The 72,089-nt window shown below is 38.9% G+C and overlaps 2 protein-coding genes and 4 pseudogenes across 2 annotated transcripts; 3 read left to right on the top strand and 3 right to left on the bottom strand.

The window, feature by feature from the left end:
• Positions 1-8,342: 8,342 nt before the first annotated feature.
• LOC101389444 (olfactory receptor 1J1-like) lies at positions 8,343-9,447 on the top strand. The gene has a single exon (XM_004423410.2). The coding sequence runs from the start codon at positions 8,506-8,508 to the stop codon at positions 9,445-9,447; it is 942 nt and encodes a 313-aa protein (XP_004423467.1). The 5' UTR covers positions 8,343-8,505.
• Positions 9,448-23,086: 13,639 nt separating this feature from the next.
• On the bottom strand, positions 23,087-24,028 carry LOC106800727 (olfactory receptor 1J21-like). Its single transcript, XM_014781933.2, has one exon. The coding sequence runs from the start codon at positions 24,026-24,028 to the stop codon at positions 23,087-23,089; it is 942 nt and encodes a 313-aa protein (XP_014637419.1).
• Positions 24,029-42,892: 18,864 nt separating this feature from the next.
• LOC106800728 (olfactory receptor 1L1-like) lies at positions 42,893-43,761 on the top strand (annotated as a pseudogene).
• A 12,106-nt stretch (positions 43,762-55,867) lies between these two features.
• Positions 55,868-56,856, top strand: LOC106800729 (olfactory receptor 1N1-like; annotated as a pseudogene).
• A 6,757-nt stretch (positions 56,857-63,613) lies between these two features.
• On the bottom strand, positions 63,614-64,551 carry LOC101389192 (olfactory receptor 1J4-like; annotated as a pseudogene).
• A 6,356-nt stretch (positions 64,552-70,907) lies between these two features.
• On the bottom strand, positions 70,908-71,887 carry LOC106800730 (olfactory receptor 1J2-like; annotated as a pseudogene).
• Positions 71,888-72,089: the final 202 nt, after the last annotated feature.

Genomic DNA, 72,089 nt, shown 5'->3' with positions numbered 1-72,089 from the left:
ATATATAGGACAAAAAGTATTTATAGCTTGAGATAATAATCTCTGAGAGTTTATATTGGCCTTTTTGATATCCGTGTTTAAGAGGTGCTAGATATAGTGAAGCCTATACCTGGGCAGCTTCTTTCTATGTGGGATCACCCTGTATTAATGCCACAACTTCATGTACCTCAGAACAGAGGGACTCGGGAAACTCTGTCAATTCAGAATTGTTGAATTCTAGTACATGTCCAATGGTTATCATTCTAGGCAAAAGCCAGAGAAGTTACCAGAATATTGGCCAGTAACAGCTTAGCAAACTCAAAGTGTGCCATAAGCTAGACTGGCTATATGCACTGGACCCCCTGGGAAAGACACATCAGACACTTGGTGCACTGGATAGGGAAACTCCACAGGGAGTCAAATAGGTAGGTCAAACAGACAAAAAGACTTGGATACAGGATATAGGGAGCTCAGATACTGGATACAGGAAGGTATATAAGCAAGCAGTACAGATAGGTAGACTACAAGGCACAGACAATGGTATGGGTGGGGGGTTTGGAAGGATTGAAATACAGTGAGTCAGGATGCAGACACCTTGGATTATGGTCTGACATACTGTGGACAGAAGAAAGACCTGTGGCAGGCAGTGTGGGATAGAAGGTCACCAAGGAGCTTACAATGGGATAGATGCAAGACAGGACTCTAACTGGAAAACAAAGGACAAGTTATTGCAACTTTTGTAGCACTTGGTAGGCTGCTTCAGATTTTGGAGACAGCACATACCACACCTGCAGTATTGCTCTGACCAACTTGTCAAATGACTTGATAGAAGGCCAGTTTTAAGTAGGATCTAGCTCGATAGAGGGCTCTGCAGCTGATTCAGATTGTGTTACAACAGGCCCTGATAACTGGATCATCTAAAATGGCAGGATCCATGGTGCTGGCGGTATCCCTGGTGGATAATGGCACCACATGGAACCTCTGGCAAACTCCATTAGAAGAGTTGAAATGCCATGTTTCTGGAGCCAGAAGCTGTTGGAAAGCTACTGGGCCTTTGTGGAGACTGAGTGCCTAACCATGGGGCATCAAGTGACTGGAGCTGAGTATCGCCAGGCAAAAAGTCACACCGTCAGTTAGACACAACAGCAAATTTGGCATTAAGCCTTGGTAGGTCTGGAGATCAAAGGAAAATTTCAGAAACAGACCCTCTGTTTCTGAATTTCAGACCTGGGCCCTCATAACATCTAACTAAGTTCATTGATGTCTCTCCTTCAGCTCACTCTTATGGCCTTATGAGGGGTTCTATTTAACCAACCGATAAAGGGAAAAATTCCTGGGCTTGATTCAGGAGTCAGAATATGCTTGTGTGAGCTGAAAATTGACTGCTGTTCCAATTCAGGTCTGATCAGGGTGGCTCTGAACAACAGTGATACAGGGAAATCCTCCCAGTTCAGAAAGCTTTTGAACAGTATACCTGGTCATACGTTTGCATCAATGGCCTGGAGTAAGAATATACATGGATTCTTGGGCATTGGTGAATGGTTTAGTTGGTTGTCAGGGGCCTGGAGGGAGTAACAGAGGAAGTTCAAAGACAAATAGTATTTTGGGAAAAAACAAATATATGAACCCATGAGTGTAGATACAAAGTTGATAGGCTTTTCTTCCTGGACCACTCTATTTCCCACGAGATTCAGCAATGGTTCATAAAACTGTCTAATATTTTCATTACTTATAAAAGGAACACACGGTCATATAAATGTTATGGCAAATAAATATTTTTAAAACACATAAATGCTCCCAACAACAAAATATGGCTTCTGTTAATATTTTGAAGCACTTTCTTCCAGGTTTTAAAAAAATGATAATCTGCATTTTTGCAAATAGTTGTAAACATGCCAATACACAATTTTCTATTATGTTCTTTTAAAAACTATATCATAAGCTTTTCATAAACATCATTTTAATGGTTATGTAATATTACTTCCAATGGATATATACCATAGTTGCCTTAACCCTTCCCTTATCGATGGGAACTAGGCTATAACTAATTCTTATCTTTTAAAATTATGCTGTAATTAGACATCTTTCTGCATAAAGCTTTTTCTACACTAAGCAAAGAGTAGAAATTGATATATGTCAAAGCCTACACCACCAACTACCAAGATCCAGTGACTCCTATTTTGTTACAGCTTTGGCACGTGGGTTAGTTTACTTCTCCCCTACAAATTAGCTATCAGCTTGGGTGCCTTCAGCATTTGCAGGAATCAACCATTCAACAATATGGCATATTTATTTTTTTCTATCGTCTTCAATGACCTTGACCTCCACTGCACTTTAGCCATCTCTTCCCATGACCATATTATGAAAACTGGAATTGCTTTACCTGTGAAGTATTAAGTTGAAACGTTCAATTATTGCTCTCTCTTTCTACTCTACACATTATACAGGATTTTTGGCTTCATAAATCTATACAGTCTCTGATCCTGTCCGTTTTCCCCCGAAATTTGTTTTGTCTTCACTTTATTATCTCTGCAGAGTGGATCTCATGGTTTATCAATCTCTAACCAATTTGCCCAAGTCTTTACCACAGTGGCCTTCCATCCCACCCATCTAGTAAAGTTTCAATGTTGGATCAACCTCTGCCCTCTTTACTTTCCATTTATTCCTCAATCCACTGTGATCTAGATTCCCTTCCCATCACTCACTGATGTTGCTCCTGGTTACATCACCAAAATCCACCTTATTACTAAATTTAATGAGTGATTTTCTTTTTGTTTTGGCTAGAAAGCAAAGTTCATTTTATGTTTTGGTTTATTGTGTAACATTGGTTTATAACATTGTATAAATTTCAGGTGTACATCATTATACTTCTATTTCTGCATGGATTACATCATGTTCTAATGTGTGATTTTCAACACTTAACCTTCTCTTCCTTTAGCTACCATTGTCCCACGTTTTCATATTTTCCTTCTATATCTCTTGTTGTTCTTTGATGTCCTTTTTTGGACACTTTTTCTTTGCCATTTCCTTAATTGTCAATGTTCCCTATGGTCTGTCCTCAGCCCTGTTCTTTTCCTTTCTCTTACTTTTCTTTCCCTCATCTTTCTTCTCCTGCCCTCTTTCTCGTCTCTAGATTCTTGTTCTATTTTATCAACTTTCTTATTCACGTTATTTCTTTTAGGAAATCTCATCTTCTTCTATGTTGATGGTTGATGAATTTTTATCTCTATACAAAATATATCTACCTGTCTCCTGAGTTTCTTCTTGGTGATGACCCATGGGTACTTCATACTCAATGTGTTAAAAACTCAAATCTATTTCTACTTCCATGTCCCCATCTCAGTGAAAAGCACAACCATACACCCAGTTGTCCAAGCTATACATTTAGAGAGGTTTTAACTCCTTTGTTTTCCTCATTTTCTACAATCTTATCAAAATCAGCTCACATTAAAATTACCACATCCCTTAGATTTTGACTCTAAAGGAGACTTAAATCCATATAGTTCTCTCCAACTCCACTATCTCTCTTAGACAGACTTTCATAATCTCTTACCTAAGTGATGCTGACCACTTTCTAACTTCCTCCTTGCTTCTGGTCCTGCATCCCATCACTCTTTCCCTGTCCTGCTGACATTCTCTCCACCCGATGCAAATACATGATCATTAACCATTCTTCACCCATAGTAATAGTTTTTAATATGACACTGTCAATATTCTGATCAAATCCTTCTATGACTCTTCCTTTCCTTTTGAATAACGTGCGAATTGTTCAACTGGCTTCCAAGGTTGTGCATAATTCATCCTGCTCATTTCTCTGGCCTCATCCTGAACCTCTTCTCCTGTTGATGTATACCTTTCAGCTGTTCTAATTTTCCTGATAACAGCTTTTCGTATTTGTCATCCATTCTCTTCTTTAGGTCTTTTCCTATTCCTCTCTTTTTATGCCTTCCAAATATCTGCTTCTATGCTGTCCACATCACCTTTTACTTGTTTTTATTGTCTTGGATCTCTGCTTATGTGTAACTTCCTACAAGGCTACCTTGCTTGACACAGTAACTTTGAGTTTGGTACCACTCCTCTGCGCTCCTGTAGCACCCAGCATGCACCTTCATTATAGCATTTGACACACACTGTCTTGTCTATCCTGCCCACTAGATTGGGAGCTCTTTGAGAGAAAAAAAGAACTGTGTTTTCAAATATTCACTCACAGTACTCACAAAATCCTTGCCACATAGTAAGCACATAATATTTTTATGGAAGAGTAAATGAATAAATTGAAAAAGTAGTGACTAAAATACTATCTCCTCCACTTGACTCTTTGTATCTTCTCTATATTTGCCAATTTGCATAGAACAGGTTTCTTAAAGCTTCTGACACTCCTTCTTATGGTCAAAGGTTATATTTTGAGGCCTGAGAATGTGCCAACTACTATTATGTGTCATAACTGTGAAAAATATGGCTGCATGTATTCAGGTGTTTCTGTAGGAAAACATAAATCTCTATTTCTTAGAAATAGAAGCCCAATTATTCCTTAATAAGTGTTTTTATTCCCCAGGGATTAGCAACTCTCCTCCTAGTTCTGGACTGACTCTGGGAAGGAAGAAGTCCATGCTATACAGAGCCCACTACTACAAGTGAAGCATCATGGTGCAATGGAACTAGGCTTTAGGTTTGAAGCTAATGTGTTTGGCTTTGCATCCTCATTTGGCCATTTTCTTTTAAGCCACTCTCAAATGCAATAAAATGGGAAAAATACTGTCTACCTCAAGAATTATTAGAAAGGTTAAAAGAACTCTAAGGTTAGTGAAATCTTTATTATTCTTAATCTTTATTATTTAGATTTAGTGAAATTTTTAAATAAATAATTGGATCTGCAAATAATAAAAGTTCTCATTTATATTCCCAAAGTAGTTGACTATCTTTAGCATCTGGCAAAGGCACATCTCCCTAGGAATGGTTAAGGGAAAAGCAGTAATTGCTCCCAAATTGACTCTCACCTGAAATTTGTGGCCTTGTTCTGCTGGGTTTCCACTCTGGCTGGTAAAAATGCAAACCTTTGTCGTTGCCTGGATCTGGTGAAAAAGAGATAGTGTACCTCCTCCCCACTTCAGGGTTGAGCTTCTTACTCTGTTCCCTGTCCCAGATCTAATGACAAATTAGTTCATACCCTGGAGCTGACGATACTTGAATTACTTGAATTTATCACTCCTGAGCTAGGTAAGGGCAGTGCTTACAGACTTCATTCAGCAGTAAGTCATTAAGCAGTATGTGTGTGTGTGCGTGTGTGCGCGCGCGTGAATTGTCTGCTACAAAATATTGCAGATGATTATACTTGTACCAAGCACATTTATAATTTTGTTGTAGCATCTCAAATAACATAGATGGACAAAATAATTATAATTCCTTGGGGTTTGTACTTTCTTCTCTAGGAAAATGTTATCTCTTTCACAGTTTTGCTGAATATCTTGCGTGCATCCAAACTGTGAGCAAAACCTTCCAGGTTTAATAATAATGATAATAATAATAATAATATTAATATAATCTTCTTTGTTTTTGCAAATAGTTGTAAAGGTGCCTATATATAATTTTCTATCATGTTCCTTCACAAATTATCTTATAAGATTTTCATGTACTCATTTTATTGGCTGCATAAAATTACTTCCAGTGGATGTGTATAATAGTTGCCTTAGCCTTTCACTTATTGATAGAAATTAGGTAGCCCATCAAAATCATTGGCCAGGGTCTGATCTGCTTTTGTCCTGGAGCCCTGAGAAATTCACTTTATGAGCAAGCTGTCTTTATAAACTAGGTAACTTGTATCCTAGTCTCTCTATTCACTTCTGATCGTCTGATTAAGATCTGAGGCAATACATCCATCCAAAGGCTTTGGTGAAATTAGATCTCATCTTTTCCTCTCTAATGAGGAGTACCTATCCAGATGTCTCTTTTTCATCAAATCGTGCTCTGCTGGAGGCAATATAGCATGGTGGTTAGGAACATGGGCTTGAAATCGTATAAATCTGAATTTGAATGATCTGTACACTATTTTCATGCTGAATGATTTTAGGCAAATTACTTACACTCTCTAAGCCCTAGTTTCCAACTGGTTAAATGAGAATAATGTCTTTTTAGTTGTCCTGTTATGCTGATATAATATAAAGTACACGTCACATCAGGTAGCCTATATTAATCTCACAATAATATATGATTAATGAATGATTGTTATTATATTTGTATTGTTATATTATTATGGATATTACCATCTAGGCACATGTCTGGAAACCATAGATTTTCATTCATCCTCAAACTTCCTGATTAACTTCCTGAAATTCTTCAGTGCTCTCAAGCAGCAAATACTGCCTTATTTGAGGATATAGTTAATAAAGGCAGGTACAGTGAGAAGAATATAGTCTTTGAAGCTGGATGGACTGGGATCAAATCCCAGGTTCGCCATATACTAGAGCTATAACATTGGGAAAGTTTCATCACTAAGTCCCAACTTTCTCCTCTTTAAAATGAGGATCAGAATGCCTATGTTGAAAGGTTGTGGAAAGAAGTGAACAGTATTTGAAAAGCACAATATTTGAAAATTAGGTACTAAATCAGATTTAACAACGCTAACATTTCTAGCCCTGTAGCAGTTATTTCAGCCAAATTAGAAGGGCAGTAAATTTGTTCTCAATGTCTGCAGCCTCTGTTTTCACTCTGTCTGTAATCCTCAGCCCTCTCCCCTCCTCATTTTGTCTGATGAGGTCAGTGCCCTTGTTCTGCCATCCAAACCTTGTCCCCAAATATGAACAGCTCCCAACCATTCCATCTTAGTGAGAATTCTTGCCAGAGGGCTCTCTCTCTCCCAGGAATCCTTCTTTTTAAATTTAATCTATAGCTGGGACCTTAAAGCCTTTTTTCCTCTTGCTGAAAGAATTTCAGGTACCAGCAGCCTATTGAGGGTGATGTTTTGGGTAGTGATGTGGAAGGCTAAATGCTGTTCTATAAATCACACTCACAGCTGTAGTTCTTCTTGTTCCCCCCAAAAAACTGACCCAGATAATCTGAAGAATCTCAAGAAAATTAGAGAGAGTGTTCTATCACTCATTTTCCACATCCATGCAGCTAATGGGGTTAGGGTTGAATCCAAGGTGTTGGAATCTGTGCAGAAAGCCTTCTGCTTCTGTGACTAAGTAACAAACTATCTTTCACCTGTCTCTGGGAGACCTAATGGTAAAGCATTCATAAATATTCTGATTGGATATCTGGTTCCAGACATTAGAGGAAGCCAGTTGGCAAGTTTGCTGTAGTCGTTGAAAGTTATCATTTGACATGAATTTTTACCTACTGGATTAAGTTGTTTCAAAATTACACTATTCATTTCACTCATTTGGAGGTGGAGGCACCAGGACTGGTGCATGGTTGTCTTCTGAATCCAGCTGACAAAGTGACGATGAGGCCAAGTCCTCACTATAAATGTGTCTGTTTCTAGGCTCTCTATTTTCCTCCACTGTTTTACTGGTTTACCTTTGTGAAAATACACTATTCGTTGTAATCAACATAGCTTTATAATAAGCTTTGATATGTTATAATGAATCCCTACCTTCTGTTTTAGGAAAATATATAGGTATTTTGATAAATATTGATTTGGGTTAGGAAATAAATCTGTTACAGGCTATTTTAGAGACAATGAAAGATTAGAATTACTTTTAAAAATTATGTTTGGCTTTTAGATTGTACTTCTTTGCATGTGATGCCATGTGGCAACTAAATAACATGGGGTCCCGGGATTATTAGGATTAAACCTGGATCTTGAACAAGGCCTGATGTAAGTTTCTTAAAGAGGCTACCATGATGAATATAATTGGATGCAACATCTTTTATTTGATCAACAAAAATATATTGTGTATGCATTAATTCTCTGTGATAGATTATGGGTCTACAACCAATGAAAAAATTTGAAGTAGTCATGGAATGTGTAGAGAAGCAGAGGATACAGAATTAAACAGCTCATTACTCACAAAAATATGAAGGGCAATGATATTTCTGATGTCATATAAATTGTTTTGCTTCCAGAGACTAAATTCTGGAGTCAAAATGCTCAAGTCCTAAATGCCAGCTTCTCTTCTTCTTACCTCAGTGGCTGTGAGACTGTCCGCCTCAGCTATCCCGTCTGAAAGTGGAAATAATAATAATACCTACGTAGCTCATATACTTAAGACTGTTGAGTCAGTTACGACATGTAAGCTATTATAACAGTGAATCAGGACAATGTTTAATAAAGTTTGTTAGTATTATCAGTTGCAGAGACGGGGACCAGATTGAGAAAGAAAGTGGCTGTATATCCTAAATCTACACTTTTTCTAATTTATCCAGCAAAATATGCATCAAATGTAAGAAAATAGGGATGAAGACATTACCTAAATCAAAACAATATCTCGATTATGCTATGCCACAATTATCATTGTTTTTTTTATCCAGAGACATTTCTTTCCCCTTTAACTTTCCCCACCTCTCCCTTCCAGCTGATATATCCATATGAGGCGAGAGAACCAGAGCAGTGCGTCCCAGTTCCTCCTCCCGGGGTTCCCCATCCAGCCAGAGCAGCAGGGCCTGTTGTTCACCCTGTTCCTGGGCATGTACCTGACCACGGTGCTGGGGAACCTGTTCATCATCCTGCTCATCAGGTTGGACTCTCACCTCCACACCCCCATGTACTTCTTCCTCAGCCACTTGGCCTTCACTGATGTCTCCTTCTCATCTGTCACTGTCCCAGAGATGCTGAGGAACATGCAGACTAAGTACAAAACCATCCCCTACGCAGGGTGCATTTCACAGACGTATTTTTTCATCTTCTTTGCTGCTTTGGACAGTTTCCTGATCACTTCAATGGCCTATGACAGGTATGTGGCCATCTGTCACACTCTCCATTATACCACCATCATGAGTCAGAGAGTTTGTGTCATACTGGTGGCCGGGTCCTGGCTCATTGCTTGTGTTTGTGCTCTTTTGCACACCCTCCTCCTGGCCCAGCTGTCCTTCTGTGCTGACCACACTGTCTGCCACTTCTTCTGTGACCTTGCTGCCCTGCTCAAATTGTCCTGCTCAGACACTTCCCACAACAAATTGGTAATCTTTACTGTGGGATTAACGGCCATTATGCTTCCATTCTTATGCATCCTGGTTTCTTATGGCCATATTGGGGCAACCATCCTCCAGGTTTCCTCTACCCAGGGCATCTGCAAAGCCCTGTCCACTTGTGGGTCTCATCTCTCAGTAGTGACTCTCTACTATGGGACAATTATTGGTCTATATTTTCTTCCCTCTTCCAACAACACCAATGACAATAAAGTAATTGCTTCATTCATGTACACAATGGTCACTCCCATATTGAACCCCTTTACTTATAGCCTGAGAAATAAGGACATGAAAGGGGCCTTGAGAAAACTCTTGAGTAAGAAAACATATTCTTCTAACTGATACTTACATTTCTTTTAAAACACCCATATGATCTTATTTCTGTAAATACAAATCATTGAAAGTATAGCTAATGTGTTTTCCTTCCACAGCTTTGTTACTCAGATATATTTGTTGACATTATTCTTGCACCTGTTAAGCGGACATGCTTTATAGGACTTAATTTGCCCGTTTCTTGGATAATGTGAGTTGTAAAATACTTTGAGGGTGCTGTGATGTCACTCTGGGTGGTATCATTCAATGGAAGCCATTACAGCTGGCCCTTCCTTAAATATTAAATTTGTTATAAAATTTGTTTGGCCTTTCAAATCTCCATTTCTAAAGAATTTTCCATCTCGGTGACAATATGGCTTCTCTTTAACCCAGGCATCCAGGGACCCTGAGCCCTTCTAGAACTTTCAGGAAGAATATATTAAATTTTACTCTCCTTATATAATAATTAACAAACTGCTTTCTTTTCCTTCAAAAGTGCAACCCACACTTTGTTTCCCCTCAAACACATCAGATATTCAGCAGCAAACTAATTGTCACCCCCATTGTCTCAGGTACTGGTTGAAGAACTTAATATGCATTAAAATCATCTACTTTAATCCTGACAACAGCTCTAAAGACATGTTGGGAAAACTCAGGCTCAAAGAGTGAAGAATGCATTAAAATCACAGGTAGTGAAAGGAATATTTCAATATTGGCTGTTTGACTCCAGAGTGATTCAGCCAAGAACTATAATTGCTTACATGAAACTCTGTGTCCTTAGGCAGAATAATTACTTTAGCCTAGTGGCAGAGGATGTTAACAACTTCCCAGAGAAAGTGTTGCTTTACCTGAGGCTTAACAAATCAGAATTATCCAGACACACAAATTTCTATCTTGTGCTAATGACCACAGGAAGAGGGAGTAGTATGTGTCAAGATGTTAAACTGGAAGTTTCAGCTGAGGTACCCAGATTTGATATACACCAGATACCAAAGTGAGTGGTAAGACACAAAGTGAAGATGCTTATAGGAAATGTCCAATAATCAATTTCATAATTCTTGAGGTTTTCCATCTAGATGTGGATCTAAAAAGTGCTAAGAGCTGGAGATGAGAGGTTCTTGTAAAGAGGTTTCTCTTTGAGAAAGCTTCACAGTGAACCCCAAATCCTCCCAATGGAGGGGGTGTGCTTTCCTCCTCACCTCAAGTTTAGTGGGAGAACCTTCAAAACAACACTTTAAAGAGTTTGATATATGTTCCTTGTTTTGATGAGAATGGGAGCAATAGAAAAGATGAAATGGGAAGGGAAGGAGTGGGAACTGGAATTATAGAATAGAATTATGTTTTGGAAATAATTCACGTCTTTTCATGGTGAGGCAATAAAAGCAAAAATGTTTCCTGTGGACCACAAGTGAGTTATATGAGAGAGATAAGTGGTGTGGAGTCATTTGCAATTTTTCATAAGAAGTCCTCTTAGTAAGTCTAGGAAACTCCAAGAGAGAATAAGAGACCTGTAGGGAATATACCACCACAATCAGGGGATATGAGAAGAAGCATTCACAGAGAGAAATATACTTAGTTATATCACAGAGGGTGTGTAGGAACGCAGTCTGGAATCTCTGAATATCCACTGGCCTGGAAGTGACAACAAGAGTATAAGTCAGCATAAGTCATCATGCAGGTCAAGAGAAGTCAAAACCTTTTAATCTGGTAGCAACCAAAGAAGCATATTATTGTCACCTCTTTCCCATTCTTCCTTCCATGCTCCATCCCCAGGTGCGTTTAGCAACTGCCACTAGACTTCATAAAAATTAAGGAAAAAGAGATAATATACCATTATGACTCCTTTCTGGACCTCAGATGCTTGCCTACAGCCAGATCCAATGAGGGAAAGGGAAATTTAACCACAGAATTGAGACTGTCTTTATGATAGAAAGTAAGTTTTACCCTTTCTAATAGCTAAGGGTTAGAAGAGAATTTATGGGGTCCGTAAGAGTTTTTATTCAGCAGAAGAGGAAAACAACCCTCAACTAAATAAATTTTTAAAGAATAACAGGAAAAAATTACATCTCCTGAGAAATATTTGTTCAACATTCCAGGTATTAAGTGTGGTATATTGGATTATTGTTTAAAAAAATATTTACCCCTTCCTCCTCACTTCCATGACAGGAATATACTTTCCCACTCCACTGATGTTAGGCTTGGCCTTGTGACATAAACGTTTTATTGTACCGCTGTGTATCAGTTAGCTCTTGCCACAAAAATGCTGGATAACAAATGACCACAAAATCTCAGCAGCATTCAGCAATAACCACTTGGTTACTTATGAATCTGAGGATTGGTTGAGGCTTAGCTGATCTAGCTTGGGGCGTGGCTGCTCTAGCTTGGGATGGTGGCTTTTCTTGACTTGGCTGCTCTCACTCATGCTTCTGTGGCCATCTGCAGGTTATCTGATCTAAAATGGGCTCATCTTGGCTGGCTCTGTCCCATGTATCCCTCATTCTGTTCCTGGGACTTGCATGTGGGCACTCTCTCAACCTCCTACCCAATCCCCCTTTCCTGTCCTTATGTCCTTTACTAGATTGTCTGTTGTTAAGTTAACATCATCATCCCCACTTCTATAGTTTCCCCTGCAGAACTCATGAGAGATCTAAAAGGCAGAAGAGGAGAAGCCATTCCTCTCTGGAGCAGATTAAAGCCATAAATAGAGGCAGATGTGAGATTCACAGTAGTTTCCCACTGAGCTCCTAAGAGCCGCCTGCATTACTGCTGCAGCCTGAGACATGGGGGGAGTTATTTGATGATTCTTGAGATCTGAAGCAACTCTCCATTAACCTTTTGAAACTATCTATTTTATGCTTTAGGCTAAAATCTTTGGTGTTATCTTTTTTAATCTTCAAGGACAATTTACCTGACGACTTCTCTCCAGCTCTTGCAACAGTTTTATAGGCAAGCAGTTTTATTCCACTCTCCTGAACAAATCCTTACTGATACACTTCCACTTAAAGATTACTTATCATTTATCTGCATCTATTTTTTGGAGTACAGGTGAAATTACCAAATTTATGCTCTGATTTTCAGTGAAAGACATCAATTGCAGAATAGTGGAGAAAAAATGAACTTTTTAAAATTAATTAATTAAAAAAATTTCATTATTAATATGAAGAAGCATTAAAATGAGCCTACCTCACACTACATTAAAAACAATCAACTCCATGTATTTGAAGGACTTCCAAGGATTGAAGGCAAAGTTTTAAAATTTTACGTAAGAATATATCACACTATCTTTATGTACGTGAGACAGGGAAGTTCTTTTTTTTTTATTTCCAATAATTTTATTGAGATCATAATGGTTTATAACATTGTGTAATTTCGAGTGTACATTGTTATTAGTTTCTGGATAGACTTCATCGTGCTCACCCCCAGTAGTCTAATTATTGTCTGTCACCGCACAAATGTGTCCCTTTACCACTTTCACCCACCCTCAACCCCCTTCCCTCTGGTAGCCACTAATCTATTCTCTTTATCCATGTATTCATTATCTTCCACATATGAGTGAAATCGTGCAGTATTTGTCTATCTATGTCTGGCTTATTTCACTTAACATCATACCATCAAGGTCCATCCATGTTGTTGCAAATGGGATGATTTTATCTTTTTTATGGCTGAGTAGTATTCCATTGTATATATATACCACATCCTCTTTATCCATTCATCTGTAGAAGGGCACTTGGGTTTCTTCCACATCTTGGCTGTTGTGAATAATGCTGCAATGAACACAGGGGCCCATAAATCTCTTTGTATAATTAATTTCAAGTTCTTTAGATAAATAACCAGTAGTCGGGGAGCTGGATCATAGGGTATTTCCATTTTTAATTTTTTGAGAAATCTCCATACTGATTTCCACAGTGGCTGCACCAGTTTGCATTCCCACCAGCAGTGCGTGAGGGTTCCCTTTTCTCCACATCCTCTCCAACATTTGTTGTTTTTTGCCTTGGCAATTATAGCCATTCTGATAGATGTAGGGTGATATCTCATTGTAGTTTTGGTTTGCATTTCCCTGATAATTAATTATGTTGAACATCTTTTCATGTGCCTGTTGGCCATCTGTATATCTTCCTTGGAAAAATGTCTGTTCATACCCTCTGCCCATTTTTTGATTGGGTTGTTTTTTTTGTTGTTGAGTTGAATGAGTTCTTTATATATTTTGGAGGTCAATCCCTTATCAGATAGGTGATTTGCAAATATTTTCTCCCAGTTGGTGGGTTGTCTTTTCATTTTGTTCATGATTTCCTTTGCCTTGCAGAAGCTTTTTAGTCTGACGTAGTCCCATTTGTTAACTTTTCTTTTGTTTCCCTTGCCAAAGTAGACATGGTATCTCGAAATATGCTGCTAACACCGATGTCACATAGTGTACTGCCTATATTTTCTTCTAGGAAGACATAGGTCTTACATTCAAGTCTTTAATCCATTTGGAGTTAATTTTTGTGTATGGTGCAAGATAATGGTCTATGTTCGTTCTTTTGCATGTGACTGTCCAGTTTTCCCAAGACCATTCCTTGAAGAGACTTTCCTTTCTCCATTGGATGTTCTTGGCTCATTTGTCAAAGATTAACTGTCCACAGACACGTGGTTTTATTTCTGGGCTTTCAATTCTGTTCCATTGATCTGTGTGTCTGTTTTTTGTGCCAGTACCATGCTGTTTTGATTACTATAGCTTTGTAGTATATTTTGAAGTCAGGGATTTTGATGCCTCCAGCTTTGTTCTTTTTTCTCAGGATTGCTTTGGCTATTTGAGGTCTTTTGTTGTTCCATATAAACTTTAGGATTCTTTGTTCTATTTCCATGAAGAATGCTGTTGGGATTCTGTTTGGGATTGCATTGAATCTGTAGATTGCTTTAGGTAGTATCGACATTTTAACTATGTTGATTCTTCCAACATGTGTGCATAGAATATCTTTCCATTTCTTTATGTCATCTTTAATTTCTTTCAATAATGTCTTATAGTTTTCAGTGTATAAGTCTTTCACCTCTTTTTTTAAGTTTATTCCTAGATACTTTATTCTTTTTGTTGCGATTGTAAATGGAATTGCATGCTTGATTTCTCTTTCTGGTAGTCCATTGTTAGTGTATAGAAATGCAACTGTTTTTTGCAAGTTGATTTTGTACCCTGCAACTTTGCTGTAATTATTGATTATTTCTGATAGTTTTCTGATTGATTCTTTAGGATTTTCTATATATAGAATCTTGTCATCTGCAAACAGCAAGGGTTTCACTTCTTCCTTTCCAATTATGATTCCTTTTATTTATTTTACTTGCCTAATTGCTCTACGCAAAACCTCCAGCAATATGTTAAATAGGAGTGGTGAGACTGGGCACCCTTGTCTTGTCCCTGTTCTGAGAGGAATGCCTTTTGTTTTTCACCATTAAGTATGATGTTGGCTGTGGTTTTGTCATATATGGCCTTTATTATGTTGAGGTACTTTCCTTCTATACCCATTTTATTGAGAGTTTTTATCATAAATAGGTGTTGGATCTTGTCAAATGCTTTCTCTGCATCTATTGAGATGATGATGTGAATCTTATTCCTCATTTTGTTAATGTGGTGTATCACACTGATTGATTGGTGGATATTGAACCAAACTTGCGACCCTGGAATAAATCCCAATTGATCATGGTGTATGATCCTTTTGCTGTATTGATGTATTTGGTTTGCCAATATTTTGTTGAGGATTTTAGCATCTATGTTTATTAGTGATATTGGCCTGTAATTTCCTTCTTTGTGTTGTCCTTGTCTGGTTTTGTTATCAGGGTAATGTTGGCCTCATAGAAGGAGTTAGGATGGGTTGTATCTTCTTCAATTTTTTGGAATAGTTTTAGAATGATAGGTATTAAATCTTCTCTGAATGTTTGATAAAATTCTCCAGGAAGCCATCTGGTCCTGGACTTTTGTTTTTTTGGAGGCTTTTGATTACTGTTTCAATCTCTTTGCTTGTTATTGGTCTATTCAGATTCTCTATTTCTTCTTGATTTAGTTTGGGGAGGTTGTATGAGTCTAAGAATTTATCCATTTCTTCTAGATTGTCAAATTGTTGGCATATAGTTTTTCATAGTGTTCTCTTATAATCCTTTGTATTTTTGCAGTATCTGTTGTAATTTCTCCCTTTCATTTCTAATTTTATTTATTTGAGCCTTCTCTCTTTCTTTCTTGGTGAGTCTGGCTAAGAGTTTGTCAATTTTGTTTATCTTCTCAAAGAACCGGCTCTTAGTTTCATTAATCCTTTCTACTGTTTTTTTTTTTTTTTTTAATCTCTATTTCATTTATTTCTGCTCTGATTTTTATTATTTCCCTCCTTCTGCTGACTTTGGGTTTTGTTTCTTCTTCTTTTTTCTATTTCTTTTACATGCAGTTTAAGGTTACTTATTTGAGATTTTTCTTGTTTGTTGAGATGGGCCTGTATTGTTATGAATTTCCCTCATAGGACAGCTTTTGCTGCATCCCATAAGAGTTGCTATGTTGTATTTTCACTTTTGTTTGTCTCCAGATAATTTTTAATTTCTCCTTTCATTTCTTCATTGATCCAATGCTTATTCAGTAGCATCTTGTTTAGTCTCCACAAATTTCTGATTTTCCCTGTTTTCTCCTTCTAGTTGACTTCCTATTTCAAAGCACTGTTGTCAGAAAAGATGTGTGGAATGATTTCAATCTTCTTAAATTTATTGAGGCTTGCCTTGTTTCCCAACATATGGTCTATCTTTGAGAATGATCTGTGTGCACTTGAGAAGAATGTATATTCTGTTTTTCAATAGAATGCTCTGTACATATCTATTAAGTCCACCTTATCAACTGTTTCATTTAAATTTAATATTTCCTTGTTGACTTTTTGTCTAGATGATCTGTCCACTGATGTAAGTGGGGTTTGAGGTCCACAGCTATTGTTGTGTTGCTGTTAATTTCTCCCTTTAGGTCTGTTAATAGTTGCTTTATGTACTTTTTGTGCCTCTGTGTTAGGTACATATATATTAATAAGTATTATATCCTCTTGGTAGACTGTCCCTTTATCACTATATGCTGCCCCTCTTTGTCTCTCATTGTCTTTTTTAACTTGAAATCTGCTTTGTCTAATATAAGTATGGCAACATTTGCCTTTTTTTGTTTGCCATAAGCTTGGAGTGTCATCTTGCCTCCCTTCACTCTGAGCCTGTGTTTGTCTTTAGAGTTGAGATGTGTTTCCTGGAGGCAGCATATTGTTGGATCTTGTTTTTTAATCCATCCAGCTATTATGTGTCTTTTGACTGGAGAATTCAATCCATTTACATTTAGAGTGATTATATATGAGGACTTAATACTGCCATTTTATCCCTTGTCTTCTGGTTGTTCTGTTTCCATTGTTTCTCGTCCTTTGTAATTCTGACTGCCATTTCATTTCGCTGGTTTTCTGAGGAAGTTTTCTCCATTTTTGTGAATTGTAGTTCTGCTCTGATTTTTTGTTTAGTGGGTACCAGGAGGTTTGTGTAAAAGATATTGTAAAGGAAATAGTCCCTTTTTCTCATAGCCTCATAACTCCATTAACCTAAGCAGGTTCCATTCCTTTCCTCTTCCCCTTCTGAGTTATTTTTCTTACAAATTATTCTGCTTTCAATGTCGTGAGTTTGTGACTAAGTTGAAGGGTTCCTAGTTATTTTTGAAGATTTCCTTCCCTTTAACTTTAAGTTATAATTGAGTACTTGTTTCCCTGTTCTGATAGAGAACTGCAGTTTCTGATTTTCTGTGTGTATTTATCTCCTTGTTCAAAGCTCTGTAGGCCTTTGCCTTTTTGTTTGTGGTGTGAGAGCATCTTTAATTATTTCTTGTAGGGGAGGCCTCGTGGTGATGAACTCCCTCAGCTTTTGTTTATCTGGGAAACCTTTTATTTCTCCATTGTATCTGAAGGAAAGATTCACTGGATAGAGTATTCTTAGCTACAAGTTTTTGTGTTTTATTATTTTGAATATATCATTCCATTCTCTCCTAACCTGTAGGGTTTCTGCTGAGAAATTGGCTGAAAGCCTCATAAGGTTTCCTTGTAGGTGATTTTCTTCTGCCTTACTGCCCTTAATATTTTTTCTTTGTCTTTGATTTTTGCCAGCTTTAATATTATATGCCTTGGAGAAGGTCTTTTAGCATTGATGTAACTAAGCATTCTATGAGCTCTGTTCATTTGTAAATCCAGTTCCTGCCTCAGGTTTGGGTGGTTCTCAGCTATAATTTCTTTGAACAAGCTCTCTGCTCCTTTCTCCCTCCCTTCTCCCTCTGGAATACCTATAATCCTTAATGTTGCTTTTCCTAATTGAATTGGATATTTTGCAAAGAATTCCTTCATTTTTAAAAAAATCTTAGTTCTGTCTCATCCTCCACCTGTAGCATTTCTGTATTTTTGCTCTCTAAATCACTAATTCTTTCCTCCATAACATCAGCTCTATTCTTTAAGTATTCCAGATTATTTTTTATTTCATTAATTGTGATTTTCATTTACAGAATTTCTGCTTGATTTTTTTTTTAATAATTTCATTCTCTTGGGTGAAGAGGTTCATTTGACTCCTGAGCTAATTGAACTGTTTTTCTGTGTTCTCTTGTGTCTTGTTGAGTTTCTTTATGACAGCTGTTTTGAATTCTCTGTCATTTATGTTGTAAGTTTCTGTGCCTTCAGGGTTGGTTTCTGGAGAATTGCCATTTTTCTTCTGGTCTGAATTGTTGCTGCAGTTTCTCATGGTGTTTGATGACCTAATCTTTTATCGAGGCATTTGTGGTAGTATTAGGTTGCAGATTCCACCTGCTACAGCTAGAGGGAAGCAAGAGCAGAGTTTTTGATCCCACCCTGTCCGCTGGAAGTTGTGGGGGTACTACATGCATTTGCATCAGCCTGGAGAGCCTTCAGGTGCTTGTAAGGACTGTGCTTGGTGGGCCGGGCTTCCTCCTGAACTAAGCCAGGGCCACTCCTTGGTTCTTCAGGGGCAAGGTAGGCTTCCTCTCTCACTGAGAAATGGATCAGGAGCGGGATAAGGGTTGCTGCTGCTTCTTCCTACAGTCGCCCCAGGGTGCACTCTCTCTTTCAGGGCTCAGTGGTACTGCAGGTGCTTGTGTGGGCCTGGAGTGTGGTTTTGGTGTGTAGATCTGCAGCAGTCTCTGCTTGCAGTTTCCCCAGGCTGCTGTGCTTGGTGAGTGGGGCTTTTCCTGGGGATCTAATCAGGGCCACTCCTTAGGGCTGCAGGGGCACATTGGGCTACCCTCCCCCCGCCACCAGGAAAGAAATCATGATTGGGTTAAGGGTCACTGCTGCTTATTCCTACAGTTGCCCCATGGTGCACCCCCTCTTTCAGGGCTCAGTGGTAATATGGGTGCTCATGAGGGCCTTGAGTGTGCTTGCCCCAGTGCAGCAGGTAGATCTGCCACAGTCTATGCTTGTGGTCCCACCAGGCTGCTGTACTTGGTGAGCAGGGTTTCTCAGGGGTACCAAGCCAGGGACACTCCTTGAGGCTGCAGGGGTGTGATGGGCTCCCTCCTGACCGGGAAAGCGATCACTAGCAGGCTAAGGGCCACTGTCTCTTCCTGCAGTTGCCCTGGGGCACGTTCCCACTTTTGGGGCACTTGTGCCAGGCAGGAAAGTGATCCTGTGTGTGCACAGTGCTGCCAGGGGAGGGTAGGGAGTGCTCACCTATTTCCACCACTTCCTGGAGGGCCAGTCAATCCACCCTCAGATATATAGCTGCGTGTGTCTCTCAGATGTCCTGTTGTGATGTGTGGGTGTCCTAAATTTGTTGGTGAAAGTCCATTTAGTTGTAGTTCAAAAGAGGGAGAGACAAAGGGAACAGCTCACTTCAGCATGTTGCTGACATGACCTCTTTGTTCCTTTTAAAAAATTGAGATATATTTGGTTTAAAACATACTGAAAAGCACATGATTTATCATCCAACACCAGTACAAAACTCTATCGGGGGATGGAAATCTTCAAAGTGCTATAATACCTGGATCCTGTTGAGTTGTTGTCGAAGTGTATACTACTGATATTCTATTATTTTATTCTGATGACATCTAGCTCAGCTTCTTATCACACAGGTTAATTAGGTCAGGGGCATGCGTTTCACTCCAGAGACTCAATTGGCGTCTATTTTCCAAGGTCACAAACTTCCCCCAGACCCTGGACACTGCCTTGAGCATATGAGCTGTTAGTCATAAAGTGTGTGTGTGTGTGATTAATTGATATTAATATCTCTGAGTAAAGGACATTTACTCTGACACTGACACTATAGTACAGTAGCAGTTTTGTAGGTTACTTTGATAAAAAACTCTATCCTTTGAGCAAGAGTACAGGGTGGACCCATCTAATGCTGAGTTACTTGTAGCAAATTGTGCTAGAGGGGATTCCACTGGGGTTTTCCTACTAGTTATACAAACTCAAGATGCTCCCTCTGACAAGAAATCTGAATACACACTTCCTCAGCCTTTGCACTTTTCCTGATGTCACATCCCTTCTTTGTTGTCTATAAAACAGAATTGTTGCCATTTTCAAGGTGACTTTATCAAGAAAGGATGTTAAAGTCAAGAACAGAAATCATAATATAATGCATTAATAACTTTAATCACATTAAAATTAAGACATTAGTAGATAGTAAAAAGACAAAAGTAATGAGCTTTCAATAATGGAAAGCATTTGCAATGTGTACAACAGACAAAAAGATTTATTTCCAGATTATATGAAATCTGTCTTACAATACAATAAATAAAAAGAAACAACCCAATAAAAATGCAGGGAAAAGAAATAATCATGTATGTCTCAGAAGAAAATTTTGAATCAATAACCAGAGCGATGAACACTAAGGATAGTGATGGCTGCTCTAATGGTCAAGTGTGGGTCTTCTAGTGGGTTGATGGCATTTCACTATGGGGTAATTCAGGGACCGGGTTCAATTGTCTCTCAGAGCAGCAGGTGATGTGCTTCCAGAAAATAGAAGAAAAGACACACACTCTTCTTGAAAATTCTAACCAGGAAATAAGATGCATTCTCTCCCACTGTGGAGAACGAGCCATGTACCTACACCTAGGTTATTAGGAAATGTGGCAGCTGCCTCCCAGTGACAACTTCACATGTGGGAAGGGGGTCATGAAATTCTGATGGACAGGCAGCCATCTCCGCCACAAATATCCAATAAGCATAGGCTAAGATGCTCTACTTCATGAAGAATCAGGGAAATAGAAAGTAAAACCACAATGAGATATAATTTTCTATTTGAACATACACAAACAAAAATTAAGAAATCTGTCACTATCAAGTGTTGTTGAAGAAGTAAAGTAGTGAGAACTCTCATACTCAGGTGGGGGAGATTTGGATTAGTATAACTGTTAAAAATTAATAGACTTTATTTCTTAGAGAAGTTTTAGATTTATAGAAAAATTCAGCAGAAGCTGTCCATATACTTCTCCCACACACCTACCCAGTTTGCCTATTATTAATATTTTGCATCTGTGCGGTACATTTGTTATGATTAAAATAACATTGATATATTATTAACTAAAGCCCTTAGGTGACATTAGAGTTCATTCTTTATGTTGTACAGTTTTTTTGGTTTTTGTCAAATACATAAAGATATGTATCCACTATTACAGCATCATACAGAATAGTTTCAATACCATTTGCTGAAAATCCCCTTTGCCTTACCTATTTATCCTTCTCCCCTTCAAGCCACTGATAGTTTTGCTACCTTTACAGTTTATCTTCTCCAGAATGTCATACCTTTAGAATCATACAGTAGGCAGCCTTTTCAGAATGGCTTGTTGGTATGAGTATTTTAAAGACGAGCTTAGCAGTGATAGTTAAGTTGAACATACACATGCCTACAATCCAGTAATTCTTCTTCTGGGTATAGAATTTACAGAATCTCTTGCATATATGCACTAGAAGGTGTGCAAGAATGTTTGCAGCAGCGTTGTTTGTAATAGCAAAATGCTGAAAGCAAATCAATAGCCATAGAAAATAGAACAGATCGTGTGCTGTAGCCTCACAGTGGAATGTTATACAACATGGATGAATTTCACAAGGATAATATTAGACAACAAAAGCAAAGCCTAGAAGAATAAATATAGTACTATTCCACTTATTTGAAGTTCTAGATCAGGCAAAATTGAAGGATCAATATAGAAGTGTTAAAACGTTAAAGAAAAGTAAAGAAATATTGAAAATATTAAAAACATTGAGTATTTTTCAGAGAAGAGGAGGATACAATTGAGGAGGAAACACAAGGGACTTAACAATATTGTTAGTTTTCTACTGGGTAAGCCTGAAGATTGTTAAATGAGTATTTCTTTTAGTATTATTCTCTAAAGTGGGATTAGATATCACATATATACAAACACATACACATATATATATACACACATACAACATAGCATATATGTACATATATATTTAAACTGTATGTATGTTATATGTACTCATTTGTTTGCTTTTAAAGTTATACAAAATATGTAGTAAAATATGTAAAAATATTACTCAATTTTGAAAAATATTCAAATGATTACAAGGACTCAGGATTTGACCACACACATACAGTATTTTGAGTATCATCTCCACTAAATATTGCTAGTTTATTGGGACTGGGCAATTTAGTAAGCCTCACTTACTATGAATTTCCTCCTTTATACCAATTACTAGGATTAAATGAAATAATGATTTGTCACAGGTATCAGCTTATAGCTTTGAAGTTAGCTACATTTGCTTCAAGCAGACTTAATTTCTCAAGGACTGAAGACAAAACTTTACCATTGCAGATGGAAACGTAGGACAGTACATATATATACTTATGGCAGGGAAGTTTTTTTTTTTTTTTTTTTTTTAATTTGGGGTACATTTGGATTAAACTACACTGAGTTCAATTCAGGTGGCCTAGATTTCCGGATATTCTGCCTAGACATTCTTAGTCCCATGCTGTGAAAGGTGGAAACCCCTTATGAGATTGGACTGATCAGCCATAATAACATCATCCCTTGGAAAGCCACTTTAAAATCTCTACTCTCACTACCATGCTTCACATTCAATGGGCCATCCAAGGACACAGAGGGCTACAGTCAAGTTTGAGCTGGGGACAGTACCAGTCATGTCTGGATGATTTTCCTGACCTTGTACAGAAATTCATCTCATTTCTATTTGTGGCCAGGTCCACCCAATATAAAGGGAAAAAATGTGACATACCATGTTACTATAACTCTATAAACATACCTGAAACACAATTTGGACAATTCATAAGAAATTAGAAGCAAAAATAAAATTCAATATCTAATTAACATCATTCATAAAAATAAATTTCAAGTGTATTACAAAACTAAACACAAAATTAAAACCATGAAACCGCCAGGAGGATATTTTTGTTATTTTGAGAAAGGAAAAGCTTCGCTATATAAAATTTGTAAACATAAAAAAAATAAAATGAAAAGACTGAAAGCTCTAACTGCATAAAATTTTTAAATGCTTGTAGCGCAATGGATACCATGTGAAAAAGAAAAAAAAAAAAGCATTTAGGAAAGGATAGTTGTGTAGGTATGTTTTTAATAAACATTTCCCATGACTCTCTAAAATAAATAAAAACTAAACAGAGAAGAAAATTAAGTGCAAGATAAAACAGAGAGGAGAAACAATGTTCATCGTGATGAAAATTTTCCTCTAGTGAGTATATTTCCCAGAGCTCCTTTCATATCTCGATTCCTCAGACTGTAGATAAAGGGATTTAGCATGGGAGTGACCAGAGTGTACAATAGAGCCACAATGACATCCTTCTCATTGGAATTATTGGATGAGGGGAAAAAGTACAGTCCAATAATTGCTCCATAGTACAGAGACACCACAGAGAGGTGAGAACCACATGTGGACAAGGCTTTGCAGACTCCCTTGGTGGAGGGGACTCTAAGGATGGTGGCCCCGATGTGGCCATAAGAGACCAGGATGCATATGAATGGCAGGATCATGACCACTGTTCCTACGATGAGGATAACCAGTTCATTGACTGTGGTATCTGAGCTGGACAGCTTTAGTAAGGCAGAGAGGTCACAGAAGAAGTGGGGAAGAGTGTTGTCTCCACGGAAAGAGAGACGGGCCAGGAGGAGGGTGTGCGAAAGGGCGCTGGTGCAGGATAGGACCCAGGACACAGTCACTAGCAGGAAACACAGGTTCTGACTCATGATGGTGGTGTAGCGGAGGGGGTGACAGATGGCCACATACCTGTCATAGGCCATTGATGTGAGAAGGAAGCTGTCAAGAAGCCCAAAAAATAAGAAGAAATACATCTGGGAAATGCACCCAGCATATGAGATGGATTGACTCTGTGTCTGCATATTCATGAGCATCTTTGGAGCTGTGACTGATGAGAAAGAAACGTCAGTGAAGGCCAAGTGGCTGAGGAAGAAGTACATGGGAGTGTGGAGGTGAGAGTCCAGCCTGATGAGCAGGATGATGAGCAGGTTCCCCAGCACTGTGGTCAGGTACATGACCAGAAAAAGAGTGTAGTATATGCCTTGCTTCTCTGTCCAGATGGGGAGCCCCAGGAGGAGGAATTCAGACACACTGCTCTGGTTATCCCTCCTCATGTTTTTCCCTTTTGCTGGAGATCAAAAAACGAGTTAGAAATGTGAAAGTAGGAGAAATCATTATGACTATCACATAATGGAAACCTGGTTTTTGACTAGTCAGTAAACGAATTTTAACCTGAATATTTCATTCTTTTTGCCACATTTACAGGCTAAAAGCTGCTTAAAAACCTGACCTGACATCAGGTTATTATGCACCCACCTAGGAACCAAAACAATCTCTTTTGGAGAAACCATGAAATGTCAGAATGGTGACGAGATCAGCTCAGGTTCAAACTCGAGGAGTCCAGGTGTTCATTGCAGAAATCTGAGATTAGGAAATTATGGTGCAAGGCTAGTTCAGTAACCAGTTATTAGAAACTCTAATAGAGGCTCCGCAGTTGGTCTGCTGGCCTTTCTTAATCGTCCTCATGCCTCTCACAAAGTTTTAGCTAATGCTTTATTTCAATGGATTTGATCAAGGTAAGACAACCCAGTGGGCTGCTTTGGATCTCCCAGAAATCAGAAATTGCAGCCTTGGTGGAAACATATGTAACTGATTAAGGCAACAGTGTTAAGGACAAGAATCTGTGTCAGTAACATAAAAGATCTAGTGACATACCTTGTAACATAGCATTCAGTCCTTCCTTTTGGAAAATTCCTTCCCACTCCTCAACATTTTCAGTCTACTACCACTCTTTCTAAAGGAATTTTCATGGAATGTGGAGAAAAAGTCTGCTTCTCTTCCAGATTCCCACCTTATTCCCTCAGTTCTAAACAGATCATTCTTATTCAAGTTCTCAGAACACCAGGAAATACTTTTGCTTTTCCAGTCATATCCTGGATCTGTCAAAGAATAACCTCTTTGTAAATGTCTGTCCAGATGTTGCCAAATAACATTTCCTTTTTCACAGTTCCTAACCTAGGGTTTACGCCAGTGATTCGTAATTGGTATTTTTCTTGTCATATTCTAACACTTCTTATACTTTGCTAATACTATCATTTCTCTCTCTTTCTTCTTCAGGTCATTTAATCTTAGACTTGCCATGGGGACACTCACAAAATGATAGGGAAAGAGAACATGATCGTTTATCTACTAAAAGATAGAATCCACAAACTCTGTAAAGACATTCGTCTGAAGGTCTTTCTCTTTGATAGCTGAGAAACTATCTCACTGCAGGAATCATCATTCTTCTTGGGAGTTAACTGAAGTTTATATATTATGTACCAATTCTCCCAATTTTACTGAAAGTATCTTTACAATTCCTACCTTCTTCAGTCCACTCCGTTAAAAATCCTGTTAATTTAATATTGTTACCTGAGAAGAATTACGCAATCAGTGTTGCTAGTCATTACCATGTTAATAATAATCAGGTTATCACAATGAAAGTACTAACTAGCTATTTACAGACATTTAGGTTGTTTCTGATATCCTTCTATTTCAAGTAATAGTTCATTAATAATATTGTTCATAGGCAATCTTTCACAGCAGCATATATATATATCTAGAAATTGAATTGGAGGATATATACATTCACAATTGTGATAGACACTGTCAAATTACAAGAGGCCAAGGTAGTGAGGAAGTCTGTTCCTATTCATTCTTTACAATGAGTCCGGCATAATAAGAGCCTGTCGTGTAAAGATTATAAAAGTGGGCATTCTGTTTGTTTGCAGATGACAGGACTGTGGTGTTGAGGAGAAAATTCAGGAGCATAGTCAGAATGGGAAAGTTATGGGGTTGGTGAATTATCTAGGAGCCAGATTATGTAAGATTTTTTCTGCTGTAGTGAAAAGTTTTGATTCTATTCTCAGACCAATAGAACACCCATGCAAAGGTTTTAGGAAAGGAGTGAAGGAATTTTTTTTTTCTGTTTTCTACTGGGAAAAGAACAGATTATAACAAGGCAAGAGTGTCAGCAGAAATTTAACTGGAGGCCATTGCAGTAGTTCAGGTGCAAAATAATACCTGCTTACATCTGGATCATGGAAGCAGAGATGAATATAGTTACAGTTTGGGATAAAATTTGGAGGAAAACCAACAAGACTTAATGGAAGGTAAGAAACAAGCAAGAGGAGATATGTTTTTCCCTATTCTCTCAAAAATTAGGCAGAGGATCAGTTTGAGGTAAGTTATTCTACATGGAGCAGTCTGCTATACCCTGGTGTGAGGATTGGTAGAGCTGTGTTATGGATCAGTAGCACAAACTGGACACACACACACACACACACACACACACACAGACATAAACACATAAACACATGCAATGACACTACTGAATATGAATTCTACTCCTGCTCTGACATTGCCTCTTAGTTGATGAGCACATATACCTTCAGCTACAAGGCCTGGAAAAGCTCTTCCATTTCTCTCTAGAAGACACAGGATACAATGAGGCAGGTGGAGTCTCTAAGGGTCTCAAACACGCATTGCAAGAGGAAGAAGAACTATCAGTTCAAAACCAAATAAGATAGATATACGGACATGCACTTGTTTACGACTCCTGAGTGATGGGCATGGGTTCTAACTTTACAAATCATGAGAGGATGGGTGGGGGGGCTCTCTATCCCCAAGCTCCAAATTAGAGACAAACAGGAAATAATTGCTTCATTGCCTTTGGTTCCCTTGAGGGAAGAACTGTTTGTTGACAGCGGGCAACAGGAGAGTTCACACTTGGAGGAATGTTAATAATAACCATAAAGTAGCTACTAGGAACTTGGCGATTCCCAGAGCTTTTTGCCTTCTCTGTTGACCTTGGAGAAAATGTGACTCAGAGTCCATAACAAACCAAACTGGAGCTTGAGTGTGTTAACAAAAGTCTCTTGCTTCTGAATCACTTGCTATTTCAAGAACACCAGAAACACTCTAATACTTTCACTCTCTGAATAAAAGATTGAAGGACTTTATATCCCATCACCATAAATGGACCCTGGGAAATGGACTACGGTTTCTATAAATCTTGTTCTCCTGCCCAAGGGCTGTGGAGTCAGCATTCTCTTGGTGCAAGTTTATCACAATATCATAGATTAACCATTAGAGAGATGTTTACACTAAACCCCTTACAAAATTGATTCCAAATTTATTGCACACATCTCCAGCTCCATTTCTTTAAAGCCAGGTAGAAAATGAATATTATGTGTTATTATTGGAGATGAAAATGTGTGGATATTCATGTGCTATTAATTTGTTAGTGTTAAATCAATCAATACTGGGAACTGCTGTTTGAATTATGAGTCTTGTAAGGTATTTAGATTTCAGAAATGGATTCTAGGTCCTATGGATCATGGTTGATAATCTGTTGCCCTCATTATAACACTACAATTGACCTGCCTGTGTTCCTAAAGGTCAAGATTCAACAAGACTTCCTTCTCAAACCAGAAGAACATCATTGTCACCTCCATCTTTTCCTACATGCATGGAGATAAAAATAAAATCTGTGATACTGCAGGATTTCTTTTTTATTTTCTAATTTTTTTTATTGCGGCAACATTGGTTTATAACATTGCATAAATTTCAGGTGTACATCGTATACTTCTATTTCTGCATAGATTACATCATATTCACCACCCAAATACTAATTACAAACCACCACCACACATGTGCCTAATCATCCTTTTATTATTTGATTAAACAACGTGAGAAAATGTATCTCTTTGAATTAAGAAATGACATTACTACTTCCCCAGGTAACAGATACCATTTCCTAGAAGATCTTCACGTTTAGCCTCTGCTGTTATAGCCCCAACCATCTTTCCAAAGCCTATTCAAAACCTGCCCCCGCAATAGCTTACAATTTAATAACAAAAATACACTTCAATATGCATACACAACAAGATTGAAAAATAGGCAAAATGATATTACTAGGTATTTCAGACAAAAGAAACTCAAATGACCTAATAATCATATAAAAATTATTACTGGTCAACTGGTAATAATCAGGGAAAGACAAATAAAACCTCAATAAGCCTCCATGTTATATTAATAGATTGGAAAATTCAAGTTAGAAGCTGCATTTTTTGACAATAATGTGTATTAGTTGGAAGTCTTATTCATTTCTAATAGAGAAACAATATGGCATTATATTTTGCAGTTGAAAATGTTCATTGCCTTGGGTCATGCAATTCCACTCTCAGGTTTATATTCTAGAGAAGTTTTGCACATGTACAACTGAAGACATAAATAAAAAGATCCATAGCAACATTGTTCATAATAGTAAAAAAAAAAAGGAAAAAAGTCCAACAACAACTAAATTTTGGTATTTTTACATAAAGAATATTGCAGAGCAATTATATGCCATGTCAGTGGATTATAGAAACGAAATATTAAGAGCAAAAATGCAAGACTCCAACAATTCGACAAAATGCAGAAATAAACAAAGATTTTATATTTATTTGTATTGTTGTGCACTGATATTTGTGTCTCTCCAGAATTCATATATTGAAGCCCTAACCCCCAGTGTAGCTGTATTTGGAGATGGGGCCTCTAAGAACACAATTAAGGTTAAATGAGCTCCATACCAATAGGCCCTGATTCAGTAGGATTACTGTCCTTACCAGAAGAGACACCAGAGAGCTCGCTTTCTGTTTCCATGCAGAAAAGGCAGTGTGAGGACATAGTGAGAAGATGGCCATCTGCAATCCAGGAAGAGAGCCCTCACTAGAACCTGAATCTGCCAGAACCTTGATCTTGAACTTCTAGACTCCAGAACTATGAGAAAATAACTTTCTGTCATCTAAGCCACCCAGTCCATGGTATTTTGTTATGGCAGAACAAGCAGATTTAAGACATGTGTATGTAAGTATTTTTGTGTATGTGTATACATGTATATATACACACATGCATGCATACATAAATATGTATAAATGCACTCACATGCAGAGAACGAGAGGGACAGAGACAGGGAGACAAAGAAAGAGAGACACATACACAAAGAAATAAAACTATAGAAATTTAATGGAATCACAAACATAAAATTCAGGCTATTCATTTCTTCTTGAGAGGAGACAGGGAGGTAGGATTTGGAGGAGCCCATGTATAGATTTGAATGATGCTTTTTAAAAAATAAATATTTGTTAATGGAAGTATAGCATACATAGGGAAAAATTAGCTTTCAATAAGTGCACAGTTTGATGAATTATCACAAAAGAAACACACCCATGAAATTATCAGCCAAATAAAGAAATAATCCTCCATCGTGGCTGTCCCAGTCATTTCCTCCATAGGTAAATCTTATTTTTATCACTATATATTACTCTTGGCTGTTTTTCACTTCATAAAGGTGAAAGTAAATTAAACAGTCTGTAATATTTTTATATTTTTATTATAATATATAATTTATAATCAATGATATGCTCAGATATTACTGAGCTAGTCAATTCATTTTGACAAATACATATCAACACACAAAGCATTGACTCCGGGAGTTCCTTCGAGTCCCTTCCCAGTTGATATCCTCCAGAAGCAACCACTAATCTCTTTGCTTTAAAAATAGGTTAAAACTGTTTTGGAGTTGGCTCCAGCTCTGGAACTGGAGCTGGCTCTAGCTCTAGAGATGGTTCTGGAGCTAGCCCTAGCTCTGAGGCTGGCTCTAGCTTGAAACTAGTGCTAGCATCAACTCGAGCTGGCAGCAGAGCTAGTGGTACTGAATCTGACTCTAGGTCTGGAGCTGGCTCTAGCTCTTGACTGATTCTAGTTCTGGTGCTGACGCTGGAACTGGCACAGTGCCTGGCTCTAGCTCTGGAGCTGGTGATAGACCAAGCCCTGGAGCTGACACTAGAAGTGAAAGAGGAGAAGTGTTCACCAACATGAATAACTTTCCATTTGCCTTTCCAAGGACAGAAAACATCACACTACCTTTAAGATCATTTTCAGCCCAGTCCCCACCCCAGAAAGTCTTCTCAGACTGCAGTCTACCAGATGAGTGGTCCTGGCCCAACACCAGCCTCTGGAGGCTTCTCCTTGTGTGTCCCAACTCCATACCCCTCCTTGAATGTGCACATGTACCCCAATCCTCCTCTCCCTCAGGCTCTGCTCCAGTAGGCTCTGGATGCTGCATCTGGGCTGGGAGAAGGTGGGCGTGGTGCTACAGGTCCAATCCAGGCAAGTTGTGCTGCACGTAGGCTACCAACCTCTTTAGGCCTATAAAGTGCAGAGACTGACAGAAATGCTCCTAGTACTAGTCTAGCCAGGTGCCTAGGATGGAGGAGACGGTGTTGGGGGTAGGTGGATGTGCAACAGAGTCAAAGACCTGGCTTTTCCTTCCACATTGTTCTTCCACTGCACCCCTGTGGGAGGCTGGGCTCCTGTGCTGTCCCCTGCCTGTCCAGAGGTCAGCCCACACCCTCACCTTGACTCTGGCTATCCTGGCAGTGGCAGACCTGGTCACTGGGCAGAGGCTGAGAAAGAGCCTCCATCAGAAAGAGCCCTAGGTATATGGTCTGATCACTGCTCCCCTTCTTTGTTAAGGCTGACATACTTCTCTGTGGGTCTCCCATTCACCAACGCTGCCCCGCTTACTGGAACATACATTCCATGAGAATAGGGAGAGTAGTCTCTGCTCTGTTCGCTGCACTGCACTGGCACACAGTAGGTGCTCCATTAATCCCTGACAGATGAGGGAACAGAGTTTATCTTCCCACCCAGGCTTCACAAGGCCTTCATGGCACCTCAACCTGTAGCTTATGGGACTGGTTTGTTATGGGTCTGTTGCCAGTTCCAAGTCCCCCAGCCATACGCTCTGACCTTCCTGCAGCTTCCTTGAGCCACCCACTGTGCTCTATAAGGGCCACTTTGTTCTTAGTTTTCCTGGCTAGATGTTTATCAATTGTATTGATCTCGTCAAAGAACCAAATTTTGGTTTCATTGATTTTCTCAGTTCATTTTCTATTTCCAATCTCACTGATGTCTGCTCCAATTTTTAGTATTTATTTTCTTCTGTTGCTTTAAGTTTATATTATCTTCTTTCTATAGTTGCCTGAGGTAGATGATTAGTTTTAGATTTTTCCTATTTTCTAATATATGCATTCAATGCTGTAAATTTCCCTCTAAGTCCTGCTTTTGCTGCATCCCACAACTTTTCATAAGTTGTATTTTCAGTTTCATTTAGTTTAAAATATTCAAAAATTTGTCTTGAGACTTCTTGTTTGATCCATGTGGTATTTAGATTTGTGTTGTTTAATCAAAATATTTTGAGATTGTCCATCTATGTGTCTGCTATTGATATCTACTTTAATTCCATTGTTGTCTGAGAGCATAATTTATATGATTTCTATTCTTTTCAATTTATTAAGGTGTGTTTTATAACCTAGAATGTGAGCTATCTTGGTGAAAATTCCATGTGAGCTTGAGAAAAATGTGTAATCTTCTTTTGTTGAGTGAAGTGTAATAGAAATGTCAATTAGGTCCACTTTGATGGTGCTGTTCAGTTCAACAACACCCTTACTGATTTTCTGCCTGCTGGATCTATTGCTTACTGATGGAGGGGTGTTGGAATCTCCAACTATAATCGTGGATTTGTTTATTTTTCCTTGCCATTCTATCAGTTTTTAACACTCTGTTGTTAGGTGCCTACATATTAATGATTGTCATGTCTTACCATTTGAACCATATTTAAGTGTACAGTTCAATGGTTTTAAGTACCCACATTATTGTGCAACCATCACCACTGCATATCTCCAGAACTTTTTCATTATTCCATACTGAAAGTTTGAATCCATTAAACAATAACTACCAATTCCTCACTCCCCCAGCTCCTGGTAACCATCATTCTCCTTTCTGTCTATATGCACTTGACTATTCTACGTACCTCGTGTAAGTGGCATCATACAGCATTTGTCCTTTTGTGTCTGGCTTATTTAACTTAGCATATTACCTTCGGGTTCATCCATGTTTTACCGTGTATCAGAATTTTTTTTCCTTTTTAAGGCTGAATAATATTCCATTTTACACATATACCACCCAGTTATCTGTCATTGGACGCTTGGATTTCCACATTTTGGCTCTTGTGAATAATGCTGCCATAATCATGAGTGTACTAACATCTGTTTGGGTACCTGCTTTCAATTATTTTTAATATATACCCGGAAATGGAGCTTCTAGATAATATGATAATTCTATTTTTAATATTTTGAGGGCACAGCAATAATATTTTCCATAGTGGCTGCACCATTTTACATTTCAACCAGCAGTGCACAAGGTTTCCAAATTCACCACATACTTGCTATAGGTTGTTTCCTGGGTTTTTTAAAAATAATAATCATCCTAATGTATTTTAAGTAGTATCTCATTGTGGTTTTTATTTGCGTTTCCCTAATGATTAGTGATGTTGAGCATCTTCTTATGTGCCTATTGGCCATTTGTATATCTTCTTTGGAGAAATGTTATTCACGTCCTTTGTCCATTTTTGAATTGGGTGGTTGTTTTTGCTGATGCTGTTGAGTTTTAGGAGTTCATTTTATATTTTGGTGGTTAATTCCTTGTCAGATATGTGATTTGTAAATATTTTCTCAAATTCTCTGTGACCATTTCTATATTTTTAATCTATCAGTGTCCTTATATTTAAAGTGGGTTTCTTATAAGCACATATGGTTAGGTCTTGTCTTTTTATCTACTCTGATGGTCTCTATATTTTAATTGGTGTATTTATTCCATTCTCATTTAAAGTGATTATTGATGTAGTTAAATTAATATCTACCATCTTCTACCTGTTTTCTATTTGTTGCACTGTTTTTTTGTTTCTATCTACCCCTATTTTTCTGCATTCTCTGGTTTTAAATGAGCATTTTATATCATTCTACATCCTTTCTTCTCTTAGTATATCCATTATACTTCTTAATTTTTAAAAAAATTGTTACCCTAGCATTTGAAATATATATGTAAAACTAATCTAAGTCTATTTTCAAATAACACTATACAGAACAAAGGCACTTTGTAGCAGAGTATTCCCAATTTCGCCCTCCCATCACTTAGAATATTGCTGTCATTCATATCACTTATCCATAAGCTATTATCTCCCTTTACATTGTTGCCATTATTACTTTGAACAGTTGTTTATTAGATAAGTTAAGAACAAATAAAATATTTTATTTTCTACCATTTATTGCTTCTCTAACACGATTCCTTTCTTTATGTCGATCTGAGTTTCTGACCTATGTCATTCTCTCTGAAGAACTTTTAACATTTATTGCAAGGCAGGTCTACTGGTGACAAACTCTCTATGCTTATTTGTTTGAGGGAGTTCTATTTATCTTTCATTTTTGAAGGATAATTTTTCTGGATACAGAAGTCTAGAATTCTTACCTTTTAACTGGAGTCCAAGTAATGATATTTAAATTAACATCTTGGCTTTGGAAATATAAATGCTTCCCTTGTCTTCCACATGCACAGAGGTGAAACAAAACTTAGGACTCTCCTGGATTGTTTTATTTAAATGGAGTTTAAAGATCTGCCTCATTTAAATGTAGATGTGATATCATGACCAATTGGGTAGCAATAGAGGTTTGCTTTCTCCTGTGCTTGTCTCACCTATGGAAAGGAACAAGGGGATAAAGAGGGGATTCTGGGAGTCACTAGGCATGATTGTTCTGCTCCACATCCAGAGTTACTGAAGTTTCTGTATGAGCTGCCCGTTGGTCACAGTCTTAGGAGGAAAACACTGACTTGGAGCTCCTCCCTTGAGGGTTATCTGTCAATATTCAGGTTGATTTTGTGCAAATGTTGGTCAGAAGACTGTTCAGGATGCAGTGGAGCAAGCCTATGCAACAGGATGATGCAGTGCCACCAGCTAACGGCAGCCAAGGCAGGAGAGCCTCCAATACCCAGCTCTGCTAACACACCTGCAGGTGCAATTTATAAGCAAATGGGAGAGGATGGATGTTTGTAAAGCCTTTTGGATTCACCCTTGTCTTCATATCCCACTTCATACAGAACCATTTGGAGAGTGGGCACCCAGAATGGAATTCTAAAAATATCAAAATCAAACAGACAACTTTTGTGCAGATATCAGACTGAAGTGTTCACACTGCCTACAGCTAGAGACTTAAAACCACCACAAATGGAGAGCTGGCTCTTCCTGATAAAAGCCAGCCCTCAGAGACATCAGGCCACCATCCTCCTTTTTCCCTCCAGCCCAATAGTCACTGTGTGGACACCTACATTCTTACCAGGCCTGATGGAACACCTTCCCATTGGATTCAAGAACAGCAGGAATCCTGCTGTCCCACAGGACAGAGCTGAGCAGGGGAAACCCTCTCCCCCAGGAACAGGGGACACCCTGGGCTGGCCTGTGACTACCTTGGCTTCCCATCTAGTTGGGTCAAGGAGTCTAGGATGTAAAGAGAAGATTCTCTGTCAAAAACTGAATGAGATGGGCCCTCACTGCAATGTGGGCCTCTTCTGGGTGACTTTCCTTGCTCTCTTGGCCAATGGAAGCCTAAGGATGAAACAATGAAACGTCTTCCTCTGCCATATTGGTATGCTGTGCCTGCCTGTCATTCAAGAAATTGTTTCCCTGGACAACTGTGCCAAGTCAGCAAGGGCCAGCACTCTTGGGATCTAGGTGTGTGCTCATCCCTTGGCCTGCACTGAAGAGGCCTTCTGGCAGAGGTGAGCCATGCTGGGTGTCTGAGTGACACCTGCAGCCATTGGGAAGGAGGCAGGATAACTCAATGTAATCAGCAGTTTATCTGTCTCTTGCCTTATGAGTTGTATCCAGCAGATGATGTTGAAATAACTTAACAAAGTGCAGGCTAGAAGCCATGCAGGGTCCTAGTGGTTCAATCCTGGGCAAGGTAACCACTCTTTAGCTCTCAATCATGGGGAAGCCCACGGAGGGCACTTGGGTGAATTCAGTGCCTGTTTACCACCTGGATTGGATGTGCCTCAGTATGTAATTGATAAGGTTGTGTCTGTGTATGTTCATGGATTATCAGTCTTGTTGGCATCCCTCTTCCCCGACATCCCTTATCCTTCAATCCTCCCCATGGGAAAGGCTCATGCATCAATGATAAAATCAGTGTGTAGACTTGGACAAAGAAAATAATCTGAGGTGGCTGTAAGCTCCCAGCGCTCTGGCCCAGCTACCTCTTTGGGACGAGTCAGTACCAACACAACTGATTCTCTGAACTGGATTGCCCAAGATGGTGGACCTCAGAACCACATGGCCGTGGACTTCACCTTGACCAGCAAAGGAGAGTGTGAGGGGTCTTTCACTGGCAGGTTATAAATACCCTTATCCTGGCAAACTCGAGCTCACCTGGGATTCTTGAGGCCTCACCCAGAGAGAAGAGGCCATAAGGTGCCTAGAAGAGGGGCTGGGGCCTTCTAGGGCATTTCTGGGTTAAATCAATTATTCCAGGGTTGCTGGAAATCCTAGTCCATAGGTCACAGGAATGCTTATGGAAGGAGGTCTAGTTGTAGCCTTAAACTATGTATCACATAGTTTTCCCCTGGATATGAAATCAGCAGGAAAAGAAATCCTAGGACCAGAGGGAAGGATCCCAGGAAGATTCAAATCTTCAAATCAAAGGTAAAGGGTCAACCAGGGCCCCCATGGGGAAAGATTGGTGAAGCAAAGCCCTCTCTGCCCTTAGTCCACTGGCTAATAATCTTCCCCTGGCCTTTTCCTTTTCATATTGTACATTTCCATGTTTGTACAATTTTTACCCAATTAGTGCTGATGGAATTCCAGGGTTTGACTTTGAGTCCATAGGTTCCTAGTTGGTGGTCAAAAGAAACTTCAGCAAGACGAGTAGAAAATATTCCGCTTCCTCCAAAACTGTAGAAACATAGCCACCATCCTGGGTCAGGAAACGGTCCTTTGAAATGTATTATTTAAATAAACATCCAACTTTCAGAGGTTGTTGCTATGCCCTTTGAATGTACTTCCCACCTGTCAATCTCAGGTGTTCTGAGGAATAGTCTCAGTAACTTGCCCAGGTTAATGATACTGAAACACTTCTACAGATTAAATAACCTGACATCTCTTCAAGATTTCTTATTTGAATGAGGAATGAGAGCATCTGTACCTCATTTAAATTAACATAGAAAATAAAAGAACAAAATTGCAATTCCCGGGCTATCAAGAAACAGGGTTTTAATATAATATGTAAGTGTAGGATATGCTATTTACAACAAATACATATTGGCCCTCCCCAAATAGTAAACATTCTTTTTTTTGCCTTCTATACAAATATTAAATGACCTCCCCTAAATCCTCCCTCTTCCTAACTAACCTCACCGTCTCATGTGGTCTCATAAAGCCCAGGATGCATTGGCAAATGGCACTTGCAGCTGCATGAGATTTGACATTAATGGTTCTCAACTGTGCCCCTCCTCCACTTGGAGCTTGAGGACAGGCCAAGTGCGCACTGGGTGTGTTGGCAAAGTCCCCGCTGCTGAGTAGGGGCTTCATGTGAGCTGGTCACAGGACTTGGAATGGGAGCTGCTGCTAGTTCTGGGCTCTATGTTGGGGGCCTGGATGCTGGATGAAAGGGACGGCTTAACTTGGGGTGTCTCTCCGAAAGACACAGTCTATCCCTGCCCCTGCCCTGCCCTGTACTCTGCTCCAGGCACTGTGCTAAGTACTTGGTCACCAGCACCTTGTTGGCTCCAGCCTTCTGATAGATCATTTAGCATCACTCCATCTTATAGAGGAAGAAACTGAGGCCCAGAGAGATGAGGTGACTTGCCCCATTACAGGGCTGGCCAGCAGTGAAGCTGAGATCCCTACTCCCGGCTGTCTGACTCCCCACACCTGCACTTAGATGCAAAGCTTCTCTGAGTACCAAGGAGCCCACCCCTACCAGCCCTGGTCTGGGCTCTCACTTAGTCCAGTGATTCAGGATGGCTTGTTTTTCTTGGCCTTGAAAGTGTTCCCGGCTGACTCAGATGTGGGCTGCAGCTCACATGACAGGTTGTAGCTACAGGAGAGTGTGTCAGCTATGAGGCTACCAGGAGCCACACTCAAGTCTCCCTCCCAGTGCCTACCCCAAAGCTGGAGTCCAGGCACCAAGCTGTCACCAGGCAACAGGATTGGACACTGACCAAGGGGTCATAGACACAGATCTCTGGAGCTGGGCCCCAGGGGATGTCCACCCCTGCCATCATCAATCTTGTCCTGGCTTCACTTCTCCGTTTCGCCGTGCAGCTCCATGGCCTGGAACCAGGCCCCAAATTGCTCCTCTGGTGTGATGCTGTAATTATTGCACGCTGGCTGAAACAACTTGATCTGGGCGATCACTTTGAATTCTTGGATCCAGTGAAGACAGGATGGTGACAGGGCCTGGGTGGGGAGCTGCTATGAAAATTCTTGACTATATCTTTTGGTGCACATATTATGCATTCCTGTCTTGTATACCTATGAGCGGTACATACAAAGTTGTATATAATGATTATTTCATTGACTAGGATCTCCAGCACAATTTTGTTTTTTTGAAACCATTTTATTGAGGTACAATTGACATACAAAAGGCTGTATATAATTAATGTATAAAATTTGATGAATTTGAAGATAAGTGTTCCCTCATGAAACCATCACCACAAATAAGGCCATAAACATATGCATCATATTCAAAAGTTTTCTCCTGCCACTTTTACCTTTTTTTTTTCTTTTGTGACTAAGAGCATGTCTTAGCCTGTTTAGGCTGCTATAACAGAATACCATAGACTGGGCGGCTTTAATAGCAAATATTTATGTCTCACAGTTCTGGAGGCGGGGAAGTCAACAATCAAGGCACTAGCAGCTTCAGTGTCAGGTGAGGACCCACTTACTGGTTCATAGACTTCTTGCTTCTCACTGTGTCGTTACATGGCAGAAAGAATGAGGGAGGTCTCTGGGGTCTCCTTTATAAGAGTACTAACCCCATTCACGTGGGCTCTGCTTTCATGACCTAATCACCTTCCAAAGGCCCCACCTCCTATTGCCATCACATTGGGAGTTAGGATTTCAATATGAGAATTTTGGGGGCACAAAAACATTCAGTCTATAGTAGAGAACTTAACATACAATCTACCTTCTTAGCAAATTTTTAAGTATACAGTATTGTTGACTGTAGGTAGGATTCCAGCACAATTTTGAATTGAATTGGTACAACTGATATCCTTCACTTGTTCCTGATCTTAGGACGAAAGCATTCAGTTTCCCGCTAAGTATAATGTTACCTTTAGGCTTTTCATAGATACGCTACCAGTTTAAGGAAGTTTTCTTTATTCCTAGGCTTCTGAGATCTTTTTTTTATTGAGAAAGGATATTGAATTTTATCAAATACTTTTTTGTCATATATTGAGATGATAATGGGATTTTCTTTAGTAGTCTATTAAAATGGTGAATTATAATAATTGTTTTTTGAATACTAAACCAAATACACTACTGCAATGAATCTAGTTGGTTTTGGTGTTTTAGCCTTTTTATATATTTTTGGATTTGATTTGATAAAATTTTGGTAGTGATTTTTGTACCCATGTTTATGGGAGATATTGATATCTGTGGTTTTCTTTTCTTGTATTTTATTTTTATGGTTTTGGTAGCAGAGTAATGCTGGTCTCAGAGAATGGGTTGGGAAATTCCTTCCTCTTCAATACTGTAGAAGAGCTTGTGTAGAATTGGTATTATTTCTTCCTTAAATGCTTGGTACAATTCACGCATGAGGCCATCTGTAGTTGTAGTTTTCTTTATGGGATGCTTGTAACTAGAAATTCACTTTCCTTAATACATAACTTCTTATATATTTCTTCCTGCATGAGCTTTGGGATCTTTTGTTATTTAAAGAATTTTTTTCATCAAAATTGTCAAATTTATTGACAAAGTTATTCACAACATTCTCTTATTTTGCTTTTAATATCTGTAGAATCTGTAGTGATGTCATCTCTCATTTTGTGTCTATTGCAGTAACATTGGTTTATAACATTGTATAAATTTCAGGTGTAGATCATTATACTTCTATTTCTGCATAGATTACTTCATGTTCACCACCCAAATACTAATTACAACCCATCACCACACACATGGGCTGAATTATCCCTTTCGCCCTCCTCCCTCCCCCCTTCCCCTCTGGTAACCACCAATCCAATCTCTGTCTCTATGTGTTTGCTTATTGTTGTTATTTTCTACTACTTAGTGAAGGAAATCATATGGTATTTGACCTTCTCCCTCTGACTTATTTCACTTTGCATAATACCCTCAATGTCCATCCATGTTGTCACAAATGCCTGGATTTCATCGTTTCTTATGGCTGAGTAGTATTCCATTGTGTATATATACCACATCTTCTTTATCCATTCGTCCCTTGATGGGTACTTAGGTTGCTTCCAAGTCTTGGCTATTGTGAATAATGCTGCAATGAACACAGGGGTGCATGTATCTTTACGCATTGGTGTTTTCAAGTTCTTTGGATAAATACCCAGCAGTGGAACAGCTGGATCATATGGTAGTTCTATCCTTGATTTTTTGAGGAATCTCCATACTGTTTTCCATAGTGGCTGCACCAGTTTGCACTCCCACCAGCAGTGTATGAGAGTTCCCTTCTCTCCACATCCTCTCCAACACATGCTGTTTCCTGTCTTGTTAATTATAGCCATTCTGACGGGCGTGAGGTGATATCTCATTGTAGTTTTGATTTGCATTTCCCTGATAGTTAATGATTTTGAACATCTTTTCATGTGTCTGTTGGCCATCAGTTCTTTTTTTTTTTTAATAGATACTTGTTTTTGTTTATTTGTTTGTTTGTTTTTGTGAGGAAGATCAGCCCTGAGCTAACATCCATGCCAATCCTCCTCCTTTTGCTTTGGAAGACAGGCTCTGAGCTAACTTCTATTGCCAATACTTCTCCTTTTTTTTCCCCTTTTTCTCCCCAAAGCCCCAGTAGATTGTTGTATGTCACAGTCGCACATCTTTCTAGTTGCTGTATGTGGGACACTGCCTCAGCATGGCCGGACAAGTGGTGCAGCGGTGGGTGCCGGGATCCGAAACTGGGCTGCCAGTAGCGGAGCATGCGCACTTAACCTCTACGCCACGGAGCTGGCCCCCGGAAGTGTCATGATTAAGGTCCTTCTTCCCACCAGATCTCAATTTCTCCCTTCTTTAAAACGAGGGAATTGGAATACATGATTTCTAAAAGTTTTTCTAGCCCAAAGCTCCTATGAGTAATTTCAAAGTTAAAGCAATACGAAACCAAGAGACATCTTCCAGGAGAGAAGGCTCCTGCCATTCCTGGCTGCTCTCTGCCCCTGCTGCAGTGAAATAAATGGAGTGCTGCCATTTACACAGAGACTTGAGGTCCACCAAATTTCTTCCTTACATCTGTTCAGAATCCTGAGTGACCATCCAGGCATTCTTTCATTCCACAAATATGTTTCAAGGGACTATTTTCTTCCAGGCACTGTGCCAGATGGGGTGGTGTAACAAAGAACCAGAGGCAGTCCTCACACCTGTGCAGCTCAAGTGGGGAAGGCAGTTGTGTAAGTACTAAGATTCATTCCCCATATTGTGTGCGAGAGAGACGCCTAATCCAGAATTGGTGGAAGAATGGCAGGCCAGGCTTCCTAAGGGATGTGATATCTATCATGAGCCTGAAGAGTGAGGACTAATCACTAACAGACATAGGGAATGGGCATTTCAGAGAGATGGAACAGTAAGTCCCTAAGTCAAGAAGAAGCAAGAGATCCTGGAATACAAGAGGGCTGGGGGGGGAGCCAGAGATGGGTCCTACTCCAACATGTCTGGTGCCCTCGTAAAAAAGGGAAGTTTGCACACAGAAACACACATCATAAAGGAAGAGGATGTAAAGAGACACAGGGAGAAGACCACCATCAACAAGCCAAGGAGAGAGGTTTGGAACAAGCACTTCCCTCAAAGCCCTCAAAAGGAACCGACCCTGCCAACACCTTGATTGTGGACTTCTAGCCTGCAGAACTGTGAGAAAATAAATTTCTGTTCTTTATGCCATTCAATTTGTGGTACTTTGTTATAGCAGCCCTAGCAAACTAATACAATAACTTATTCAAATTAGCATTTTAGAAAAATTGATCTGCCTACAGTCTAGAGAATAAATTGAAGGGGACAAGAATGACTGCAAGGAGGCTATTTTGGAGGCAGGAGATGATAAAAATCTCTGTTAGGGCAGTGATCCAGAGACTGAGAGAAACTGACAGGTTGAGAGACTTTGTAGAGGCAAAATCTCTGGGGCAGTGTTTGGTCTCTGTGTTCAGGTAAACACGTGACCAGAGCAAAGTCTAGTCAACCACCTGTTCAGGAATCACAGGCACAAGTTGTACACATAAAGACAACATAGGACCATGCTGAAAAGTCACCTCTTTCAGCTTAACACTCAGCTCCAACTTTTGAGGTGCCTGCAGCTTCAATGCCAGGTGTGACTTCATTTTCCCCACAAATATCTATCGACCACTCACAATGTGCCACACACTGTACAAACTCTGGGGACATAATGGTGAGGTAAAGGAAACAGGATTCCAGTGTATTACATCAAGAAGAAGACAAATATTAACCACTAATAAATGGGAAGGGCTCAATATGTCTTAGGCATAACTATTATTTGATTTAATTGCATACTCATTTTCAAATCATACAAATAAATATGTCTCCTACAAAATCTCAGAAACTCAGGTGAAGGGTGGTCAAACAATGAAAAATGTGAAGGCTATGAGATTTTGCAAAGAAACACAGACTCACTGCTTTCAAGAGCATCCAGGAACATCTGACAGAGAAGAGGATTTGGGAAGGAAGTAAAGGAAGAAGTAAAGCAAGTGTTGGTGAAGGAGGAGAAGGGTGGTGGTGCAGGGAGGTATTTACTATCTCTGTATTACAGATGGGGACACCAAGAATCACAGATGTTGGTAATCAGTCCAAGACTACATAGCCAGAAAGTGAAGGAGCTTATTTCAAAATGTGTGCTCTTAACAAAGGCACCACACCATGCGTGTTGCTTTCCAGTACGTCTGTCACTACACCTGTATCGTTTTATTGCATTTATTTGTTAAAAGTTTATCTTCCCCTCTAGACTACAACCACCTAAAGTGTAGGAACTGAGGAGCCAGCTTTGATGGCCTAGTGGTTAAAGTTTGTCACACTCTGCCTCAGTGGCCCAGGCCCGTTCCTTGGAGCAGAACCACACTACTTGTCTGTGAGTAGCCACGCTGTGGTAACAGCACACATAAAAGAAATAGAAGGGCATACAACTAGGATATACAACTGTGTATGGGGGCTTTAGTGAGGGGAAAAATTAAAGAGAGAGAGGAAGACTGGCAACAGATATTAGCTCAAGGTGAATCTTTCCCACCAAAAAAAAAAAAAAAAAAAAGGAACTGAGAATCACTCATCTTTGTGGTCTCACTGTTGGGTTCTTAGTGAGTATTTAACACAATGATATCGAATAATTGTGACAGCATAAACCCCCAATGTCTGAATGTTTTAAGAAAGAGGTTCATATATAATACAGCTTTTTTTATGAGTTTTGATGAAAGTATTGGCTCCAAAAGGGTGACTAAACACTGTGTGCCTGTGTCAACATTCGTCTTATGTACTTGATCCACTTAGTTGTTTCAGTTTTTGTGTTTATTTGTTTTGTTTTGTTTCCAAGGAAAGTAGAGACATGAGCCTCTACCTGACATATCTGGTAAGTACTTATGGGGAACTAGAGAAATATGCATCACTGAGGTTCACCTGGGATTCTTTCTGAAAGGAAATCCACTCTCTGGTGTCCCCGCATTTAACACAGGTTAGAGTTTTTTATTGTTCAACTTAATTTTAAGAACTGTGAAAGGGAACACAATCATGGACCATTTATAGGAATCCCAGGAGAGACAGGATTAAACTGAAACTTGTTGAATTGAAAATTCTAGAATTTTCTATATTCGTTGGTGTATGCAGAATCATGGAGAGCGTCAACCAAACCAGCAATGTCTCTGAGTTCATCCTCCTGGGACTCTCCCTGAGGACCAGAAGCCACTCTTTGCCCTCTTTTTCACCATGTACATAGTCACTGTGGTGGGAAACCTGTTCATTATCCCGGCCATCAGCTCTGACACTCACCTCCAGACACCCATGTTTTTTTTTTTCTTCAGCATCTTATCCTTCATTGATGTTTGTTTCACAACAACCACTGTTCTGAAGATTCTGGTGAACTTTCTGTCAAAGAAGAAGTCCATCTCCTATGCTGAGTGTATGACCCACATGTATTTTCTCCTGGTTTCTGCCAACACAGAAAGTTACCTCGTGGCAGCCATGGCCCTTGACTGCTATGTGGCCATCTCTGATCCCTTCCACTATGTCATCACCATGAGCTAATGCGACTGTGTCCTGCTGCTGGCCTTCTCCTATTCCATATCTCACCTTCATTCCCTTCTTACTAGTGCTTCTGATAAATTTTCTTCTCTTTTGTGACTCCAATGTTATCCACCACAATGAAATTGTAATTAACATATAAGGATTGATAACCTTGGTAACCCCCTTTATATGTGTTATTATTTCTTACCTACACATCCTCATTACTGTTCTTAAGATCCCCTCAGCTGCTGGAAAAAATAAAGCTTTCTCTACCTGTGGCTCCTACCTCACCATGGTGACTCTCTTTTATGGAAGCATTATTTACGTTTATTTCCATCCACTTACACCATAAATGACCAGACGGCAACAGTCATCTACACAGTTTTGTCCTCCATGCTGAATCCTTTCATCTGTAGCCTGCGGAACAAAGAGGTGAAGCGAGGCCTGAGGGTGCTGATGAGCAGGAGGAAGTCCTAGGCAGCACCCTCGTTGGCAGGCTCAGGAGTGAGTCTTCTTCTGTGAGCCCTTGTTTCTGCTGATTCCTGGTATATATATCAAGCTACCAGAGGTTAGCATGCCTAAACCAAGTGTTAATAGGAAATTGTATAGATGATGAGACTAGAATATTGCACCCAGTCTTATATATTTGTAATGTATAGTGTATAAAATTAACATATATATGTCTATGTGTATACATATACTACAGGTATACCCACCAATTAAGGCCACCTTATTGGGTCCCCTAATTGACCCAGGGTCTTTGCACTCATTCCTCATTCCTCCCTCCCATTCTCTTTTCCTGTTCACTCTTTTCAAGTGCAGCTGAAAACTAATATTTTTCATTAATTTTTCTTGACCCAATTCTCCTATTCAATAATTTTCAGTTCCCAGTATCCTTACTTATTTCAAGAAACAGCTGCAATCAGTTATTCACTTTGCAGCAGTTTCAATGTCTCTGAAAGTTACTTAAGATGGTAGTGTGTGTGTGTGTGTGTGCGTGCGTGCATATGTGTATGCGTGTGTAGGTACATGCATGTGTTGTCTTTCCCATAAGGTTAGGACCTCCCCAATAGCAAAGACCCACAAGGCAGAGAATAGGTGATGTCTCCTCCTTTTGTGGAATCTCTCTCAACACAGTGTCTGGGTCTTGAACACAGCATATCATCAAGAGTTGGCACTCAGGACCTAGTTGACTAAGCAATTCAGGTCCAGCAGTCCAGGTGACCAGCCAAATGCAGTGGAATTAAGGTTTGCTTATGTGTCTATGCCCTGGCTTCCTTCCCTTTGTCCCTCTGACAGCTCTTCGTCCATCACTCTCCCTGAGCCTCTTTTTTGCGTCATTGTCCCTAGAGATGTTTATATTTCCAACATTGCTACCATCCTTGCGTCTGCCTACTTTCTAAGAAGAGAAAATCATTTCTCAGTAATAAAGCTTATTCTGAGTGGCTTTTGAAGACAGAACTGGACACAATATCTATAAGAATTGAGAAAGTAATTCCTGGCACAGAATAAGGAAGAAACTCAAAAGTCAGAGTTGTTGGAAGGTGACATCCACCCTCATTAGAGAAGGGTATTGCAAAGACAGTTCATACATGAGGCAGGAGTTGAACTAGATTATATTTAAGGTCACTTCCAATTCATAGAAATTGTTTAATATTGAAGAGCTTCAGATTCCTTATTTTTAAATCTGACAACAGTAATATTTTGTAATAACATGTACGTCCAGGTAAGACAGACTCCAAAATTTTACTAGTTTTAAACATTTTATTATATTTTATTGAGCCATAGGGCTTAACATAAACATCACTCTCTCAGTTATCTTGGGAAGATATTGATCCTGTGGCAAGAAATGAATAATCAGAATGTATATACTACATTGTGCTTATCAGTTCATCAGCTGATGGACAATTTGGATCATTTCCACCTTTTGGCTATCGTTGTTATGAACATTGGCATACAAGTATCTGAGTCCCTCTTCTCAAATTTTTTTTTTAGTATAAACCTAGGAGTAGAATTGCCAGCTCATTTGGTAATTCTGTGTTTAACTTTTTGAGGAACTGCCATATCTTTTCCACAGTGGCTGCACCATTTAACATTCACACCAGCAATGCACAAGGGTTCCAGTTTCTCCAACATTCTTGCCAACCTTTGTTATTTTCCTTTAAAAAAATTATGGCCAGCCAAGTAGATGCAAAGTGGTAGCCCATTGTGGTTTTGATTGCATCCTAATGACTAATGATGTTGAGCATCTTTTCATGTGCTTTTTTGCCATTTGTATATCTTCTTTGGAGAAATATTTATTCAAGGATTTTGCTTATTTTTGAATAGAGTTGTCATTTTGTTATTAAGTTGTAGGAGTTGTTTATATATTCTGGATATTAAACCCTCATGAGATATGTGATTTGCAAATATTTTCTACCTTTATGTGGGTGGTCTTTTCACACTCTTGATTGTATCCTTTGATGCACAAAAGTTTTTAATTTTGATGAACTTCAATCTATCTATGTCATTCATGGTGAACAATATTTTTAATATGCTGCTGAGTTTGATATGACATCATTTTGTGAAGAATTTTTGCATCTAGATTGATAAGGGCTCTTGGTCCGCAGTTCCCCTTTCTTCTGATGTCTTTGTTTGGCTTGGCAATGCTGACCTCACTGAATGAGTTGAGAAGTGTCCCTCCTCTTCAATTTTTTGGAAGAGTTTGAGAAGAATTGGTATTTGTTCTTCTTTACATGTTTGATAGAATTCACCAGTGAAGCCATCTGGTCCAGGGCTTTTCTTTGTTTGGATGTTTTTGATTACTGATTAAATTTCCTTACTAGCTATAGTTCTATTCAGATTTTCTATTTTTTCATGGTTCAGTCCTGGTAACGTTTCTAGAGACTTGTCCATTTAATCTAGGTTATCCAATTTGTTGGCATACAATTTTTCATAGTACTCTTATGATTATTTTTATTTCTGTAAAATTGGTAGTAATGTCCCCACCTTCATTTCTCATTTTAGCAATTTGTCTTCTCTTTTTTTTCTTAGTCCATCTAGCTAAAACTTTGTCAATTTTGTTGATCTTCTAATGAGGCAACTTCTGGTTTTATGGATTTTCTGTTGTTTTCCTATTCTCTGTTTTATCTTTGCTCTAATCTTTATTATTTTCTTCCTTCTGAAACTTAAACTTTGGGTTTACTTTGTTCTTCTTTCTCTAGTTCCTTAAGTTGTATGAATGGTTTAGTTTTAAAACAGAGATACTACCCATCATTGTGAAGATGTAGAACAATGGAAACGCTTACATATTACTGGAAGGAGTATAAATTGATTCAATCATTTTGGAAAACTCTTGGGGAATATCTACTAAAGTTAAAAATAGCCTAGTTACACCATTTAACCCAGAAAATCCATTCTTAGATATATACCCCCAAAAATGTGTGCTTTTCACCAAGAGATAGGTCCAAGAATGTTCATACCAGCATTATTCATAATAGCCAAAAACTGGACCAACCGAATGTTCATTAACAAAGAGGAGAATGGATAAATAAATTGTGGTACAGACACAATTCCATATACTCTACAAGAAGGAACAAGAATAAATTATATCTTTTGTGACAACATGAATGACTCTCATAATGCTAAGTGAAAGAAGATGTATATATTTCTTCAGCTTAAATCCACACCCACTGTACAATGTGAGGCAATGTTTCAAGCTCCTACATAGCAAGCAGCTTGAAAAATACTGAAACCAAGTTGACTTGGTTTTATAAAACTAGGAGAAGTGAGCCACGTAGGTATTAGCTGAGATCTGGGCCTCTACCAAGTTCATGCCTCAGACAATGCAATGGACTGAATGTTTATCACCCCAAAATTCATATGTGGAAATCTTAACCCCCAACATGATGGCATCTAGAGGTGGGGCCTTTGGGAGGTGAGTAGGTCATGAAAGTGAAGCCTTCATGAATGGGATTAGTGCCCTTATAACAGAGACTCCAGAGATCTTTCTTCCTGTTTCTACCATGAGGGGACACAGCAAGAAGACAGCCATCTATGGACCGGGAAACCAACCTTCACTAGACACTGGATACCAAGTCTGTCACCACCTCAATCTTGGACATTGTAACCTCCAGAACTATGAGAAATAAATGTTTGTTGTTTAAGCCATCCAGTCTATACTATTTTGTTATAGCAGCCCAAACAGACTAAGACAAGTAAGTATCTCCAGAATCTGTCCACATCCAATACTTCTGTCTCAGCTGAAAAGGGCCAGAAAGATGAGAGAGGACTCCCAGCAAATCCAAAAAACTCAATGAAACTCAAGTAGCATAAACATAAAGAAAACCATATGTAGGTATATCATAGTTAAACTGCTGGAAAGCAAAGATAAGGAGATAGTCTTGAAAACAACAAGAGGAAACAAGATATATTCCATGCAAGGGAAAAAGGGATAAGGAGAAAAGAATAATCTCTGAGTTTTTATCAGAAATACTGAATGTCAGAAGACAATGGGTCATCAACTTTAAAATGCTTTAAAAAAACCTGTCAACCTAGAATTCTATATCCAGCATAAATATCCTCCAAATCTGAAGACAAATGAAGAGATTTTTAGATAGAAAAAGGCAAAGATAATTTGTCTTCACCAGACCTGCAGCTAAAAGTTTATTAGGCTGAACAGAAATGACATCAGACAGAAATCTGGATATACAGGAAGGAAAGAAGGGCGCTAGAGAGAATAAAAATGTAGATAAATATATAATGGACTTTAAATATATATATATATAATTATTAATGATATAAATTATAGATATCTTAATTATATACAGTTAAATTATATATAATTATATATAAATTAAATCTCTTCAGACAACTGTTGCCTGTTAAAAGTAAAAATAATAACAATGGATTATGTGGTTTATAGCATTTGTAGAAGTAAGTTATATGACAAGACTACAGAGAATAGGAGGAGGAATTGGAAGTGTACTATGTTCTATGGAAGTGTACTATGAGGTTTTTATATTCTTTGTTAAGTGGTAGAATATCTTTGGAAGGTAGATCATGATAAGTGAAAGGGCATATTATAATCCTAGAGTAACCATAAACACATAGGCATAACTAAAAAGTCAAAAAAAGAAATAAAACAGAATACTAAGAAAATAATCAAGCCACCCAAAGGGAGGCAAGAAAGAAAGAACCAAAGAACAAATATGAGACAAATAGAAAACATCAAAATGAAATGGTAGGTTTAAGCCCCAAACTACCAATAATTACATTACATGTAATTATACTGACCAACTCTTCTCAGAGATTTAAAAGACAGAGATCGTCAGCCCAGTTTTAAAGAGATCCAACTATGTGCTTTTTACAAGAGACACACTTTCAACATGAAGATAGAGAAAAAAACATAGCCAATGAAAATATGCAGTTTTTTTTTTTTCCATTTTACTGCAGACCCACGAAAACTTCATCATGGACCAACACTGGTCTACAGGCTAGCATTTAAGAATTGGTGTGTTTCCTTCCTTAGGTTAGAATGAATCCGCATGTATCCATTGTTCAGCTCTAACAATGACCAGACTTGCAGAAATTTGGAAAGATTTTGTGTAGTAATATTTATATATTTTTTTGGTAAATATTTTCCCTTTGTTTAGAAAGTGCCTCTCTGCCACAATATCAGTGATTGAATTATATTTTCATGTTGCAAAAAAAAAAAAAAAAAAGAATTGGTGTGGAATATATCAGAACCTGGGAGGTAGTTCTAAAGTTATGTAGTTTTGTTACCGAGCAACAGGCTCACTTACCTTGTCGGGATTCTAAGTCAATTAATCACACAAGTTAGAGATAGAGAAAGGAAGTTTTTAATCAATTAGTGAGCATAATTGTAACACAGGAGACTAATGTCTCAAAAGAAAAACCATCTTAAAGCATTACAGAATCTTGAGGCAGTTATAAGGGGAAATGGACAGTAAGGGCAGGGTTTAGAAATGTTGGCTTTCAGGCATGATGGACTCCAGGGACCCTCATTGTTCTATTCTTCTGTCAGTGATGATGAATACCCTACAAGTGTTCCTTCTTCCTGGAGGCCTTCTTATTCCTTGGGAACATTTGTTAGCATTGTTAAGGACAAAGCTATTAGAGTACCTCAGGAGGGGTATGTGCACAGGATCAGGGCCAGAAAATCATGAAAGCATGTAGTAATTTATAATAGTTACATACTAGAAGAGTTTTAACTAGGAAACGGTCATTTAGTGTAACAAGATGGCCTCACTTATGTCCACTTACAGTCCAAGGTTAGGATTTTTTGTTGGTCCTTGAGCATATGTGATGGGTGCTGCCTCAGCTCACCTCGAAGCAGATGTTTGACAGCATTCTTTTCCTGTCACAAGTCCTTGTTAAGCCCTTTGGCTTTATAAAGTGATAATGATAATAATTACTATCATTTATTGAACACTTACTATGCATTGGTTGTTGTGTTAAATACTATATGTGTATTATATGTTTTAATTTTCATAGGAACCCTACAAGATAGGTACTAATATTATTCCCAATTTACATGTGAGGACCTTGAGACTTGGTGAAATTTTGTAACTTGTTTATGTCCACACCGCTAGTTGAGTTATGGAGTTAGGGTTTAAAATATCTGTCTGACCCAAAACCCTGCTCTCAATGTTACAATGTGTGACTTGATTGACAACTCCAAATAGGACTCATCTATACTCAATTGATAATAGGCACCAGTCGTAGCTGAGGCACCAACAAGAGAATAATATTTGGAGTTCACAGATACTCAAAGTTTATCAAAACTTTAACTAAAGGAAAAATTATTTAGAGAAGGTTGCCCAGAAGACCTGCAACTCATACATACTTTGGTAGAAATCTAAAATCCCCTATATTGTCAACCCAGATTGATGGAGACCTGAGCACCTTGACAGCATTATTTTTGCCTCCAAATTATAACTTACAGTGACGTTTTATGCACCAAGGTGATTGCCAAAAGCCTTTACTCAGGCTGATTTTAAAGAAGTCCGTGCAACGTGTCTGTTCTTAGAAAAACAGATGTTAGTACTTCACCTAAGCAACTGGTTTAATTTTATCTTTGGTCACTGTGAACTCTGTGACTGACTAGAAAGTTTGGAGCCAAGTTTGAGGCCCACCCATAACAGGAGTCATTATAATCTGCATTTTCAGGGTCAGCACCTAGCTCAATTTTATGTCCCCACCCTTGTTTATTCCTTTTTTTTTGTTCTTTTATCTCTTCTTGTTCAGTTTATCCTATCTCATATTTTGTATGTTCTTCTAAGTTGCCTTAAGCTCTTCAGAAATAAAACTTAGTATAAATACAAACAATTTTATGTAGAGAAGAAAATCTACCAAAATGTAGAAACAATGATTATCTCTCGGTCCTGGAAATATAGATTTCTTAAAATTTGCTTCTTCATAAAGAGTCCCAACTCTATGACCATAAATGTTATTTCTAAGTATGAAAATATGTTTTTTAGTTACAGCCTAACTGTAAAATTCTGTTTAATTTCTTTTGCTTTGAATATTGGTAAAAGTGTAGACCGTTAGTGAAGGTTGAAGGTGAAGATGGATATTTGTGAGGAGGGGGAATGTGATGTTAATTTTGTGTGTCAACTTAGCTGAACCGTAGTGCCCAGATATTTGGTCAAACATTGTTCTGGATTTTTCTGTGGAAGTATTTTTTTGGATGAGATTAACATTTAGATGGTGGACTTTGAGTAAAGCAGATTAACCTCCATAATATGGGTGGGTCTCATCAAATCATTTGAAGATCTTAATAGAACAGACTGACCTCCCTAGAGCAAGAATAAATTCTGTCAGCAGACTGCCTTTGGACTGGAAGTGCAACTCTTCCCTTAGCCTCCTGCCTGCCTATCTACCCTGCAGATTTTGGACTCATCAAGCCTCCACAATCATGTGAGCCAATTGCTTAAAATAAACAAATCTCTCTTAAAAGTCTCTCTCTCCCTTTTGTATATATATATATATATATATATATATATATATATATATATATATGTGCATCCTATTGGTTTTGTTTCTCTGGAGAACTCTGAAAAATATAGAGATATTCCATGTTGATAGATTGTAATACTCAATATTGTTAAGAGTTCAATTATCCTCTATTTGATCCATTGCAAGAATCAGCAATTTGTTTTTCTGTGGAGAATTATAGAATCAATATCTTAAGCTTTATGGGCCATATGGTTTTTTTCACAGCTACCCAATCCTGCCATTATAGCACGAAAGCAGCCGTAGAAAATACATAAACAAATGAGCTTGACTGTGTCCCAGTAAAACTTTATGGATACTGAAATTTGAATTTTATACAATCTTCATCTGTTACAAAATATTATTTTCCTTTTGATTTTTTTCAACCTTTTAAAAATATAGAAACTATTCTTATTCTTAGCTTGTAGACTGTAAAAAATAGGAAAGAGCCAGATTTGGGCTATGGGTTATAGTTTGGGAACCCTTAATCTATTGATTAAGAAAAAAGTGAAGCTTCCAAATTTTTTTTAATGAAGCCACCACTGTACTAATTTGGTCTGCTATGAGAGATACAGAGGTTTGGAAATTGGGCAATTATGAGTGTTAGCACTAACAAGGCTATAGGGAACTCTGTCCCATGACTCCCTGTCTGTAGATTCCCAAAGTAGAGCCCTGTTCAGCCTCCTCCTGGTATTAGCCTCAGAGCCAACAGCTCCCTGTTTCTGAGTCTCTCTGCCCAGGTTTCAAAATACAAATATAAAATACTTCAAAATTTTGTATTTTGAGGTGACCTGGGTTGAGTGGGGCAGAATATCTTGTGTCCTCAATCATCTTAAATAGTCAGTACAGACCCTCTTCTTTCTGGTTTTCTCTGTTCCCGCCAATGAATGTTACTATGATACTCCAACCACCCCTTCAGAACTGGCCTGGGCTTGGCTTTCCAATCTGTTATTGATCTCTTGTGCTCTTCTTCTGGAATACTAGTCTCTCTCTCTCTCTCTCTCTCTCTCTCCCCCTTTCCCCACTTAAACTTGTTTATAACCTCAGTTTAGCAATCTGAGTTTTGCTTCTATTTATTTGCCATCTGTATTTATTATTACTTTTTTAATTGAGGTATAATTGACATACATTATATTAGTTTCAGGTGTACAACATGATTCAATATTTGTATATATTGCAAAATGATCACCACGATAGGTCTAGTTAACATCCATCACAATGCATAGTTACAGAATTTTTGTATTTATTATTCTCGACTCTGAACCCTGATTCCAGTTAATGTCATCACAAAGGTTGTCAGGAAGAAGCTGAGCTCTTCCCTCTTTCTTCCAAAATTAAGGTCATCTGCAATGTCTTCTTCTCAGTTACCTGGGTAACTGTAAGAAGATAAATTTGAGCCAAACAGTTCTAGGCTGGCAGGTCCTGCCTTTGAAATACTCTCTCCATTGTGTCCTAGCCAGCTCTTATCTGTTGGCAGGCACAATAGATGAGGAAGCAGCAGAGTTAAGTAAAGGGACCTTATCACTCTGAGATGACAGAGGCAGAGGTTGCCCCAAGGTTCTGGAAGCACCTCATTGTTGTATCTAGGATATACAGAGTTTTCTGAGGCTATAGACAGGAAGAAGGGTGAGAAACCCTTTTAGAGAAAGGAAGAATCAAATGATGGGGCAAGTGATATTAGCACAGGACATTTGAGTAGAGAAAAAAAAGACAAAGGGTAAAAACTGGGCTTATGATGGAGAGTTTTAGAAACTTTTTTGAACATTTAGAGAATTTTATCATGTTAGCTGGTCAGTGCCATAGACTGAGGGACCTCTGCATGAATAGTCTGATCAAGGCATTATATACCAACAGAGATGGTGAAAGAGATGCAGCTATGTCCTAAAATAACTTACAGTACTCTTGGGAGCCTAATGGAAGTGAATAAACTTGCTCGCTGAAGGCAGGATCTGGATGTTGGGAAAGCATGGAGTTCTTTACCAGTCTGTGTCATCCTCCTCTTGAAGAGATAAACAATTAGTTGAATCTTAAGAGACTCTCTTGACGTCCAGGATGTGGTTATTAGAACATGCCCAGTCAGAAGAATCTAATCTTTGTGAGGCATCATATTCCCCACCAAGAGATGAAGTAGGGGAGAAAATAGCTTAGCTTGTGACTTTGTGACTTCCTGATCTGTCAGAAAAAGTTATGTAGTTCTAAGATATGTTCTGCAATTGGTTTAGAGTTCAGGGGTAGATAAACATACAATAGTTCTCAGATATTGCTCTTGCTAAAGTTTGAAGTATTAAATTCAAAATGTGAATAATGCTTCAGTAAATCTTCTATTGATTTGGAGGTAAGTTTTTCTTTAGGTATGGAGTTTGAATAGAAATCAGGAATAGGAATGTATCTAGATCTGTAAAATATTGATAAAAAATAATAACAAAAGGAAAGATAGCCGACAGCAGAAAAGGGTGCTAGTTGAAGAGTCTGGATACCCTGGATTTGTATCATATCTTCCTCTAAGGCACAATGTAAACTTTTTCAATCCCTTTGCTTTTCTGAACCTTAACTTATGTATCTGTGAATCAAATGGAAGAATTGAACTAAATGAATTTTTCTTAATTTCTGTTGAGCATCAAAATGCCTGAGGAGGGTTTAGTTTTAGTTTTTAAATACATGTAGCCAGACTGTATCCTAGAGAATTACCTCAGCAGGTCTGAGGATTTTTAACAATCATCTCACTTGATTATGATAAATTGGTACATAGACCAATGTTTCCGGAGCTATGGACCAGATAATCTTGTAGGTTCTACTAGTTCTTAAACTTCATTGTTCTTCCATAAAAGAAAGTATACAAGATAGGAAGGGCAAGTGAGGCTAAAGATATTCAACTAGGAGTATTGAGAGGTTAGATATAAATGTGGTGATAGAAAATCTATTTCTATCTGTATTGATTGATGATGATTCAGTCACTGGCATCCAGTGCTATGGGTTTGAATTCTGCCTCTAATATTTACAAGCTGTGGGTCCTTGTGCAAATTACCGAAACATCCTTAGCCTCAGTTTTCTTCTCTATACAATGGTAAGAATAATAATCTCTGCTTCCTCGTGTGTTTAAGGATTAAAGGAGACAATCTGTATGAAGTGCTTAGTAGAGTGCCTGACATATAAGATTGGTTAGTGAATGTTCATACAGGATGATGATGATGCCAATGACAAATACCAAAACATAGGGAAAAAATGCAGAACTCCATGTTTCCTATTTTAGAAGAAACAATAAGGAAATAAAGGGGCACGGGTCCTTCAAGTGCTCTTCACTCAAAAATGAGATATTGTGAGGATTTTTTCAATTGAGGTCATACTGGCTCGTAACATTGTGTAAATTTCAGGTGTACATTATTATATTTCAGTTTCTGTATAGACTGCATTGTGTTCAACACCAATAGTTGAGTTTTTATCTGTCACCTTCCATGTGTGCTTGTTTACCCATTTCACTCTTCCCCCACCTCTTCTGGTAACCACTAATCTGTTCTCCTTATCTATGTGTTTGTTTATGTTCCACATATAAGTGAAATCGTACAGTATTTGGCTTTCTCTGTCTGACTTAATTCACATAGCATAATACCCCTAAGGACCATCCATGTGTTGCAAATGGCAAGATATCACCCTTTTTATGGGTGAGTAGTGTTCAGTTGTGTATATATACCGCTCTTCTTGATCCATTCATCTGTTGAAGGGCACTTAGATTGTTTCCAAATCTTGGCTGTTGTGAATAATGCTGCAGTGAACATAGGGGTGCACGCGTCTTTTCAAATTAGTGTTTTCCTGTTCTTTGGATAAATACCTGGAAGTGGAATAGCTGGATCATAAGGTAGTTCTATGCTTAATTTTTTGAGGAATCTCCATACTGTTTTCCATAGTGGCTGCACCAGTTTATATTCCCACCAGCAATGTCTGAGGGTTCCCTTTTCTGCACATGCTCTCCAACACTTGTTATTTCTTGTCTCTTTTTTTTTTAAAGCCTCTTTTTTTTTTTTTGTGAGGAAGACCAGCTCTGAGCTAACATCTATTGCCAATCCTCCTCCTTTTTTTCTCTCCCAAAGTAGATAGTTACGTGTGATAGTTGCACATCCTTCTAGTTGCTGTATGTGGGACGCAGCCTCAGCATGGCCGGAGAAGCGGTGTGTTGGTGCGCGCCCAGGATCTGAACCCGGGCCGCCAGTAGCGGAGCGCGTGCACTTAACCGCTAAGCCACCGGGACGGTCCTTGTCTTTTTAATAATAGCGATTCTGATGGGCATGAGGTGATATCTCCTTGTAGGTTTTATTTTAATTTCCCTAGTAATTAGTGATATTGAATATCTTTTCATGTGCCTGTTGGCCATCTGTATATCTTCTTTGGAAAAATGTCTATTCAGATCCTGTGCCCATTTTTTAATTGGGTTGTTTGTTTCTTTTTGTTGTTGAGTTGTATGAGTTCTTTATATATTTTGGATATGAACCCCTTATCAGGTATGTGATTTGCAACTATCTGCTCCCAGTTGTTAGATTAACTTTGAAATCTAGAATTCTAACTGAACATTTTAGCTTCCAGTTGCTACAGAGTCATGGAAAACCAATCCAGCATCTCTGAATTTTTTCTTTGAGGAATATCTGAGTCACCAGAGCAACAGCAGTTATTCTTTGGAATTTTCCTATGTATGTATCTTGTCACCTTGACTGGGAATATGCTCGTAATCCTGGCCATTGGCTCTGACCCACACCTCCACACACGCATGTGTTTCTTTTTGGCCAACGTGTCTTCTCTTGACATGGATTTAAAATCTTCCGCAGTTACCAAGATACAAACCCAGCCTCGTGATATCTCCTGTGCTGGTTGCCTCACACAAATGTATTTAATTCTGATGCTTGGTCATCTGGACAGCTTATTCCTATATATAATGGCCTATGACCAATATGTGGCCATTTGCCACCCTCTCCACTACTCCACAGTCATGAGACCATGAGTCTGTTCCTTGCTGCTGGCGCTGTGCTAAGTCCTCACCCACATTGTTGCTGTGACTCATAACTTCCTCATGGCTCAGTGGTCATCTGTGTTATTGGGGAAATAGCTCACATCTCTGTGACATAACTCCTGTTCTGAAGCTGTCATGTTCTGACACCCACATCAGTGAGTTGAAGCTTTTTGCATTAGGAAGCACGGTACTCATTGTCCCTTTTATAGGCAGTGTCATCTCCTGCATCCACATTGTATCAGCCATGCTGAGGGTCTGAACCCCTGGTGGGGGAGCTAAGGCCTTTTCCACCTGCAGTTCCCCTCTCTGTGTTGTCTGTGTGTTCTATGGGACCCTCTTCAGTGCCTACCTGCGTCCTCCTTCTGTTGCCCCTGAAGAGAAGAACATTGCAGAAAGTTGCCATGTATACTGTGGTGACCCCCACATTGAAGCCCTTTATCTACAGCCTAAGGATCATGGACATGAACGGGAACTTTAAGAGGCTCCTCAGTCGCGGGAACACTTTTTTCCTCTTGAAAAATTGCTATATCATTAGCAATATCATTGCTATAGTGATAGCAATGCCTAATGAAAAGACATAGTCTTGGAGTCAGACAGACTTGGCTTCAGTTTTGGGTCTGCCACATACTAGCCAAAAGATTGTAGTCCTGTTACCTAACGTCTCTGAGCCTTGGCCTTCTCATCTATAAAACTGAGATAGTAATCTGTATCTAATGAGATAACTTGCAGGATTAACTGATATAAACTATGGAATGCATCTAGTATAGTGGCTAATACAGTCATGCACCACATAACAATGTTTTGGTCCATGACGGATTGCATATATGATGGTGGTCCGATAAGATTACTACCATATAGCCTAATTGTGTAGCAGGCTATACCATCTAGGTTTGTGTAAGTATACTTTATGATGTTCACACAAAGATGAAATCGCCCTCCGACGCATTTCTCAGAATGTATCCCCATCATTAAGCAATGCATGGCTGTAATAGTAGGTTTCCAATAAGTGACAGCTACTATTATTATTACTGTTATAACTTTTCATTGTGCCCCCCACTCAAAATCTCAAAAAATATTTTCTCTGAGATTCATTCTTTCAGAAAATATTTACCAGACACCTACTATGTGCTGGCACCTGTTATAAGTGCCAGAGATATAGCACTGAACAAGACAAAGTCCCTGTTTTCATGACACTTTCATTCTAGATTATTAATTTGTCAGTCATAAAAAAATGGAGAGCATCTGAGTTATTTATAGCACTAAATGGAGGTTAAGACAAAAGAAATAATGGATGGAGGTTACATTCCAGGAGGTGCAGAATAGGTCAAGAGCTCTCCATCAGAAGATTGAAATTCAATGTTTAAATTTCCAGAGTAGTTTCCCCATTTCCCATGGTTTGCCAAGGTTTCACCAGGAAGGATGTAAGAGCTCCTTGTGCTGACTCTTTCCCATGCTGGTCAGAAATGTTCAATGGCAGCATCTTTTTTTGTGACTAGATGATGTGAACACTGCAACTCTCTTTCCTTATTTGCCTTCAGATCTTATTTGCCTTGCAGAGATAGAAAAATTACGCTTAAAGGCATATGTGTTTTCTTCTGCCTACCAGAATCTTAGAAATATAAAAAAATATTATTCTTAAAATAAGGGCCATAATATTCTGATCCCTTACATCTCTCTGGTATGACCAAGTGTCCTCTGGCTGCCTAAATCTCCATTCCCACTGCAGTTTGCTTCTTAGACTCAACCTATCTTAAAATGTTTCATGATTCTTATATTTTTTCAACAAATAATTATTGAGCATCTTTCATGGAATCAAACTTTCCCAGGCTTCAGCATTTGATGAGTACAAATGGGAATCATTTTGAGCGCCATGCCTCATCTTAGTACTTGAGAATTCCATTTGTTTGATGACCTGGAAAGGCACTTCTGATCTTCTGTCTAGATCTCTTTTGCAGATAGTCTTTCTAGGAGTCCTTTAATGGGGTGAGGATAGTGTTCTCAAATAACCTGAGTAGGAGCTGTTTGCAACCCTGGAGTTCTCTGCTCTCATTTCCTTAGTCTGCAACTCTCTTTCATTCTACTGACAGCTACCGTCCTACAGACTATGGGCCACTGACAGTCTCCTCTGAGCCACTGACCTCTAGCTTGCTTCTGTCCTTTGAACTGGCAAGAAAATATCCTCTACTTCTCATGATCAGCTCTTTCAGGAGAGGGTCTCTTGGCAGAGTTCTAAGGCCCCTGAAGGTGCAGTTGGTGGACATGAGGGAGGCTGAGATGTGAGTTTATTGAATACAGTCTCACATCATCTCTGCAATCCTTGTCTCTTCTGATATCTTAAACCTGCTGCTCAAACTGGCCCAATAAGCTTCACCTTCTGGTTTCTCTACCTGGTGCTTTCTCTAGATGGCCTTCCAGTTTCTTTCTAGATTCTGACCCTCAGAGAATCTTAATCCATCAGCAGTGCAGTACATGTATGAATCCTGTCTGGGTCGAGATTTAAATTCTTTCTCATAGGCCAAGCAGACTAGGAGATGAGACTGGTTGTCCATTTTGGTTTCCCCAATATTGTCCAGGGGCGGTTCGGAATTAGGTCAGCACAGAGCATGCAAAGATCCACTAAGGGACACTGTTGCCCATCACTGTTCAGTAGGTAACATTCTTAGATCCCACCCAGCCAAAATAGTTACCACTGTATTCAAAGTTTCAAATTTATTCCTCCCATAATACGTCCTATTACACCCACCCCAAATCCCTAAGTTCAAACTTCTATTCCTTGAAGGTCACCCATTTCAGCTAAGGTTCATATGATGTTGACATGAAAATAATACACAGTGAAGTACAAATTATTTATAAATCTTCACTTCAGTAGTGTAATGTCAGTAGCATGTAGTTTTAATTGGAATAAGTGCAGGGGGATGATGAAGAGCTTCCTGGTGCCCCTTGTCTATTTAGAGTATTTGCCTTCCTCTTGCTTGGAACCTTTTTTTAAAAACCAGGTAGTCAGAAAATTGTTTCCTCACTTCCTTAAAACAGATAAACCAAATCAAAATTATTAACAGTGCCTAGTCTTCCAAGTGGTTCTTTTTTTTTAAATTTTTAATTAATTTTTTTATTGCAGTAACATTGGTTTGTAACATTGTATAAATTTCAGCCATACAGTTCTAAAGATCAGTTCACAGAGCCAGAAATCAAGAACAATCCTTCACTTTCCCATCTACTTCCCATCAATTACCAAGACCTGTCTACTTCCCATTAATTACCAAGACCTCTCTACTACTCATCAATTACTCATCAATTACCAAGACCTATCTAGTCCACCATCAAAGCTATTCTCTTCTCTATCCCTGTGCCCTTGTCTACATTCAGGCACACATCATCTGTTACTTGATTGTACAATGACCTTCTAATTGAGCTCCTGTTTCTAGGCTCTCCAAATGTGGTCACTTGAGTAACCTTTCTAAAACACAAACATAAACTTCTCCAGGTTTAATCCATACTCCACCCCACCCCCAGCCAATGGCACCCTATCACTTGCAAGGCAATGTCTAAAATCCATAACTGGGCAACCTAATCCCTTCACAATATAGTCCTTGTCTGTCTGTCTAGACTTATCTCTTGATGCTCCCTCAACTCAAACACACATATGCTTTAGCAGTACCATTTTTTTTTACATTTCTCTGCACTTACCATGCTATTTCAACACCCTGGTTAACTCTATTATCTCTGCCTAGACCTGCCTAGACTACTGTTACTCCCTTTATGTGTTATAATCCTGAACATCCATCAACACTCATCTGCAGACCTACTTCACCTTATAAACGGGAAGTAAAACTTCTGCTTGTATCCAGGCAGCATTAAAAACATCCTCCCTTGTGCTAATGCCATTTATTATGCTTATGTCATTGTCTCTAAGTCTCAGTTCACTCCACTGAAAAATACATATAAGAACAGTATATGCTTTATAGGATTGTTGTGAGGATTAAAAGAGATAATACAGATAAAGCTTTTGATAGAGTGCCTGGCATACAGTAATCATGCATAATAAGCACAATCAGCAATATTATTATATTAAATCACTTTTTATACTCTTACATATTTTATAGTTTACCTGTAGCTGCACTACTAGAAGGTTCACTTCTTTAACGTGGAGGTCATATCTTTATCCAGCTCTGTATGACCAGGGCTAGGGACTGCATCACATAGAGTAATAACTTGTTAAATGGCTATCGAATGACAGATTCCATAAGATAAGGAAAGCCTCACTATTTTTTTCTGGTATTAACTCTTACTTTTTATCCTTAATAACAAATAAATTAAATTTTATGTATGCTTAAGTTCCTCCTTGATTTAATTTATAGCTTCTTCCTTAAAATCTTTCTTGGATTCAAAGATAATAACCAATCCAACACTCATGATTTTTTTTTTTCCTTCAAAAGCTAAGTGATTCTAATTCTTTAGTATATCCTCTCATCCACTTTCCATCTGTGACAAAGTACTATTTTTTTTTACTGTTACATTTACATATGTCAGAATTGAAATTATATATATATATATGTATATAAGCTAAAATTTAAGAGCTGGAACTCTTTTGGACGTTATGATTCCTCTCCTCTGAGAAAGGTCTGTCAATTGTTACACTTTGAAAGAATTAACATTATTAACTTTAACCGTTGAGAAGGATATAAAATGGTCAATTGAAGTGTCCAAAATGACTAACTTCCAGAACTATTTATAAAATTGTGATCACATCCCACATTCACAATTTTAAAAAGTGTATCAAACTTTGTTCTAAACTCCATAAGATCCATTACTGGGGAAGGTCATGAAAAAGCCCTGGCATGGCTGAGTTGAAATGTCCCAAATAAAGCTCATACTTCCAAAGCAATTTCCAGAAGTCCCAGATGCATCTCCAAATCAATATGGCACATACCAGTGTGCTTTGAGCTGTCCACTACCAAGGAAAGCCAATCTAGCAGGACAGGGGGTGATAAAACACTTCCCAACAGGCAAAGGTATTTGACATTTCTTGAGAAAAATCCATTCAGAGCAGTGTCACCAACCCATGGCTAGTAATATGAATGACAGCATTGATCTGTTTGGAGGATGAGTCTGACAGAGTTAGGCAGATGTTCAGGAGACCAACCATCAGAACTGAAGTGCAAACAGGGAAACTGAGCCAAGTACTCAATCCTAGAGATGACACTGCCACAGCAGGGGTCAGAGTGCACAACAGTTCGTGGGTGTGTATGGGCCAACCAAGGTGCACTTTATTTAGAGCAACAAGAAAGGCTCCAGCCCTCCTCAGGTTTTGGCTCTGGAACTGGTTGAGACTGAGCCTGCAGACAAAATGACTCCATGCCTGCAGCTTAATTGTGCAGAGTGAGGGTAGGCGGCACTGCTTGTCCTTACACAAAGAAAAACTGAGATGATAAATGACAGCTTCATCAGCTCTAGGCCAAGGGTCACTCTTTGAGTGAATATTAAATAAGCAGAGAGTAAGATATTCTTCTGATCTGTCTTTCCTCATTTACCCACCCACCAACCTGCTCATCCCTTGCTCCTTAGTCATTCGGTTCTAGCTCAAGCCAGAGAAGATGTGTTGCTGTATCCTAGGACCCACTGATTGCCTTTAAATTGGGAATATAATCTAGCTGCCACACTCCTATCATCACCATAATTCAGAGCATCTGTGTAACTTCTGCTCCAAAATTCATCTCTGATGCCTAGGTAAGGAAAGCTAATAATCATTACTCTTGCTTAGTTGTAATGCTAAGCCAAATCTGGTAGTTCATATGAAAAATATATTAGATGTTTTATAACGTTTCCATTTACACAAAAGAAGAAATTGAGGTTCAGAGGAGTTAAGTATATTGCCTGGGTCCACACACTCTGGCAGATACAGCTTGCAATTGAGATCTGTCTTTCCCAAATACTTTTCTCTTGCAGCTATGTGGTGCTGAGTCTCAGAACCATTTGTGATCCTGTTTATGCCTAACTAAGTACAGCCTGAATGAAGAGACATACGTGGTCCTTCATTGGATTCTGAAGAAGATAGATTACTTAGTCTCACAATACAAACCTGGGATCACTAAGCAGAGTAGAAATGACTTTCAGGGAGACAGATGATGAAGAAATTAAATAAGAAAGGCACCAAATTCAGTGAGGACAACAAAAGACTCTGGACTATGGATGCTTTCTTTATCTTTCTCATTTCTTACCTGGACTGAGCCTGTGTCTTGACTGAAGTTAACACATGCAGTCAGAAAGCTTCATAGACAACTGATCTGAGAGTGAACTGCTGAGTGAATGTCACTGTAGTCTATACGAGTGATCAGTGTTCCCAAAATCTAGAAGAAGCCTCAAGTCCTTAAGTGGAGCAGCTGATGTCATAACAGTGGATAGTTTCCTGGAGCTGTAAAGGGTACTCTACATTTTCTTCTACTGATCCATTCTCATCACTACTAATAACCAAAGACATGAGAAAAGAACTGAATTGGGAAGTGAGGAAAGGAAAAGAGATGCTTTACAAATTCCCAATTCTGTGACCTTTTTATGCCAAGGGAGCCCCGTTAGCCAATATCTTCCAACAGTTCATAAGAATTAATAAATTCCCCAAATCACTCCATTTCCCTCTTCCCTCCAGCCCCTGGAAACCACCATTCTATTTACTTCTTCTATTAATTTGACCATTTTAGATTCCACATACCCGTGAGATCATGCACTGTTTGTCTTTCTGAGTCTGACTTATTTCATCTAGCTTAATGTATAAAGTTTTAGTTATGCAAGATGAGTAAGTGTTTGAGATTTAAAGTACAGAAAAATGACTATAGTTAACAACACTGTATTGTATACTTGATATTTGCTAAGAGGGTGAATCTTAAATTAAGTCTTCTTACCACACACACAAAAATAAAATAATATGGTAACTGTGTGGTGGTGATGGATATTTTAATTAGCTTGATTGTGGTTATCATTTTGTAATGTGTACATCAAAACATCAAGTTACACTTTAAATATATACAGTGTTTATATGTCAATTATACATCAGTAAAGCTGTTAAAAGAAAGAACTAATAAAGTCCCAGGAAATCCCGGGAAAGATATAAGATCTAACTAGCTATGTAATTTCTCAATCTAATAGACAAGAGCAATAAACAATAATATCAACTAATAATTCACAATTAATACTAAAAAAATGCTGGGAAAAGAGAATAACTAACAGAATGCAATTCAAGTCATCAAATATTTACTGAGCACTTATTCCATGCTGGGCTCAAGATTAGGGTCTAGCACCTGGGGATATGTAAATACATTTGTCTATTATAAAGATGAGCAAATGTCATTGAGACAAAACTGTTGCTCTTAGGAAGAGTTTCTTCAGGGCCCCCTTCATGTGTCTGTTCCTCAGGCTATGAATGAAAGGGTTCAGTAATGGAGTGACCACTGTGTATGTCACACTGGCAATTATGTCTTTGTCACTGGAGGTGCTGGATGAGGGGAAAAAATACAGCCCAATAATTGTTCTATAATACAGAAATACCACAGAGAGGTGGGAGCCACATGGGGACAAGGCTTTGCACACCTCCTTGGTAGATGGAACCTTCAGGATTGTGGCACCAATGTGGCCATAGGAGATCAAGATGCATATTAGTGGGAGAGTGATGACTGCCGCTCCTGCTGTGAAAATGACCAGCTCATTGAGGGAGGTGTCTGAGCAGGAGAGCTTGAGCAGGGCACAAAGGTCACAGAAGAAATGGGGGGTAGTGTTGTCATCACAAAAGTACAGCTTGGACAGGAGGAGGGTGTGAGACAGGGCATTGGCACAGGAAAGGATCCAGGATACAGCTATTAATAAGATACACAGCCCCTCTCTCATGATGGTGGTGTAGTGGAAGGGTTGAAAGATGGCCACACACTGATCATATGCCATTGAGGTGAGAAGGAAATTGTCCAGAACAGTAAAAAATATGAAAAAATAAGTCTGTATTATGCACTCCACATAGAGGATGGATCAATCCTGAGTTTGCATGCTCATTAACATCTTTGGGACAGTGACAGATGAAAAGGAGATGTCAATGAGGGCCAAGAGGCTGAGGAAGAAGTATGTGGGGGTGTGGAGAGTCCAGCCCGATGAGCAGGATGATGAGCAGGTTCCCCAGCACCGTGGTCAGGTACATGCCCAGGAACAAGGCAAAGAGCACACCCTTCTGCTCTAGCAGGATGGGAAGTCCCAGAAGGAAGAGCTTCAGACATTCTGCTCTGGTTCTCTCTCCTCATGCTCATCTTCTCTCTGCTGTGGATGAAAGGACAGTTAAGGAATCAGAAACCAACAAATTTTGATTTATAGCAGGCAGATAATAATGAGATCCTTTCTACTGGTAAATATGCCAATGTCTGTATTTCTCTGTCCCTACAAATATCCTTTAAAGCGCATGGGATTATCATGTAAAATGAGAGTTCACCAATAGAGAAGAGACTTTGATATAGAAGAGAAATTGGCTCAGTTGGCATTTTTCCACCATCTAAGGGAGAGGCAGCCTCTAAGCTATAATTTGCAGCTATGTCTAGTCAATAAGAGAGAGAGCTTCCCAGTGTTTTAACAGAGGTATGTTGTCTAAAATCCCCCTAATTGCTATTCTATTTCTGTAATTTTTAAAATCATCATCTAGCTAGGCTCGTCTTCCAAGTTATAACATATTGAAATTTTGAAATCTGACTTCAAAATCCATTAATAAGTAAAATATAGGAAGTTTAAACAACATATACTCAAAGGATGTGGATCAAAAAGTAATAGCCAAAGTTTACATTATGCATTAAGAGCAAAGAGAAAAGAAATACGTCTGTTTATTCAACTCAGGGTTTCTCAGAGCTCAGTCTTGCAATATCACTGCTATAAAAAGTAAAAATATTACTGACAGTTATATATTTATTACTAGTAATTATGTTAATCAGACTCTTTTAGATCATTCTCCAATCTCCTGATTCAACAAGCTCTCATGACACCATGAAAATCCACAATCCATAATAGAATGAGAGGCCAAAGAGAGGGGCCATTGATATACCCTCTCCTACTTTTTTAGCTTCCTCATTTGGGCTCCTGCATCTTGAACCACAGTACCTGCTAACCAGCCCCATAAAAATTCAAGATACAGCCAGGTGCCCCTGGTCATCAAGATTTTATATCTTACAAAATGTATTTGTTTCCTCGCCCAACAGCCGCTAACTATCCATTAAAATATTCTGAAGCCTAAGTTACCAAATCTTGCAAGGTAAGTAGGAAAAGAAGTTTATGATCTCACTTTGTCGTAATTTAAAAGTTCCCTTTCACGCCAGATTTAATGTCAAATGCCTACATATGCCTAAGCATAGTAAGTAAATGCAGGATGTTAAGATTTCATTATAGTAGCTCTTATCGGTAGAAAAATTCAGAAGATCTTTATACAGGTTAATGGTAGGCTTAAAATCCTTTGCTTCTCTATGGTGATGAATCGAGCATACTACTATTCCATATAGATATAACCATCCTTCTTTTTAAACTTAGTGAAAAGCAGCCAACACAACAGAGTTCTGGATGAGCCAGTAAAGAAGAAGTTCAAGAATTTCCCAGGTTCTCAGTCTGTGTCTGCTCACTCAAACATTTTGGGGCTCGTGGCTGTGAACTTAAGGATAGAGCCTCATGTCTGAGGGCAGTGTGGTGAATTGGAACAAGCACTGCAATTAGGTATAGACTCAAATTCCGGCAATACCACTTTGCATTTGTGAGTTCTGGGCAAGTGACCGAGCTTGTCTGGGCCTCAGTTTTCTTATATCGAAACTGGAGAAAAGACTATGACTCTCCGTCCGGAGAAAATTGTGAATATTAATAAGATAACGTTAGTGAAACACTATTTCAGATAGTTGGCACAAATTAACGTTAGTTTCCTGTGCTTCATTTCATAAACCCACTTTATTTCTCCTTCCTGACCACCCGCTCTTCTCAACAGGCAGATATTGAGCTTCAGGTACCACAAAGCCACGTCATTGTGGGATTATGACTGGATGCAGGTAAAGGCCATAGACAGCAATGATGGAGTTGGGAGTACAGGCAGAGTCCCACCACATCTTGCCTGGTAGAGAATGCCAACTCCAATATCTCACTGTTCTCGATTTCTCCCTCTCCTTCTCCATTCTCTCTGGTTTCCCTCATGCTTTATACATAGGATTACTTTTTCTGGAACTTGTAAACTTATCTAGTCAATGGGACTTAGGATTTGAATAAACTCCACTGGATCCAATTTGACCATACTTCGTTCTTCTGCAGAAGCCTGGTGTAAAGACCGTATGCAGGCTCTCACCACACCACATCTAGCCTTCTGGTCAAAAACACCTCAACTGCTGCTTACTGATAACTGACATTTCCTTGACAGTGAGGCTGCGTGCTGGAGAAGGCAAAACAAGGGCTTTGGAGTCGGACAGAATAAACTCAAATCACCTCTCCACCGTTTGTCAGATCTACATCTTCGGGAAAAATATTGCACCTCTTGAAGCCCCAGGGTTTCCTCTCTAAAATTGGAATACTGCTACCTGAATCACAGTAAGAATTAAATAAGGTAACGTATGTAAAACACTTCACTCCTAGGAGGTGTCCTATATGTGGTTGCATTGCTTTCATTACATATAAAATGCAAAGATTTTTAGTGAATAAACTCAGTGTCTTATCTTCAATGGAACCCAGACAAATGTAGTTGGGGTAGTAGATTCTTGGGCCAAGGTTTGATGCCTTCAATGAAGGCATGAGACTATATTATGGATTACAGGCAGGAAATAGCCAATCACATTCTAACAAGGAGCTGCAATATAGGTGCTATATAAAGGAAAACGGGAACAAAGCTCTCTAGGTAGAAGTCCGTCAAGCATACTTTCAGGTGAAAGTGGCAGTGCCGTCGAAAGGGGAGGGAATCATCAGGGATCTGGGAGAGAAGGGTTGGTTCACACTGCATGCACTAATCAAGCACGTATTCTGACACCTAGAAAGTGAATGATGAGACAGGGCCCCCAGGCTGGATTTGGGGATGTGCCCACTAATTTCTGTGGCCAGCTGGCTCTATTCCTCATCTCCCAAAAGCTCTAGGTTAAAGTTATGTAAGTCATTGGCCAGTGGTGATTGCAATATCCCTGTATTTAGGAACTGTTAATAAGCAGTGACTTAAGCAAGAGCACAAAGGAGTGATTAGAGCCTGTGTACATGCATACACACACACACACATACACACACACACACACCTGCTTCTGACGAAGGACACCCAGTTCTGCTCTGAACTTTCTGCTCAGGACAGCTAGCTCCTGAGAGCATGGACTGGTTTTTCAGCTTCTTTGTAGGAGACCCAGAGACCAGATTCAGCCTAAACCTTCTGTGGCCCTAAACCTCTCACTGACATTAGAGAGAAAAGTCATGCCTGGAGGTTACTCTTCTCAATCCACCAGCTTCAGAAATGAATATGTGAACTCCACTCTGCCCACCAGAGAAAGGATCCAAGGGGTCAGGGCACCAAACTCTTGGTGAGAGACGTGCATGAAACATGTAATAATTGCTCAGTTTTCTTCTTACTCCCTCCAGGACAGATGTCCTAGGGTAGTGGTCTCTAAACTTTGATGTTCAGCAGAATCACCTGGGGAGATTGTTAAAGATGCAAATCCCCACTCTACCTCCAAAGATGCTCATTCATGAGATCTGGGGCAAGGTAATTTGGGACAGATGGTTCTAAGGGAAGACTTTGATTGTCCTTAGGCAGAACGTGGAAGTGGATGCCCTGTTAGTCTGACCCAAATGATGATGTCGAAAGACCTCCTTACTGTCCCTTTCCTACCAAATTTAAGTTTCCCCTAGGTAGGCCACAGCTTGGGATGAGAAGTGGGATATTTCTCCCAAGTGGAAATTGCTTTTTGGCTTCCTGCTTATAAAACTGATTCTTCTTCATGATGGAAATCCAAATAATATAGACATAAACACAGAGGAGAAAGTCAAATTACTTCGCCCTTCAATTATTCACTTTTTATCCTTCTAAAATCATTTTTATTCACAAAATTTCATGTTTAAATAAATTGGATATATTTTATACAGTATTTCATAGCTTTATTTTCTATAATAATTTATTGTAGTATTTTCATTTCTACTTCTATGCATATCAATACATAGAATACATGCAATGTCAATCAACTTAAAATTTTTAGTCAATCTCTTGTTGAATTAACACAAAAATTCACTGTGAAACTTTATTAAAGATTATACTATGCCTTGAAATCATCTCATTTGTCAGTTTTCTGATCAAGGCTACTTTAATATCTCCAAAAGCATCAATTTTAGTGGGTTCCATTGTCTTAGTTCCTTGGTGCCTGTGGCTTAGTCCTTTGAAAAGAGAAGAAACTAACTTTGAAAATGCCCATGAAAGTACATGAAGAATGGAAGTCCAGGTTGAACCCTGTGGAAAGAGAGACAACAATGTCAGATTATTTTCAGTCACCCATGGCCTAAGTCAAAGCTTGTGGAATGAAATTAAATGAATAATAAAAGGAAGTTGCTATTGCAATATTCTACACATATATCAAATACTGACTGCTTCAAAATGTTTTGATTTCCGGCTTTACACCCCAAACAAATGAGAATTTGGTGCATCATCAGAGCCTTAAATGTCCCTCCGGCTGCTGGTTACACACTAATTGTGTTTATATGTAAAGGTGGGTAGACATATTGCATTTTGCATAGGGCAGATGCACAAATAAAAGAGGAGATGAAAATACTGGGGCAAAAATATTGATGCACATAATAACAATAATAAGAAATGGATTCAAGGGGCCGGCCCCATGGCGTAGCAGTTAAATGCGTGTGCTCCGCTGCTGGCGGCCCAGGTTCAGATCCCGGGCAAGCACCGATGCACCGCATGTCAAGCCATACTGTGGCGGCGTTCCATACAAATGTGGAGGAAGATGGGCACAGATGTTAGCCCAGGGCCAGTCTTCCTCAGCAACAAGAGGAGGATTAGCATGGATGTTAGCTCAGGGCTGATCTCCCTCACACACAAAAAAATAGAAATAGATTCAACACAAATGCTATCTTACAGGCTATATCAAGAAACATGACAAGTTAAATGAGGCCCTTTAGAAACAAATGACATCCTATAACATAAAATTTTTCAACATCTTGTCAAGAACTCAAGTGTCCCTTTGTGGAGATACAGCTACTCTGCAATCAACTAATGCTTTACAAAAAATGTACATTTTATTGTGCATCATATGTGAAAACTTTTTCATTTAAAACTATAAAAATATATTTTTGAGTGACATTAGCAAAGTTACACATTGTACTGAAATAGCACAAGGCTTAATGGTAAGAAGAAGCCACTAATGGACATAGGATGTAATTTTTTCAAAGCTTTGGCTTCATTTTCATTGAACATATAATCTGATGTGATGATACAAAGCATGAAATGTATTATCTGTATATCCATATTATATATGGAAGAGAAAAGAAAATCTGATAGCTCAGGCAAGAACCTCTTATATTAGAGATTTAAAAAAATGGTTTACTGCAGCCATAATTAATCAACACGAACCACAGAATTCTCTACTACTCAGATAATTTAAGCATTCTCTTGTTTAACTCTACCTACTTCCAGAATTCACATAAGGTGTTATAAATGTGCATCCCACAAATTCCATGATTTAATTATTTACACCAGTGCTCTTCAAATTATAGTTCACATATTTGCAGCATCAGCATCAAGTGGGAGCTGGCTAGAAATGCAAATTCCTGGGTCCCAGCCCAGAAGTACTGAATCAAAATTTGTCGTGGTAGATTCCAGAAATCCGTGTGTTAGAAAGCTCTCCAGAAATTCTTATGCTCATTAAAGTTTGAGAAGCTTTGCTTTCAGTCTTCATTTGGGAAGGCAGGATGTCCAAAAAGGATAGTCAGGGCTGAATCTGGAGTGGCATTTGTAGGAAAGCAATGGTAGTTTCAGAGAGTTTGCACTATAATTTGGTAATATTTACAGAAGAGGCTAGCATGAAGTATGCTTTCATTAACAATTGTGTATGGGGGATAAGCAATATCAACCATACAGTGTTTGCAGTGGTGTATTCCCAAGGGAAATCTTGATCTCCAACAGGACCCCTCATCCTCAGAGTTGTTGTTGTTACACTTTATACCACGAGCAGAGAGAAATACATTTCCTCTTGTTTAAGTGACAGGTAGTTTGGGTTCTTTGATTTCAATAGGCCATGAAGACAAAGAGAAAACTCATTTAGTCTGCATATGAATGTGTAGTGAAATAATGTAGCTAGTTCTTTAGATTCTGGACAGTAATTAAAGCCTGAGATTATGGGCCAAAATTATAAAAGTCTCCAAAAATCTCTTCAAACAAGGGATAACAAAACTGTATATTATTGTATTATTTATGCCCCCAAGTTGCTGAAATAAGAAAGTTAATTTAGCTTTTGCTGCTCAGAAATTATTTATAAAGGAGAGTATTTTTAATAAGACAATGAAATTCTTGTCAACAAATATTTGCCAACTACATTCAGCATGACATAATTTGTCTTAGGGCTTGGAGAGAGAAAAGTTTTGAGACATATTCAGATGGAAAATCAAATACATGACATCAATCAAAATGAGGTTCTGATTTATATAAAAGATCACACCACTGTGAGAAAAGTATTGCTCTACTGAAGAGTTTCTCAAGGGCCTCTTTCATGTCCCTGTTCCTAAGGCTGTAGATAAAGGGGTTCAACATAGGTGTGACCACTGTGTACACAAAAGCCACAATGATGTCCTTTTCAATGGAATTGCTCAATGTTGGGAAAAGGTACTGCCTAAATATTGCCCCATAATGTGGAGACACCACAAAGAGATGGGAGCCACATGTGGACAATGCTTTGCAGATCCCCTTGGTTGAAGGGACTTTCAGGATGGTGGCCCCATTGTAGCCACAAGATACCAGGATACATATGAATGGCAGCATAATAATTACCACCCCTACTGTGAACATGATCAACTTATTAAGGAAGATGTCTGAGCAGGACAGCTTGAGCACGGCACCAAGGTCACAGAAGAAATGAGAACAGTGTTAACAGCACAGAAGGATAACAGTGTCAGGAGAAGCGTGTGGGAAAGTGAGCTGGCACAGGACAGGATCCAGGATGTAGCCACTAGTAAGGCACACAGCTCTTCTCTCATGATGGTGGTGTAGTGAAGAGGGTGACATATGACAACGTAGTGATCATACGCCATTGATGTAAAAAGGAAGCTGTCCAGGTCAGTAAAAATTAAGAAAAAAATTCATATGTGAAATGCATCCCTGCTTAGGTGATGGATTTGTACTTAGTGTGCATATCCATCAGCATCTTAGGGACGGTGACAGATGAGAAGGAGACATCAGAGAAGGCCAAGTGGCCGAGGAAGAAGTATGTGGGGGTGAAGACAAGAGTCCAGACTGATGAGCAGGAAGATGAGCAGGTTCCCCAGCACCGTGGCCAGGTACATGCCCAGGAACAGGGCAAAGAACATGCCCTGTTGCTCTGGCTAGATGGGGAGCCCCAGGAGGAGGAACTCAGACATGCTGCTCTGGTTCTCCCTCCTCATGCTCCTCTTTGGTCTGCTGGAAATGAAGAATGGTTGAGAATATTAACGACTCTGAAATAAACATTTTTAGTAGTCATATGAAAAATATGTTTTTTTTTTTTTTTTGGAAAGTGGGAAACTTAACCTGTTTCTCATATGTTCCTTATATGTTGGTACATTGGGGGAATTAAAAAATTGTCGATGAGGAAATGTCAATGAGAGC

The sequence above is a fragment of the Ceratotherium simum genome, chromosome 29 (genome assembly GCF_057802395.1).
Source record: "Ceratotherium simum simum isolate JZ-2026a chromosome 29, ASM5780239v1, whole genome shotgun sequence".
NCBI lineage: Eukaryota > Metazoa > Chordata > Mammalia > Perissodactyla > Rhinocerotidae > Ceratotherium > Ceratotherium simum.
The sequence above is the reverse complement of the archived record's forward strand: the minus strand, read 5'-3'. Positions and strand labels throughout refer to the sequence as shown.

What these genes read in the sequence shown, in the direction of transcription:
- LOC101389444 (XM_004423410.2), top strand. Translation starts at nt 8,506, where the DNA reads ATGAGGCGAGAGAACCAGAGCAGTGCGTCCCAGTTCCTCCTCCCGGGG.
- LOC106800727 (XM_014781933.2), bottom strand. Translation starts at nt 24,028, where the DNA reads ATGAGGAGGGATAACCAGAGCAGTGTGTCTGAATTCCTCCTCCTGGGG.